This window comes from Canis aureus, chromosome 21 (genome assembly GCF_053574225.1).
Source record: "Canis aureus isolate CA01 chromosome 21, VMU_Caureus_v.1.0, whole genome shotgun sequence".
NCBI classification, from domain to species: domain Eukaryota; kingdom Metazoa; phylum Chordata; class Mammalia; order Carnivora; family Canidae; genus Canis; species Canis aureus.
Genome location: NC_135631.1, coordinates 16121751 through 16192757, shown reverse-complemented (window position 1 = coordinate 16192757; position 71007 = coordinate 16121751). Strand labels below are relative to the sequence as shown.

Here is a 71007-nt window from a genome sequence, read left to right as displayed (position 1 = left end):
GAAAGAAAGAAAGAAAGAAAGAAAGAAAGAAAGAGAAAGAAAGAAAGAAGATAAGAAGAAAGAAAGAAAGAAAGAAAGAAAGAAAGAAGAAAGAGAAAGAAGAAAGAAAGAAGAAAGAAGAAAGGAAGAAAAGAAAGAAGAAAGAAAAAGAAAGAAAGAAAGAAAGAAAGACAGAGAAAGAAAGAAGAAAGAAAGAAAGAAAGAAAGAAAGAAAGAAAGAAAGAAAGAAAGAAAGAAGGAAGGAAGGAAGGAAGAAAGGCAAGGAAAAAAAGAAAAGAAAGAAAAAAGAAGAAGGAAGGGAGAGAGAGGATGAGGAAGTTAGGGAGGCAAGAAGGAAGGAAAAAAATGATAGGCATCCCAACTGAGAAGACGGTATTTGCAGCCAGTTTTATTATGAACAAAGATATATTCATTAAATGCAAAATACCCACGTATTCAGTGTAACTCTAATTAAAATTAAACAAGTGTTTTTGCAGAAATTACAGGATAATTCTACATTTCATATAAAAAGGCAAAAGAAATATAGTAGTCAAAACAATTTTGAAAAAGAACATAGCATTGGAGGATTCCCATAAGTTGATCAAGATTTACCACAAAGCTAAACTAACATAGAGTGTGGCATTCATGAAAAGATAGACTAGATCAATGGAGTACAGTAGTCTTCAGAATTTCATTCACAAAACATAATCAGTTGATTTTTGACAGTTTCTAAGAAAAATTCATGGAGAAAATATAATCTTTTAAAAAATGATGCTAAATATGTAGAATAACCTTACTCCACAAAAAGGAGACAGCGACTCATTCCTTGCCCCAAATAAAAACCTCATCTCAAAATGGACCTTAGGCCCTAATATAAAACCTTATTCTATAACGTTTATAGAGAGAGCATAAGACATTTGTGTGACCATGGGCTAGTCACAAATCTGTATGTAAAACACAAAATTCATGAATCAGAGGAAAGAAAAATGATGAAGTATTCCTCATAATTAATATCTGCTTAGTGGAAGACAATGTCGTGGGAGTGAGTCAGCCACAGACTTGTACAGAATATGTAACAGCTACCCTATAAACAGTATATCCAGAATATATAAAGATCCTAAAAACTCAATAACATGGAGAGAAGAATAAACAATAAAAGATAGACATAAATTTAAATAAACACATCATCGCAGAAGATACACAGATGTTAACTGTGTATCTTTCAAGCACATGAAAAATTTTTCGATAGCATTTGGGATGAGGGAAATATAATTTAAAACCACAATATAATCCTATACACTATTAGAATGACTAAAAGTTTTAAAGTATAATAGTAACAGGGCAGCCCGGGTGGCTCAGCGGTTTAGCGCCACCTTCCACCCAGGGTGTGATCCTGGGGACTCGGGATCGAGTCCCACGTCGGGCTCCCTGCATGGAGCCTGCTTCTCCCTCTGCCTGTGTCTCTGCCTCTCTCTCTCTGTCTCTCATGAATAAATAAATAAAATCTTTAAAAAAAATAGTAAATAACAATAGAAAGTTCTCTTAAGGATACAGGGCACAGGGAGCTCTCATGTGTTGCTAGTAAGAAGCAAAATGGCACAGCCACTTTAGAAAACAATCCAATGGTTTCTTACAGTGAAAATACAGTTACCATTTACTTCAGAAATCTTGCTCTGTGCTCTTTACCTAAGACAAATGAAAACATATGTTCACACAAAGTCCTCATTGCACTATTTATAACAGCTTTATTCACTATATTGCAATGCTAGAAATAATCAAAATGTGCATCAACTAGTGAATGAATAAACTGTGTACTTCATTATCCTTACTCATTTCTGAGCTTGTTTTATTCTGGACTTTCTGATATATCCAGATTCTGCTGCTGCCCATGAGAAACTAATTTTTCATTAAGTCTCATATTTAGTGAGCTAGTAGTCTACTGTCCCTAAGAAATTCACTGGTAATTAGGGACTATTTTACTGAAAAATAAAGCCTCTCTTATTTAACATTTAATGTCCCAATACTATTTCCCTAAAAATAAAAAAAAAATTAAAAAAAATTGAGAATATTCTTGTTCCTTTCCCCCATCATGTATTTTTTATTCATTTCAAAAAGACATCAGCTAATAAAGAATACTGTATCGTTAGCCTTTAGAGAATAACTTCTGAATGATTCTAGTTTATATTTTTAGAAGTTTTGTGCATTTAACACATGCATGTTACCTCTTTTTTATTTACAATTTAAACTGTCATTAATCTAAGAATGGATGAGCAGTAGAACCTTTAAAAAAAAGATATTGTAGAAGTTTTACAATATAGCAATGCATATCAAGTTTTTCCACTCCCTAAAATTTTAAACTAGTGGAGATGGATAGCTGTTAGGAGAAATTGAAACTAGTTATCTGAACAATCCAGGACTTTTTAAAAAAGAATTATTTATTTATTTATTTATTTATTTATTTATTTATTTATTTATGATAGACATAGAGAAAGAGAAAGAGGCAGACACACAGGAGGAGGGAGAAGCAGGCTCCATGCCGGAAGCCCGCCGCGGGACTCGATCCCAGTACTCCAGGATTGCGCCCTGGGCCAAAGGCAGGCGTCAAACCGCTGAGCCACCCAGGGATCACCGTATTGGTAGTTTCTAATGGCTGAGCAATATTCCATTGTATACAAAGACCACATCTTCTTTATCCATTCATCTTTTGATGGACACCGAGGCTCCTTCCACAGTTTGGCTATTGTGGCCATTGCTGCTATAAACATTGGGGTGCAGGTGTTCTGGCGTTTCATTGCATCAGTATCTTTGGGGTAAATCCCCAGCAGTGCAATTGCTGCGTCGTAGGGCAGATCTATTTTTAACTCTTTGAGGAACCTCCACACAGTTTTGCAGAGTGGCTGCCCCAGTTCACATTCCCACCAACAGTGTAAGAGGGTCCCCTTTTCTCCGCATCCTCTCCAACATTTGTTGTTTCCTATCTTGTTAATTTGCCCCATTATCACTGGTGTGAGGTGGTATCTCATTGTGGTTTTGATTTGTATTTCCCTGATGGCAAGTGATGCGCAGCATTTTCTCATGGGCTTGTTGGCCATGTCTATGTCTTCCTCTGTGAAATTTCTGTTCATGTCTTTTGCCCATGAACAGAAATTTCACAGAGGAAGACAAAGATAAACTCAAAATGGATGAAACATCTAAATGTGAGACAAGATTCCATCAAAATCCTAGAGGAGAACACAGGCAACACCCTTTTTGAACTCGGCCACAAACTTCTTGCAAGATACATCCACGAAGGCAAAAGAAGGAAAAGCAAAAATGAACTATTGGAACTTCATCAAGATAAGAAGCTTCTGCACAGCAAAAGAAACAGTCAACAAAACTAAAAGACAACCTACAGAATGGGAGAAGATATTTGCAAATGACGTATCAGATAAAGGGCTAGTATCCAAGATCTATAAAGAACTTATTAAACTCAACAAAAAAGAAACAAACAACCCAGTCATAAAATGGCTCAGCAGTTTAGCGCCGCCTTTAGCCCGGGGTGTGATCCTGGAGACCCGGGATCCAGTCCCACATCAGGATCCCTGCATGGAGCCTGCTTCTCCCACTGCCTGTGTCTTTGCCTCTCTCTTTCTCTCTCTCTCTCTCTCTCTCTCTCTTTCTCTCTGTCTCTCATGAATAAATAAATAAATAATCTTTAAAAAAGAAACTAAAATCATTGTGCTAGAAGTATTCACTGTATCATTCTGCCAAGTCTTCCTAGTTGAGAAAGGTGACATCTGAAAAGAGAATCATGATGGTGCCCAAACAAATAGCAAGAAGTTCCATCAAGAAAGCCATTTTTTTTTGGTTTGTTTTCCTTCAGAGCATTCCCAGTAAATACTGGCAACTCATTTGAGTCCATTTTCAATCATACTGTATTAAATGATGAATGAAGTTTTATTTTTTTTAAATCTCTCTCTCCTTTAACATAATACTTGTTCACACTATTTATTTTTGGCACACCCTAATTTACCTAGTTAGTTCTTTTGTAATCTAAGTAGATATGGTTCCAGTAATATCATTTTATGAAGACAACACCAATGAATTAAGACAATAATTTCAGAGCACAGAATGTTAATAGTAACTGATGATCAAATATTTCTACATGGTGCCAATCTAGAGAAATAATGGAAGAAAAACTACCAAGAAAGTTGATTTTATAACAATTATGTAATGCCTCTGTTCCAGTATTCTACTGCTTCATTAAAAAAAAAATACTCCAGACTTTTTAACTTAGAATAATACTACTTCATTGTATCTCATAAATGTATGGAATTCAGGCAGGACACAGCTGAGTGACTATTTTGTCTCAAGTGGCACTGATTGTGGTCACTCAGGAGTAGTCAGAAGGTGATAAGTCTGATCTAGAATGTATAAAATGGCTTGAAAAAATCTATTTTTGTGTAACATATTCTACTGGGGAAAAACAGTTAAAATTAGGAAAACACATTGTTAAGCTTACATAAAATAACCAAAAAAAAATACAATCATATGCATAAAAATTGTATTTCCAGTACTTGGTGGTGTTTAATTTGTTTTGGGTAGTCAGAAATTACAAAACAGTTTCCCATAATAACTGGTATTATGTATCTCTTTTATCTCACCAATGAAACTTTTGCCTAGACAACAGAATTTTATATGTGATTAACTATATAAAAGAAAAGAAAAATGATAATTAAGTGCAGATGAAAAGAGAAGAAAGGCAGAGTAAAAATTTCGACAGTTACTATAATTGTCACATGATATAAATGTATGTCTATAGAGAAAATATTCCAGAATCTTCAATGAAATTATTATAGCTCATAAATGAGTTTAACAAGTTTGCTGAATACAGTCAATAAATAGAAATTAATTTATTTTTATTAAAAGAGGCAAACATAGTTTGATATATAAAGCACTGTGCCAAAAATGTTGTGCAAATAGAATCAAATATATCAAATACTTGAGTGCTATAATTCTCATAAAAATATGTAGAAAGTCTATCTAGTAAACTATGAAATAATTTGAAGGACCTTTAAAATAAATAAATAAATGGATATTAAAACAATGTACTGGAAGATTCAACATTGAAAAGAAGCCAATTTTCCTCACTATGAACCACAAATTCAATGACAGAGTAGAATCCCATCTGTGTGTGTGGGGGTGTATTTGTGTGTAATTTAACAGGCCAATTCTAAAGTTTTGAAAGTGATGACAGCCAACAATAGCTAAGGCATGCTTGACAAAGAGCAAATGGAAGGACTCCCTACCGGAATCAGATTGGGGAACCATGGGAACTTTCATTCAATGCTGATATATGGACAGGAACTCAATTAAAAAAAGAGCTTGCCTTCATCTAGAGACTCTCAGCCTTAGATATGTATCCAGCAGAATTGCTTACAATGCTTCCAAAACTACACAGACTCATATGTGTGTAAGTTGCATTGTTCAAGGAATAAATGATGGTGTACCATCCCTTCCCAAAAGGCTTGCACACCCTCACCATTAGTATATAAAATGTGTATTTCCAAGTGATTACATTGGGAAAATGTCCTAAGATTTCTTATAAACTAAGTATCTGTGCCCTTTAAATATTTATTCCTTTTTCTTTTCTTTCTTTCTTTCTTTCTTTTTTTTTTTTTTTTTTTTTTTTTTTTTTGGAGGGAGGTACTAAAAAACTTTTTAATAAAATTGATTGGGGAACAGAAATATCTGGAGACCACTTCTCCTTTGGCCATGAATATTCTCCCTTTCATTTTTTTTAATTATTTTTTTTATTCTCCCTTTCAAATCACATGTTATTGATCTTAAGCCATTTTTGAAACAATTTAATTCCTAATGCCACAATGATGACTTTGTAATTCCATCATTCCATCATCTGCCCCATCCTTATGTATCAGAAAGTTTGGCACTCTGGGAAGCTAAAGATAATGCTAAGATTTTTCTGATAATCACCTGGCCTAGACATACCTTGAGTCAGAGGGGATTTCTCTGACAGCACAGTAAAGTTAGGACAAAGCAAAAATAGCTTTTACAAATTCTAAATTGCACAAAGTTGATCTTCAAAATTCTATTTTCCCCAATTAGTCTTTTTTTTTCTTGAGTGAAATTGAGGATCCTTTCATGTGTTTAAAGGATGATTTTCTTTCCCTTTCTATAAATTATCACTTCATTTATTTGGCCAATCTGCCTTCCTTCCTTCCTTCCTTCCTTCCTTCCTTCCTTCCTTCCCTCCTTCCTTCCTTCTTTCCTCTCTTCCTTTTTTTCTTCCTCTTTCTTTTTGGACTTCTTGATATTTAAGTAGAGGTTATTCATAATGGCAAATAGCATTTTATCTGAGATACTACATTATATCAACATTATCGATAGTATTTTGATTTTACTTTTGGTCCAAGTTTGTTTCTATCACATAGAATTACTATTTTTATGTAGCTGTTTTATTTTTTGTTCAGTTTTGATGTCCTGCATTTCTAATCTTGAGCCAAAGCTTTCCTGTGCTTCAAAACTATAAAAAATTCGAACTCTTTCATTATCTCTTTTTCTAAAATATTTAACCATGTGGATCATTAGAAGATTTCCTTACTGTAGTGTAATGTATTACTAAAAAATCTGTATTTTTTTTTTCTCCAGAAGTTTCCATGCTGTCCCAAGTGCATGTATTTTAAATGTCCACATTTAAAATAGCCAGTTTGGTAGGCTATCTTTACTGAATGACAAATTCTTTTGTATTTGAGCCTTTCTCTGGAATTGTACTCTAGAGCATCAGAAGATCTTTGTGTCTATGCCTGGCACTATACAGTGCTGATTATGAGGCTTTGAACCTTCAGCAGAGCTGCTTCTTAGATGTGGTCCCACGGTAGCTCCTGCCCAGCCCGCTTCTCACTCACTTGCTGTGCTCTACCACATCTGACTCCCCTGTGAGGACTCTCACCTTCTCCTCTCTGGCCTTCTATGTTCTTCTGCACATGTTCCTGATATATCAATTAGCTTTCCTAATAACTCTTTGCTATCACATTACTGTAGGAGTTCCCTCCCTTGGAAATATTTTCTCTTCCTACTCATAAACTTGTAGAAATCACTGATTACTGAATAATAAGAAGCAACATCTTATTTTTGACATGAGGAATCAATTCCAAGCCAGGATTCTTAAACAATCTAAGTGTTGGAAACCGTTGTCGTTGAAGCCTAGAAGATACCAACTGTTTTAGTGGCATCTTTCCACCACCTTCAGTTGGAAAATTCAAGACATTTATTATCCTACATGAGGTGGATAGCATTTCCACTTAAAATTGGGTTCACACTGAAAATAAAATTAGGGGAAGGTGGCAAAATGCTGTATTATGCAGAATTTCTCCCTGTCAATAGTCATATTGGTTACAAAACTAATTTTTAAACTAGGTATGATACATCCAACAGCTGGCTTTCAGGCTGCCTTGGTACTCATGAAGAAGTCAATAAGATATCAGTTTTTAAAAATATTTTATTTATTTATTCATGAGAGACACAGAGAGAGTGAGAGAGGCAGAGACACAGGGAGAGGGAGAAGCAGGCTCCATGCAGGGAGCCCGACGTGGGCCTTGATCCCGGGTCTCCAAGATCACACCCTGGGCTGAAGGCAGTGTTAAACCGCTGAGCCACCCAGGCTGACCTAAAATATCAGTTTGATGAGTTAAAATATTACTTGTCTTCAAAACATTTATAGCTATAGGCAGAACCCTAAACATGGATCCGGAAATCTTTTATAGAGGAGAGTAGACGAAAACAGTTCAGGAAAGTGTGATGGGAGCAGTCTAATAGAAACAGAAGCTCGGTATGGAGTGTTCATAACAGAAGATGAATTGGATGTATGTCAGTTTTGGATGGACTTAAATGATATTGCTCAACATCCTATCAATAGGTAACAAATAAGATGAGCTCCATGCTCTATCCCACAGAGTGTCTGAGAGAAAGTATTCTGGGTAGAGTGAGAGCTATCTGGAAAAAAATGTAACAAATCACAGAGTGCCCAAGTGATACTTTTAATTAGAAATATAAGTGTGTCTGATGGGAGAAATCCCACAGTGTAAAGATAACTTTTTTATTTAAAGAGCACTTTATTTTTGGAAAGAACAGAACAATTAATAGTTGAATGGTGGAGTAAGTGATTGCATCTAAAGTAATATGAATATTTAAACAGTGAGAAAAAAATTAGTATCTTTCCAAATAAGAAAGGTAATTATGAACCATTTTATACTGTTATAAGCTTTGATCATAATATATTTAAGTTTAAAAATTAATATTTAATATATAGCAGCAAATGTGTCTTATTAAAGCAAGTGCTACATATTTATTTCTGTTATTAAATATAATTTACAGTCAAATAATAATATTAAATAGTGATATTAAATCTCTTTGAAATACTGAAAACTTGAATAACTGATATATTTTCTGTAAGTATGGTAAATAAATAACAGAGAAAAACTTCACTTTGAGCCAAGCTCTGGTAATGAATACACATTATTTCTTAATTTTAGCTTTAATGATATTGTACTAAGAGATCTTAAAATTAAACAATTTAGCTAATAAAATCACAATTTTAGGGAAATCCAGGGAATATTTTATTCTTTAAAATAAAAAAAGTTTTAAAATTAATTAGAGGGTTTAGTTTGCTAATGAATAGCAAATATACAAAGATAACTGAAGTAGGTAGACATGTTGATATGACCAACCAAACTGATTTAGAGTACTGTTGTCCAGTCCCTCTCAATCATTTGGATTTTTCAGGAGAATAGAAGTTTGAATGTAAAAATAGCTATATTAGAACATTAGGTTTTATTTTTCTTGATGAATAAATATTTAAACATTTACAAGAAAGGAGAATAATATCGATGATTTTGTTAGAGCACGTGGAATAAATATTTGCTCTTTCTACTCCATTCCCTCATGAGAATAACATAAGCAAATCTTACGTGTTTTGTGTTTTACCTTGATAATTTAAGTGTCAAAAAGTCAGATTTGTCCAACTAGAAATTATATTTTATTCAGCACTGGAGGTTATTACATTGAAATAATTAGAGTGAAATTATTTAAATTAAATGCTGCCATTCTTAAAAGTGAGACACAAATATTGGATTATTTTGTTCTTGCTTGTACTAATTCTTTTATCCCTTTTAAGAGTGATGATTCCATTTAAATAGTATCTACTGCTTCAGTTCATTGTAGAATCAAATACTCAGCACTGTGTTAGCTATATTGTAATTTGGGGGAATCCATATAAATCCCAAGTAGGAAAGGAATTATAGCCCATCCTCTTAGATAATTTAGTGTCAGTGAAAGAAAGGCAAACAAAAGGAATTTAGCAAATTGCAGCACTAAGTCTTGAACAGAGATGCATCCTGTAGGCAAAAATAATACTACAGAAAAACTGTATATTGGCAGAGAATTTATCGAGAGTTTGCAATTTGAGTGTTGAATTGCTTGGAATTTTTATAACATTTCATGATTGCTTCGAAATCTCATTGCATTTTATAGTACTTGGGTGACACAAAGAGAAGTTATTTATGGGGTGTTTTTCCAAGTTGTGTGGAACTCTGAGTATAATCCAGAAGAATAAAACCTAGTTTTTTTTTAAATCATAACTAACACTTGCATAAACTTTTATAAATGCCAGGGCCTCTTTAAGGTTTTTGCATATATTAAATGATTTAATTTATGTAATGACCAGAAGCATAAGAACAACGGCTGGCTCATTTTTAGCTGAGAATAGAGTCACTTGCATGAAGTCACACAACTAGCAGTGGTGTGAACATGTTTCAGTTCCATTCATCTGTGGAGGACTGTACTCCTTACCCACGACACTGCGCTGATGCTAAATTTTGTATACAATGTGCCACCCCATCAAAACAGAGAGATAAAAAAAAAAAAAAAGACAGAGAGATGAAAGACAAGCTGGGCGGACCTCGTGGTGAGCCAAGAGACATGGGGGTGCAATGAGGCACTCATAGGGAGATAGATCTGTACAAGTGTAGGAGCAGACCTGAGCATGACTGAGCCCCTCTTAAAGTCACTTTCCAGAGTCTCCTTCTTCTCACTAGTCCTGGCCCCAGTGAAAGGGAAGAGTGGAAAAGAGTGATCAACAACAAGGAGATGCGATAATTCTATTACATACAATTTTGTTAGATGTTGCACTATAACCCTGCAGAGTATGTTCAAAGAGCAAAATATAATCATAACTTAATCCCAACTAATAAACAATAAGTTTAAATTTGATAGGTAATAGTGTTGTCAATAGTCTCCCATTCATTTCTTATGAATGAGGAAGCAGAAATTAGAAAGGTTAAATAATTGCTTAACATCTTACAGATGATGATAAATCATGGAAATAGAATTCACACCAAAAAGAAAAAGAAAAAGAAAAAAGTCACTAGTTTACAATCGAAACATGGGTGCAATTGGCCAATGATCTACCTCTCATGAGACTCAGTATCCTCACCTCTATAGGATGGTGAGTTTAGAAAAGGCTATGAAGAAGTGTTCTCTGGAGGGACGACAAAGACAATGGGGCGGCATATAGCATGCAGGATTAAGCCAGATGTCAGATATCTTTTCTCCCTGTGGCCACATAGATACAAACCACAGGTGGTGAACACACTCCTGGCTGTCCCTCTTTTCCCAGGATCAATCCTCTTTAATGTTTTTTATCTGGATCAGTATTCTCAAGTTAATTTTTCTGAATAAAACTCCCTTACGTTTTCCACTTAGCAGCCTTCTAAATGTGCACAATAACAGTTCTAACAATATATGTTTTTAAAATTTAATAATTTGGACTGAATAATAGGGATATTTATGCTCAAGATCAACAAGTGAGAATAGAAGAATGAAGGCCTAATATCCGTAGCTGAAAATATATGTGAAAAGACACTTTTTGAAAAAAAAAAAAGAGCTACTGAACAGAAAAATGCATGGAGAAGTACAGTATGATTGTCAAAAAGTACAGTTAATTGTCAGGTCATATGGCAAAGCTCTGGGTCTGTCTTCACAGTAGTCAAGTTTCCAGAGCCTGTGCTGAGTGGAGTATCATTTCTTTATCATGGGCTCTTTTCAGAAAGTATTGTGAAATGGCCCTAATGTAACTAACCAGGGAGCTTTTACAGTGATAATCCACAGGATCTAACACATATAAATACACATATAAATAGTATATGGGACACATATAAATAGTAATACCCTTAAATTAGTAACCAGCTCAATGATCATGAAAGCCCATCTGGACACTTTGAGACAGTCTGAAGAACAAGCAGTCAGGAGAGGTAAATTGAAAAGTACACACTAAGTTTCTTCCACTGCTGAAAAGCCAGGAAAAGTGACCAGAAGAAAAATCTAACCAAATTCATGAATTTGTTCTCTTGATTTTGCTGAATTCCCCATATCCAGCGGTTTCTACTTGGATTGTTCTTCATCGTCCGTATCATAAGGCTGATGGATAATGAAACCATATTTCTAATAAAAAAAACTGAACCTTGTTCTCCAGATTACCGGGTAGTTTTGTTTTTTCTTGACAATTTTTCCTCCTTGGAAATCTTCTATGTATCTGTTACCCTCCCGGAATGCTCATGAATCTTGGGACCCGATAGAACTTTTTTTTTTTTTTTAGGCATGCAACTCATTGAGCCTAAGTACCTCCATCTATAATGTATCACGAAAACATCGACACTTAATTCAAGAAGATTATTTTATACTAAGTAAGAAATCTTATTGCACACCTTTGAGCAACATAATGATATCTTAGTTAAAATCAATTGTCTTATGTTTCCCAGATATTACTTAATGACAATGTAATTCCCTTTCTTGTTTAAATTTCTATATTGTCCACCTATATCTCAATACATGAAAAGTTATTGGGTCTCTGTAGTTCTCATTAATTACTCATGATCAAAATATACTGCTCACTCTCTAGCTAAAATATATATTCGCTGCCTTTGATATTTCTGGGAAGAGTCTAAAAATGATATTTTATAATAATTTATAGCATTCCATTATGATTTTTGTGTTTTTAAAAATTTGTTTATTTACTTATTGAGACAGAGAGAGAAAGCGAGAGCAAGAGAGACAGCATGAGTAAGGGGTGGGGGATAGGGGCAGAGAGAAAGAGAGAGAAAGAGAGAGAGAGAAGCAGACTTTCTGCTGAACAGGGAGCCCATTGCAGGATTTGATCCCAGGAGCCTGGGATCATGACCTCAGCCTAAAGCAGATGCTTAACCAACTGGGCCACCCAGGTGCCTGATTTTCATGTTTTAATCTCTGACAGTTTTATTTTTATTTTTTTTTCTCTGACAGTTTTAAAATGAAAATTGGCCAATGGCATGTAGCAGGTCACTGGAAAATAAATTTACTAGGCAGAGTTTCAGAAATCATATCATTGCTATAATTCCTTCAATATTGTCATTATTACTTAAATAATATCAAACATCCACTGCATGTTTGAATACGATAAGTAAAAGATCTTGCATTATATACCTTATAACCATATTGTTTATTTTATTTTGATAAAAAAATGAAACCAGAATGGTTTCAAATAACATGCTTGCACAAATAGCAACACTGCTGTACCATGTGGAATGAAGGCAACCCTTGTACTTACAGATTTCATGGAAGAACTGAGAAATTTTAAAAATATGTATATAACTCAAAATTTGATGGTACATACTACTGAGAAAATGTGGTGTAAAAGTTTCTGACTCAGGACTCTGTCAATATGAAAAAAATTGACTAATTTGGTCTGCACACAAACATACAAAAATTGAAAACTAGTAATTCTAGAACACACCACTTTCATTCAAGTTTAAACCTAGTATTAAATACTAAATAGATAGATATATTTAGAATTTAGCATATATTTTCTGTTAGGCCTCAGTTGTGTTCTTTGAGCCTAGTTTATAAAAAGCTGGAAATTAATAAACAATAGAAATTTTATGTGCTAATTCCCCCCAAATCTATTAGTCTATTAGATATTAGAAAACAGCCCCCGAAAGATAAACGATAAACTTTTTTTATAAAAGATAAAAATAATTTCACTATTTTCACAGATGGAAAAAAAACCAGCAGAAGTAAATCTCACTTCGATGACGGAATTTATTCTTTTGGGATTTTCTGATATTCCCAATCTTCAAATGTTTCTTTTTGTAATATTTTTCTTTGTCTATGTGATAATTTTGATGGGAAACGGCATCATTGTTCTCATAACCAAGACTGACCAGGCTCTCCAGACTCCCATGTATTTTTTCCTTAGTAATTTTTCCTTCTTGGAAATCTGTTTTGTATCTGCCACTCTTCCCAAAATGCTCACAAACCTTTGGACCCAGAAAAGAAATATTTCGTTGTTTGCCTGTGCAACACAAATGTGTTTTGTCCTCATGCTTGGGAATATAGAGTGCCTCCTTCTGACGGTGATGGCCTATGACCGCTACGTTGCCATTTGTGACCCTCTGCACTATCCTCTAATCATGAACCACAAGGTCTGTGTTCAGCTGGTGACCGCCTGCTGGATCACCGGGGTTCCAGTCGAGATAGGGCAGACATGCCAGATCTTCTCTCTGCCATTTTGTGGGTCGAGCCAAATCAATCACTTCTTCTGTGACATCCCCCCACTGCTCAAGCTGGCCTGTGGGGATACTTTCCTGAATGAGATATTAGTCTTTACAGTCGCTGTTCTCTTTGTTATGATCCCCTTTCTGTTGATACTTGGATCCTACAGTAAAATCATCTCTACCATCCTGAGGTTGCCATCCGCAACAGGACGAACCAAAGCTTTCTCCACCTGCTCATCTCATGTCATAGTTGTGGCCATGTTTTTTGGTTCTGCAGTCATCACATATTTACGACCCAAATCCAAACATTCTTCCAGAACAGACAAATTTCTTTCTCTTTTCTATACCATTGTCACCCCAATGTTTAATCCTATGATATACACTCTGAGAAATAAGGATGCCATGATGGCCTTGAGAAAATTGTTGCCTTAATATTTAATGTATTAGCTGCTGATTTGAACTCATTGTCAGTTTTCTTATTTAATTCTACCATTGTGTAATCAAAAATCAATGTTCAGTTTGCTTTCCTACTTTATTATATATTTATTACCTCTGCTCATTGCTGAGCTTGTTGTTTTTTGCTGGACTCTGATACCAGGATTATATCCACAGGTTTGTCTTGCTGATAAGACATCAAGAAACTATGTATCCAGCCAATCCTATATTCAGGGCACCACTCTACTTCTCCCTTAAAGTTAGTAGTGATGGATACTTTTTACTGAAAAGTATATATAGCTTATCAAGTAATTGACATCATATACTTTTTCCCCCTAAAACTATAGTTGTTTTTTTTACTTATAGCAAATAGGCTTTATTTCAGAAATAGGAAACTAAGGAATAGTATAGTTAATGTTTTTGATACTTTCCTTTTTATGTATTTTTTTCTTTTCATGAAATTATTAGATTGTAAAGGATATGGTAAGCCTTTGGGCAATATTTGAAAATGTTTATATGCTTATACTTTTAGATATTTTACCATTCATCAAACTGAATTTTCTTTGTTATGATTTAGAAAATACCTAAGGAAAAGCTCAAATAAATAAAAGCCCTCTCCTCATTCACATAGAAAATGTGTAAAAGATGTAGTCAAGGAAACTTTCATCTGATGTTAGCATGTGATTTGTTACCCCATGTAGTCTGCCTTTGTCTAGAGAATCCTACTCCTAGGTGTGTATCCAGCAGAACTGCATACACATGAGTGCTGGAGACCCCTCTAAGAATGTTTATTTTAGCATCCTTCATAACAGCAAACACTTATCAAATAAAAATTGTAACATAACAGTGTAAATTTCATAGAAAGGAAAAGCAGAGATCTATCAAAATGAACAAAACACAGTTGTGCACAACCTGAATGAAATATATCAATGAACAAAATAAACCATAAACATACTGTATATGTCCTTTTAGAGAAATGTCAAAAGACAATATTTTAGGATACCTACTGATTTAATGGCTCCCATTGGAGAGGAATGAATGAAGCACCTGTAGCCTTCGTATTTTTCTATAGCTGACTTGAGCAGTGGTTGCAAAGATTTTTGTTTTATAAGGATTCACATGACTCTCAATTCATAAATATTTCTGCCATAGGATTTAAATCAAACACAACTATGTTTTAAAAAGATGGAATACACCAAAGTGTTCAAACATGAGAGACAATTTTGTTGTTTTTATTTTTCTTCTTCTCCTCTACATTTTCTTTAATGAACACATCTTGTCAGTAATGAAAACAAAAACCTTTATTAAAACCTCTTTATTCTTTCAATGTAATAATTTTGTCTTGCCCTGAAACCAAGTCAATAAAGTCAATTGACTTTGTCCTCAAAAATCATGACAACCAACCAAAAACCTCATGATCCAACACTGGTGATACCACTGAATTGTGTTGGATCAATGAATCAAAAGTGCATAGTAGACATCCTTCAAATCAAGTTATGTATAATTTCCAATATATAAACAAATAAAAATTAATTTCCACTTCTGGTTGTGATGCGCATGGTCACAGCAAGCCTATTTTCCTGCTGAAAGCACTAGACAAATTTAGACAAACTATGAAAGTTTTATTTGGAAGGCATCTGATTAGCTGTGAAAAATAATAGATGACAATATCAAAATTAAGACTCATTAAATCAGAGAAAGGTAACTGACATGATCACAGTAGTTGGCTCACCATCTTTTGTAAGTACAACAATGTTGCCAAAAGCAAAACTGGGTAAACTCACAAGCTGGTTTGATTCAGAGTGAACACAATTGAAATAGGGGTCAATGCCTGGGTCCTGTCCACAGGGCTTGTGCATTTCATCCATGTGATCAAGGTAAATAATGTGTTTTCCCAAGGGAATGCGTAGAAATGTTTATTTTTTTAATAAACTGAATTTCAGTGCAATTTAAAATTTCTTTCATTTTTCATGAACAGATTTGAGTATCTTCTCATATGGTTAGAGAATGATTTCCTTCGCTTATCTGTAGGTAGGCTATTTCTTCATCTCAGTCAGCCCATTTCTTTTTTTCTTTTCTTTCTTTTCTTTTTTCTTTTTGACTTCTTGATATTTTAAATACTGAAAATTTGAATAACGTATAGTTTTTGTCAAAGTAGTAAATAGTAAAAGAGGAAAAAAAGCTTTATTCTGAGTCAAGATCGTAACAAATAAGTATTGTATTTATTCATCTTTATTTCGATGATATTTTAAGAAGAGATTTAAAACTAAAAAATCCAGCAAATAAAATCATAAACATCCAAGAATCCAAGAGCATTTATTAAAAGAAAAGAAAATATTTTATAAAGTTAAAGATGTATAAAATAGTGAAAGTGAGTTTTCAGTTCAAAACTGGTTTTAAAATAAATTTCAGGATTTAAATAGCTAATTTATATAGTATGCAAACATGGCTGAAGATTAGGTACAAATCCTGACCGTGATTAATTTCTACTGATTTAGAATATTGTTACACATTCTCTTAACCACTTAGATTCTTTTCAGGTGATTTAGAATAGAAATGTTAGAGGTCCCTGGGTGGCTCAGTTAAGCATCTGCCTTTGTCTCAGGTCATGATCCCAGAGTCCTAGGATCCAGCCCTATGTGGGGCTTCCTGCTTAGCCAGGATGCTGCTTCTCCTCCCCTCCCACCCCGACCCCCTGCACTCAAGATAAACTCAAGTTTATCTTGCTATCTTTCTCAAATAAATAAGTAAAATCTTTAAAAAATGAAACAAAATTAGAAATATTAGATCATTAAATTTTATTTATTCAAAATAATTCAAAGAAAGTATAGTTACATAAGTAACTTTGTGACAGCATCCAAGATAAGTGCATTTCTTTCTACCTGGTGGAGAAAAATGCACAAATATTATGAATTTCATGTCATACATTGATAATTTGGTTGCCAAAAGTTGGGTTTGTACATTTAGAAATTACATTTATTTAGCACTTGACATCATTTTATTTAATTATTGAGTGTAATTATTAAATGCTACTATTCCTAAAAGTGATACAGAAGGACTAGATTTTTTGAATATTAATTTTTGCCTTTTAAGGCAATGATTTCAATTAGATAGATTTTTAATTCATTTTACAAACTGAACATTGTATTATGTGAAAAATATTTATTATGTATGTTTTGACCAAGAATTTGTATTCAGAATACATAAAGAATATTTGTCAATCAACATAGTAACAACGAAGAAAGAAAAAAGAACAAATGAACTGAACACTCATCAAAAAAGTAAGCAAATAGGCAATAAGAATATAAAAATATGCACATACTGGGAATCCCTGGGTGGCGCAGCGGTTTAGCGCCTGCCTTTGGCCCAAGGCACAATCCTTGACACCGGGGATCGAATCCCACGTCAGGCTCCTGGTGCATGGAGCCTGCTTCTCCCTCTGCTTCTCCCTCTGCCTGTGCCTCTGCCTCTCTCTCTCTCTGTGTGACTATCATAAATAAATACAAAAAAAAATTTTTTGAAAAAAAAATATGCACATACTTAGCCATTAGATAAATGCAAATCATGACCATAGAAATACCACAACCCACCATTAGTATGGCAAAAAGTGAAAACTTAATGATATATAGTGTTGGCAAAGATGTCAAGCTATTATTACTCTTATACACTGCTGGTGGAAGTGTAAAATATTGTAACCACTTTGAAAAACATTTTGACAATTTCATAAAAGCCTGAACATTATACCTAAAATCTAACCCAACCATTGCAGTCCTAAATATTTACCCAAAAGTAATGAAAATATATACCCCACTCCAAAACTTGTTCATAAATATACACAGCACCTCTATAATAGAAACAACTAAAATCCCATCAGCAGATGAATGAATAAACACATGAAAGCATATTTATTCAATGGAGTCCAATTCTTTAGTGACAATGAATGAAATATTGTTATATACACCATAGATGAATCTTTCTCACACTGAGCAAAGACTCCAGGATAAAAGGGGACATTCTAACTGATTATGAATGATCTAAAGCTACAGAAACCAGATCAGTGGCTTCCCGGAAGTGGGGGTAGAAGGGAAATAGATTGTGAAGATGCCCATAGAATGTTTCAAGATGATGTGAATATTCTGTATCTTGACTGGGGTGATAGTTTCACAAGTGTATATACATGTCAGATTTCATCAAATTTTAAATCTCATTGAATATATTTTGAAGGTTGCAATCTTTATGTAAACTGTGTCTCAATGTTGCTAATTTAAGAATAAAAATGACATTGCATTAGACATAAATAATATCTTCAAAAAATGCAAAAATATAAATATGTACCACAAATAATTACTTTTAGGTAAATGCCACATTAGAGCTTCAATCTAAAGGTTTACATGTTATAGCATGCTATAGCATACTGCTAGTGACTAGAATTGAGCACGGTGGTAGAAGCTGGCTTGATGCTCTCCAAACGTATTTCCATTTCTTTGACCTACAGTAAACAATATTTCCTAGCCCTCTCAGATTAACATTAGACCATGTGATTAGTTTCTACAATAGCACAAAGACAGAAGTGATGTGTCTATTCTATGTTGAGGCTCCTAAGAGTGTATTTGTTTCCTTATTTTCTATCTTTAATTCTCAGCTGTCTGAATGCTGAAGGTGCAATAGGGAATCAAAAAATGAACAAACTAGTAAACAATGGGATTCTAACATGAAACAAAGCAGAATTTCTTAATTGCTGATCACAAAATTGTACTGTAGTAAGAGTAGAAGATGTTTATTTTGTGAAGCAACTGGTATATTTAAGCCATTCTTTTAGTTTTTAAATTAAGTTTTTTTCATGATGGTAATATTTAACTGAATAAAGAAACACTCAATTCTGTCTTAAGAATAAGATAGGGATTAGATCAGTCTACTCCAATGGGGATGGACATTCAATTTGTCCCAGCCTATAGGAACAGGGATCTTACTTGAGGCAAATCATGAATGAAGTTCCCATTTGTATGTAAACATGAATGAAATCCCTCAGCAATACCAAATCAGTCACAATAAAAGAGTACGGAGGGCCAATGTATAAGAATCATGTTATAGAGAAGAAAAGCAGACTTAAAATACAAAAATAAAAGGCAGTTTTGGAAACATACTATCTGGACAAACAGAAACACATTATTATGACAAATAGAAGCACACTATATTAACAAATAGTCAAAGAACCACAAAAAGGAAGAAACAAATATAATTACAAGTAGGAAAGGGTAGCCCCAGTGGCCCAGCGGTTTAGCGCCGCCTTCAGCACGGGGTGTGATCCTGGAGACCTAGGATCGAGTCCCACCGCAGGCTCCCTGCACGGAGTCTGCTTCTCCCTCTTTGTTTCTGCCTCTCTCTCTCTGTGTCTGTCATGAATAAATAAATAAAATCTTAAAAAAAAAAAAAAACAAGTAGGAGTAGCTATTGAGTTTGCAACTTTATGTATGATAATTTTATCTCCATACCTGCCTAGAAGTAGCTGAGCTAGGAAAAGGCTTTTAACAGGAAATTTGTTTTTTCCCTCTTTCTTTCTTAAGTAATTTTGCTTAAAATGCTTATTTTTTAGGTAGTTTATATTTTGAGTCAGCTAGATACTTTCCCTGATGCCTGAGTAGATACCATAACCATATGTGGATTTCTCGTGCCAGCAGACACGACATGCTTCAATTTTCACAAAATTTAATCTAGGAACACAGTTCTCCACTTTAGAAAATGGATCTCACCCCTTAATATATTTAAGAACCAAGCATACCATGTTCATGTGATAAAATATGTGACACATTTTTCTAAGGCCGAGGATAATCTAAATCTGGGTGAATTACAGAATAAAAGTCAGAAAAGCAAATCCACACCAATTATTAAGGATATGAAATATAATAGATAAAAGCGTTTTTAAACTCTTTTCCTGAAAGTAATACTAGACAATGAAATAGAATTTCTCTCCCAAGGGACTCCCCTCATAATAGGGGAGCTTTATGCCAAGAAGGGCCTGAAGAGAAGGACAGGTCATCTATAAAGTTAAAAAAAAAAAAAACTCAAATGATTACTAAACAGAAGCAGTCTCCTGGAAATCAAAACGATACACAAGAGAAGATGTCCCCCAGGATGAACATGACTACTTCTTATTTAAAAGCAGCTAATGTTTGAAGCCAGCAAGAATACTGTCAAATTACAGTGACTTATTGACAAAGTTTACAGGTTACAAAACACCTACATTCACATAGATAGCTTCGTGCAAATCTTTAAAGGTAAGTTGTAATTGTGCTGCTGGGCTATTTTGTTTAAGGATACTTCTAACTTTGAGGCTAAAAATACAAAAAACAAAATAGAAAAGTATACAGTGTCTAGATCTTTATCTGAAAATGAGTTTCCTCCCCAAATACTCTTGGGGAGGAAATATTTTTTTCTACCCTTCAAGATTCTTCTGTGGCTTAAGAGAAATTGACATGAGACAGATTACAGGAGGAAAAAAAAAAAGATTTAATTTTGCATGGACAGATGCCCAATACCAAAAAAATAAAAAAACACAAAACAAAAAACAAACAAACAAAAAAAAACGACTCAAAGAAGTGATCAAAGCATGTTGCTTTTATACATTTTAGACAAAGGAATTCCAAACAGAATTTGGACTGGGGTAGTAAATTAGTAAAAGTTACAAAGTTTGTTTGTATATGGTTTTCCACCCTGAGTTCCCTATTTCTAAAGAGAAGAATGTCTCTCTACCTCTTGGCACAGAGAGTAACTTTCATATGGGAAATTTATTTTATACTTTCTGGAGACCAAGGAAGGAGTCTCAGGGTGCTCTTCTTGCACTGGCTGCTTCTTAAGTAACTCTGATACAAATAATCATTATACTATTATGGCAGGTTTGGGGCCAGCCTCAGCTCTATTTAGCATGATCCTATAATTCTTACCTTTCTTAATGATAAAGCAAAATTAGATATATGTAAAAAAAACAATAATAATGAATTTATAATAAAAATGATTCATTTAAAGTAATTTTAAAAACTAGTTCTAATGGAAATGGGAAATATGAATTTGCTCAGTTTTATTTATCAAAATATTAAACCCAAATACATCTGCTGATAGGAAGAAAGATAAAGTGGGGATGGGAGTAATGGATTTGATGAAATAGAAAAATGCATAAGATTTGTTTTGGAAAGTTGGAGAACAAATATTAATAAAGTGTAATGGAATTCTTAAGTGGTATTGACTGCCTAATATTAGATGGCAATATTAAGTGAAGACTCTGTGTGTGTGTACAGCATATGTGTGTTAGTCCCATTCTTATCCTCTGGCCATTTGCATGCCCAGAATAAATAATAATTAGGTTTAATAGAAGTTGTACTTTAATAGTCTAAATTACCCAGGGAATATAAAGAAAGTGAGTTGGATTTGGTTGCAATGGAATTATATGACAGTGCGTCGCAGAATCTTACATAGGTAAGAAGGAATATATGGCAAAAGATTGTGATGAATGAGTCATTTTTCTTGATTGGATTAAAGATTAATTGGAATTTATCATGCATTACACAGAGGGTATAAATAGGAAAAGTTATTGAATAGCATGATGAGATTAATGCTCTCAATATTTAGCAGACTGATGGGAGAGATATATAGAGTAGAACAATAATATTGCATATATTTATTCCCCCAGGAACAAAAGATCGGTTTAAGAAATTGATTCTCATTGGAATATAAATGGGAAGATTTAAACCTCATTTTGAATGAGAAGTGAAAAAAATTTTGAGGGCAAATATTTGAATTGAAAGAAGATAGAATAAACCAACCAATACAGAAAAAAAATGATGAACCCAGACAAAAGCAATAGAAAAATAATTTCACTTAATAGAGTAAAATAACTACATATTATTCCTGTACAATATGCTGTAAATAACAATGTATACTTCTCATTATCTCTACTGTTATTATATTCAAGTATAAAACATATATATTAGGATTTTATTTCTTGAATTGATTGACAATGCATATCAGTTCATTTCTGAGGTTTCACATATCATTGCCTAGAAACAGAGCAAAGTGATGGTGGAAATAATTTAAGAGATTACATAAATTCAATCATGCATCTACTCCAGGTAACAGGAGAGAAAAATGTGGTTCAAAAATGTTAGTGAATTGGGGCACTTGTGTGGCTCAGTAGGTTAAGCTTCCAACCCTTGATTTTGACTTTGGTCATGATCTCAGGGTCATGTGATCAAGCTCTGTGTCAGGCTCCATGCTGGGTGCAGAGCCTGCTTGAAATTAATTCTCTCTCTCTCTCTCTCTCTCTCTCTCTCCTCTCTCCTTCCCCTTCCACCCTCCCCCCCCCCACTTGCACTCTCTCTCTCTCGGAAAAAAAAAAAAAAGTTAGTGAATTAACCATCTTGAATTTACTGTATCTGTGGATGGAGAACACATTAAAAACAGAAAATTTTAATGTTACTACCATTGTGGAATTTGTTCTCTTGGGGTTTTCTGATATTCCCAATCTCCAATGGATTCTTTTTGGGATATTTTTAGTCATCTACCTAACTATACTGATGTGTAATAGCATCATAATATTGATAATAAGAATTGACCCTGCTCTCCAGACCCCCATGTATTTTTTTCTTAGCAATTTTTCCTTCTTAGAAATCTGTTATGTAACAGTCACTATCCCAAGAATGCTCATGGACCTATTGACCCAGAAAGGAAATATTTCTTTCTTTGCCTGTGCTGCACAAATGTGTTTTGTCCTTATGTTTGGAGGCTCAGAATGTCTTCTCCTGACAGTGATGGCCTATGATCGCTACGTGGCCATTTGTAACCCTCTGCATTACCCTCTCGTCATGAACCACAAGGTCTGTGTCCAGCTGGTGACTGTTGCCTGGATCAGTGGAGTACCAGTTGTGATTGGACAAACATGCCAGATTTTCTCTCTGCCCTTCTGTGGGTCTAACACAATTAATCATTTCTTCTGTGACCTTCCCCCAGTACTCAAGCTTGCTTGTGGGGACACATTTTTGAACGAGATAGCAGTCTATGTTGTTGCAGTGGTCTTCGTCATGATTCCTTTTCTGTTGATTGTTGTTTCCTATGGCAAAATCATCTCCAACATTCTGAAATTGTCAACAGCCAAAGGAAGGGCTAAAGCCTTCTCCACCTGTTCTTCTCACCTGATAGTTGTAGTCTTATTCTATGGAACAGCTACTATCACTTATTTACAACCCAAACCAAATCAATCTGAAGGAGTTGGGAAATTGATTTCTCTTTTCTATACCATTTTGATCCCAACATTGAATCCCCTTATATATACTCTGAGGAACAAAGATATCATGGTAGCACTGAGAAAACTACTAACGAAGTTATTACCGTGACTCAGATACTTGAAATTACAGAAAGAATTTGCTTATATGTTTGTCATGTAGAGACAGCGGAAAAAAAAAATGTCTTCTAGTTTTGTTCCACAATAATGATATTTAATGTAATCATATCAACCTCACATTATGTTAAGGAACCTTAGTTTCATAGGATTAAGTCAAGGGCTTCTGTGTAATCAAAAGACAAATAATCTCAGTTGCAACAATCTGATTTGAAGACCCATCTGTCCTCTATGACAGGGAACTATGGTGAACTAGGTGAGTTAAGGGATTCCATGGGCAATACAATGATACTGAACTCAGTGTATCTTATAAGCAGGGATTAGGGTCATGTGCCATGATCGTTTTTTTTTTTTTTTAATTTTCCTGTTGCTTCAGATATATTTGCTAACTCTTTTGTACCTATGATTGAATTTAGCCAATAACAAAACCCAGCAGCAGCCGAGATGGTGAAAGCAGGAGAAGCTTAGTGTTTTCTTTGTATTTGCCTTTCTGTCTATCTCTTGTCACTGCCCATGTTGCTTTAAGACTACAAATCTGGAGGATTCCCCTTTACTCTGGTGACATAATTCCCTTCCATTACAGTTTCAGGTTTTGCTTTGGTAATACCTCTTTAGTATTACACATCTCTGGAATTTTCACCATAAATTATTTTTTTTTAATTTCATTTATTCATGAGAGACACAGAGAGGGAGAAGGAGAGACATAGAGAGAGAGAAGCAGGCTCCATGCAGGGAGCCTAATGTGAGACTCGATCCTGGAACTCCAGGATCACGCCCTGGGGCAGGCACTCAACCCCTGAGCCACCCAGGGATCCCAAACACCATAAACTATCTAAATGAATGTGTAGCACATTGAAATGTTGGTCTCTCTAAAATAGATGTCCTTTTAGAATCTGCAAATATGCCTCACTTGGAAAAAAAAAAAAGAGAAAAAGTTCTTTGGGGATGTAATAATGTCCAAGGAATTGAGATTGTGTTCATTTAACATGGGCCCTACATCCTATGACCAGTGTCCTTATGAAACAGAGAAATAGAGGAAATTTAAAAAATAGATAGTGGGACTTCTGGGTGGCTCAGTGATTTAACACCTGCCTTCAGCCCAGGGTGTGATCCTGGAGCCCCAGGATCAAGTCCTGATCAGTCTCCTTGCATGGAGCCTACTTCTCTCTCTGCCTATGTCTCTACCTCTCTCTTTGTGTCTCTCATGAACAAATAAATAAAATCTTTTTAAAAAATAGATAGATACACAGAGAAGAAAGTCATATGAAGGTGGAAGTAGATATGGGAGTGATACAACCAAGAATAAAAAAATAAAAATCAAGAGCCCCCAACAATTAGAAGAAACAAAGAATGATTCCCCCTTAGATCTTTTAGAGGAAATGAGGAGAGCCTGACAATACTGTGATTTGGGACTTTGGATTCTAGAACTGTGAGAGTTTCTATTATTATTGTTTTAAGCCACTCAATTTGTAATATTTTGTTACAGTAGCTCTAAGAAAGTATTGCACCATGTAAATAGTCTTTGCATTGAAGCACTTGTATTGAAATCCTCTGGAATAAATTCTGTATCTTTTTGGGAAGTAATTTGGCATTTTTTTCTTTTGAATGAAAAAGTAAAATACCCTTTTATTTTAAGAACTCTATCAATGAAAACTCATCTTGTAGAAATAATATTTATCCAAGAACAATTGTTACCTGCATTTAAGAATTTTTATTAAATGTGTTTGTTCAAGAGTGTCTATTAAAGGGTTTTTTATAGTGCAAAAGAAAATAAGAAGCAAAGGGAAAGTGCTCTCTGTTGGAACATATTAAGACAATAGAATACATCTACACCATAGAATACAACACAGCCTTTCAAGACAATGATTTATAGCTGCTTCACTGAAGAAATTCCAAGATTTCCTGACATGTGAGAAAGTAAATGTATGTATAAAACATAACTATTGGGGATCCCTGGGTGGCTCAGCAGTTTAGCGCCGCCTTTGGCCTAGAGCGCCATCCTAGAGTCCCGGGATCGAGTCCTGCGTTGGGCTCCTGGCATGGAGCCTGCTTCTCCCTCTGCCTGTGTCTCTGCCTCTCTCTCTCTCTGTCTATCATGAATAAATAAATAAAATCTTGAAAAAAAACCATAACTATTTTTGTAAAATAGAGGTTAGCACTCCATAATCTCATACAACATTTTACATGTGCAAGTTGGTAGTGGGTATTGTGCATGTTAGCCTACTTTGTATCTGAGAGGATGTGGATTTGAAGAGAAAACTGTCTTCCTGACAGGATTTCAATGATTTCTGTTTTTTATTATATTTTTATTTGTATTTTTTATTTATTACAAGATAATAAAATATGTAAATTATAAGAAATAACTTTTGCTCAGAATATATAAAACCATATAGCAAATAAAATTCTTACATTACCCTTTTCTCATTGCTACTAAATGTCTTATGGAATATTTAGCATCTAGCAGAGAAATTTCAATATCAATCAAATCATCTTTGACTTTTGAAAGAATCAATAGATTCTTTTTACTAAGAGGATTCAAGATACATAACACTAGCAGTCATTTCTTTTTAAAATAAGTAAAATAAAATAAAAATAAAAACTACCAAAAGGACTTTTACAATAGATACAAAGAGACAAATTTAAGATTATAAATTGGACATAGTCAAAAATAAATGCCTCTTAGTAATCATTAAATAATGATAATAAATAAAACAATCTTGAAATCAAACAAAGGAAGAAAAGAGAAAAATGTCAATGAGTGTAGAATTAACGAAGGGATTCTCAGGTTTTGACAAATCAGACAGATAATGTAGAATACAAAAATTACACAAATATTGATCAATAGGGTTTTTTTGTAGATTTATAAATCAAATTTAAAAAATGAATGTGCATGATTATCTGAGATCATATAGATGGTAAATTTATAAATTGGGCATGTCTCTCTTTCAGTACCAAAAAAGATGTATAGAAATGCTTTGGGGTACTTTCTGACAATAATAATTTGAAAAAAAAAAAAACAAATAAATATCTAAATATTTTTAAAAGCCCTAAAAACGTTAAAAATTAAATATCTTTTGAAATAAAGCTTATGAAACAACAAATTAAGGTAAGTCTATTTAAACTCAATGACAATAAAATAAATAAATAAATTTTCTGAGACTTCCTATTGACATCCTTCTGAATATGCCAAATCATGAATCAAATATTTTCTACTCATGAAAATAGTTATTATTAACCCTAAAAGAAAATAAATACAGTTGCATTGCTTTCTCCAGTTTGGTTATGGAAGGTTTCATTATATGCCGCAGAATGTACTCACAAGGATTTTATTTAAAGGCAAATAATGTGTACCAGGTTCTATCATTTCCAACACCCCAGCCCTGGGCAAGCCACAGAGGCATGCTTCCGGAGCCTCCAGAGGCCACCATGCACCGCTTCGCTGGAGCCCTTCTCTCTAACACAGGGGAGCATTAGAATTTTGAGATAAGACCAAGAACCTCCCAGGTCCCTTTTCCTTCCTATATTGAGGAGTGTTCACTTGCTTGAAATCAAATGAATCCTGCAAGGAATCTACATGTTTAGGGAGTTCACAGAGCAGGGGGAGTTGAGTCTGGGTCATGTAATCAAGCAAGGATTGCCAGACCGGTTAGGTAGTTATAAACCATCAATAATGAAACTGATTGGAGTCTCCAGGGTAGTATTAGATCTTACCTACCATATCAAAAAGTCCACCGGTCTTATCTTAACCAAGAATTAAAAATGAAGCATTCAGACATTCCCAAAGTAGAGATTAGACTTTTCCAAAAAGTCTACTCAATGCTAACAATTAAATTCAATACCTGTTAAGCTATTGCATTTGTTTTCAAATGCTGTATAACAAATGGCCACTAACTTAGCAACTTAACACAAATTTATTATTTCAGTTTGTATAGGTAGAAGTCCAGCATGATGGGGCTTGTTTTTCTGCTGAGGATCTCAGAGGCTGAAATTTGGGTACTACTTGGGTGACATTGTGCTCCTGGAAGCCAAAGATATTCCATGCCCTCTTCCTTCTTCCACTTCCCTCACCTTGAATCTCTGATATTTTTCCTGGATCTCGCTGCTGTACTTAGACTTTAAGAACTTTCGTCATTAGGTCAGGCCCAGTTGGACTACCTCCCTAATTTAAATTCAACTAGTATTTGACCTTAATTACAACTGCCCAATGCCTTTAAAGTAATTTTAAGGTCATGATATAATTTATTGCAATAATAACTCAAAGAAAAAGACAAAAGATTTTCTTGAAAAATATTGAAAATCAGTTGAATATGTATGTATCATAGTTTCATTTAAAAACTTACAAACTGAGGCAAGCCTGGGGAGTTTTGTCTTGGAACCAGAAGAAGGGAGAGAAAAGGGAAAAAAAAAAGTCAAATATTTAATTGCAAATTAAAATGTTATATGGGAATAAGCTAATACATCTGAGTTATAGCCAACAAAAAAATTTCACACAGATTAAGGAAGTAGACTGGAAACAATAGCAGACCCTGTAGGGGTTTTTTTTCCCCTCTGATGTATTTTCTATTTAAAATATTTATTTTGAACACAGACTGAAGGTATAAATTGAACTAGAATCCATATTATCTGATAAAAATTAAAAAATAATTAATTAGATGTGCCTGGGTGGCACAGGCAGTTAAGCATCTGAATCTTGATTTCAGCTCAGGTTATGACCTCAGGGTCATGGGATGGAGCCCTACAATGGGCTCCATGCTCAGAGAGGAATCTACTTGTCCTTCTCCCTCTACTCCTCCCACCATTCATACACTCTTTTGCTTTCTCTCTCTTTGAGATTTCACTATATAACAAATACATAAATAAATTACTTAATTAAATCTTAAAAGTAATTAATTAATATTCCAGTCAGGATTGTGTCAGTTAAAAGGAAAAAAAAAAGGAAAAGAAATTGATCACAAATAAAACACGCACGTGTAATGATAATAGAATTCTAGTGTTTCTGTATTCAAAGGCCCATATGGAAGATCAAATGAAAAACATTAGGGAAAGTGTATTAAGAAAAGGTTTGACATGCACAATTTTGACTTTAGATATTCTCCAGTGAATATTAGTGGACAATTAAGTGGTGCTGCTTTCTCAAGAATTTTCTTTCTCCCTGCCAAGATCTAGTATGGGGGTAAGGTGGATGGCCAGGGGACTTGAATTCCATTGGGTGACTGTCCACAAGGTTGTCTTTGTCCAGGATATCTGGAAAAACAAATTATAATGAGTGACAAATAGAAACATAAAGTTAAGGTCATATATGAAAAAGAAATGTAGAATAAAAGGGATGCTCTTATTTAAAGGAAACTTGGTATTTTGAAAGCATGTATATTTTGAAATAAATATGTTTCAGTTATGAGAGAAAATGTCAATTTCCTATTAAAACAAAAGTTTCTTTCATATATATGATTATAAGCCTATGTATACATTTATATTACATATAGTTATATACATATACAATATATAATATATATAAAGTGCATGTAATTAAACTGTTCTACTGAAGATGCAAATAACAGCTATAACTAAACCTAGAAGACAAAGTATGAATTATTTTATGTCAATATGTTTTTGTATTAATATTCTTCACTTATTTTAGAACATTATAGGGGCACCTGGGTGGCTCAGTGGCTGAGCATCTGCCTTTGGCTCAGGTGGTGCTCCTGGGGTCCTGAGACTGTGTCCTGCATCTGACTCCCCACAACAAGCCTGATTCTCCCTCCGTCTATGTCTCTGCCTCTCTCTCTCTCTCTCTCTCTCATGAATAAATAAATAAATTCTTTAAAAAAAAAGAGAAACCACTGTAAAATTCAAACCTACTAATATATGTTAACGATGTTGATATGTTTAGGATATAGCACACATTCACCTTTGGATTCAGTTTTGCTCTTTGAAGCTAGGATATCAAACGCTGGAATTTGAATGGAGATAAATTTTATATATTAATTCCTCAAACTCCTCTAGTCCACAGAAAATAGTTTGGACTCACAGGATAAATGACTAAATTCACTATTTTCACAATTGGAACATAAACACACATGACCAGAGGCAAATCTCATTTCAGTGATGGAATTTGTTGTTTTGGTATTTTCTCGTTTTCCAGTCCCTGAATGGTGTGTATGTGTGTGTGTGTGTGTGTGCGTGCGTGATATTTTTCTCATCTACATAATAATCTTTATGGCAAATGGCATCATTATTCTCATAACTAGAATTGGCCAGCCTGTTAATTTTTTCCTTAGTAATTTTTCTTTCCTGAAAATATTTTATGTATTTGTCATTCTTTCTAGAATGCTCCTAAACCTTTGGACTCAGAAAAGAAACATTTCTTTTTCTGCCTGTGTTACAAAAATATGTTTTCTCTTTATGCTTGGAAACATGGAATGCTTTCTCCCGATAGCGTTGGCCTATGACCACTACATGGCCATTTGTCATGTTCCATCCTGTCCTCCAGTTATGAACCACAAGCTCCATGTCCAGCTGACATTGACTGGCTTTTGGATCAGTAGAGTTCCAGTCAAAATAGGGTAGACATGCCAGATTTTCTCTCTGCCATTTTGTGAGTCTAACCAAATCAGCTACTTGTTCTGAGACATCCCTGTACTACTCAAGCTGGCCCGTGGGGACACTTTCCTGGATGGGATGTTAGCTTTTATAGTTACTGTGCTTTTTATTATTATTCTTTTTTCACTGATACTTGGATCCTATAGTAAAATTATCCCCTCTATCTTGAAGTTGCTGTTGGCAACAAGACCAGCCAAAGCTTTATCCACTTACTCATCTCACATCATAGTTGTAGCTTGATTCTCTGGATCCCAAATTGTTACATATTTATGACCCAAATCCAAATATATTTTTCAGAATAGACTAATTTATTTCTCTTTCTGTATACCATTGTCATTATGATGTTTAAACCCATGCATGATATATACTCTAAGGAGTAAAGATTCATGATGGCCTTGAGAAAGTGGCTACTTAATGTTTCTTGCATTAGCCAATGATTTGAACTTATTATCTATTTTTCCTCTCATTTTGCTGTTGTCTAATCAGGAGTTATGTTGTAATTTACTTTCCTGCTTGAATATGAGTTGATTATCTTTACTCATTCCTGAACTTCCCATTTTATCCTGGACCTTCTGGTAGCAGGGCTACATCCCAAGTGGTTGTATTTAAAACAAGAAACAAATATTTTAGCAAATTTCTTTTTTTTAAGATTTTATTTATTTATTCGTGGAAGACAGAGAGAGAGAGAGAGAGAGAGAGAGAGAGGTAAAGACATAGGCAGAGGGAGAAGCAGGTTCCCTGTGGGGATCCCGATGTGGCACTCGATCCCAGCACCCCGGGATCATGACCTGAGCCAAAGGCAGATGCTCAATCACTTAGCCACCCAGGTGTCCCTCAGCAAATTTCATATTTAGTGGACTAGTTTCTGTCAACACAAATTCACTGCTGATGTGAGACTGTTTACTAAAATATGTAGTATCTTTTATCTAGCAATTCATGTTCCAAATTTTTCCCTAAAATTCATAATATATGTTCTAGTTCCTTTCCCTCTTTATCATTTACATTAAGAAGTCAACAATATTATATATGGAAAGGTTTTTTTTATGGAAAGGTTTTTTAAAAAATATTTTTCTTATTTATTTGAGAAAGAAAGAAAGAAAGAAAGAAAGAAAGAAAGAAAGAAAGAAAGAAAGAAAGAAAGCACAAGTGGTGGGGAGGAGCAGAGGGAGAAGGAGAAGCAGGTTCCCTTCTAGGACTCTGGACGCTGGACCCTGAGATCATGACCTGAGCTAAAGACAGAAGCTTAACTGACTGAGCCACCCAGGCACCCCATATGTGGAAAGCTTTTATAGAATATTTGTTGAATGAATATAGAATATAGATACACCTGAATATGTCAAAGTTTGTACTACAGAATACTGCAGAAAAGATGGCCTTCTAATAAATTGTATTGATTTAAATGGATACAAGTGTGGAAAGAAAGAAAAGAAAGAAGAAAGAAAAGAAAGAAGAAAGAAAGAAAAAGAGAAAGAAAGAAAGAAAGAAAGAGAGAGAGAGAAAGAAAGAAACTTGATTCTTATTTCATGTCATTTATATAAAAAAATTCTAGATACTTTGTAAAACTGAATACAAAATGCAACACAATGAAGCTTTTTAAAGGTAATGTATATTATCTGTATAACCTTGGGCAAGAAAAACATTTTAATCAAATTAGCTGCTATAGTTGAAAACATTGATAAGTTGAACTGTGTTACATCAGTACTTCTTCATTCAAGGGAGCCATTCAGAGAGGAAGTTTTCAACACAAGGGGTTCAAATCCATTATATATAAAGAAGTTTTCCAGATTAAAAACAAGGAAAATTTGGAAAAAATTGACAAGAAACTTAAGGAAGTATTTCACAAAAGAGAATAATCCAAATAGCCAGTGAGAGAAAAGGAAGGAAGGAAGGAAGGAAGGAAGGAAGGAAGGAAGGAAGGAAGGAAGGAAGGAGAAGGAAAGAAAGAAAGAAGAAAGAAAGAAAGAAAGAAAGAAAGAAAGAAAGAAAGAAGAAAGAAAGAAAGAGAAAGAGAAAGAAAGAAAGAAAGAAAGAAAGAGAAAGAAAGAAAGAAAGAAAGAAAGAAAGAAAGAAAGAAAGAAAGAAAGAAAGAAAAAGAATCATAATGCAAATGGAAACCAAATAAGAAACTATGGCTCTTTTGGAAAAACTCAGCCTTTCTCTCCTGTGATAGGGAAAACTCATCCCTCTCTACTGTGTGTTCCTTCCCTGTGAATCTCCTTTACTACTCACAGAGCATTTCCCTTCTGACACTTCTGGTCACCAAATAGATGGGGTTTTTCCCTCCACAACTAGCTATAGATCTGAGGTTCCCATGACTCCTTCCTAGGGTTCAATTAAATTGCTAGAGTGATGCATAGAACTCCAGGTAATATTTACTTCTGTTTACGGGTTTATTAAGGCATATGATAAAGATTACAGATGAAAAGCCAGATGAAAGATACATACATATTGTGAGGTCTTGGAGGTTCCTGAGTGCATGAACTTCTGTCCCTATGCAGTGAGATGTGTCAATCTTTTTTTTTTTTTAAGACACATTTATTCAGCGTCATGATCAGACTATTACATTTAGAAATCAACAGCATGGGTGCAAAAAAAAAATCTACATTAAACCCATTCATTTGGGGAATATAAATAATAGTGAAAGGGAATAGAAAGGAAGGGAGAAGAAATAGGTGGGAAATATCAGAAAGGGAGACAGAACATGAAGACTCCTAACTCTGGGAAGCGAACTAGGGGTGGTGGAAGGGGAGGAGGGCGGGGAGTGGGGGTGAATGGGTGACGGGCACTGAGGGGGGCACTTGATGGGATGAGCACTGGGTGTTATTCTGTATGTTGGCAAATTGAACACCAATAAAAAATAAATTTATTATTAAAAAAAAAACCCTTTGTTGGAATGCTTTACACTTTCCACAGAACAGAAACTAAAACAACCTGTTATACAATTAGTCACAAATAGAGTCATTGAGTTTTTTGCCCATACACATGAGTATTGTCTAAAACATGTGTTCTTTGTAGGAGCTAGGCCCTGCCACCACTGTACTTGGCTGAGTTCACAAATCTGTTGTAACCTGTAGCTTCCCTGTCACTTCTTTGGCTCTCCTCTCCTGCTAAGCTTTGTTTCCTGGCAGTAATTAAAACCTTCTGCCACTGCCATAGCTGCTGCTGCTGCTGGAACCACCATAGCCACCTTGGTTTAGTGGTTTGGCAAAGTATTGGCCTCCGCCACCATAGGGGCCAGAGCTTCTGCCTCCAAAATTTCCTCCTTTCATGGGTCCAAAATTTGAGGATTGATTGTTGTAATTGCCAAAATCGTTATAGCTTCCGCCACCTCCAAAGTTGCTTCCATCATTACCAAATCCATTATAGCCATACCCACTGCCACCGTATCCACCACCACCTTGACTGCCACTGAAGCCACCTCAACCACTGAAGTTCCTTCCATGACCAAAGTTGTCATTCCCACCAAAACCACCTCCACGACCGCTACCAAAGTTTCCAGAACCACTTCGGCCTCTTTGGCTGGACGAAGCAACTAGCCATCTCTTGCTTCGATAGGGCTTTCCTCACTTCACAGTTGTGGCCATTCACAGTATGGTATTTTTGAATGACAATCTTGTCTACAGAGTCGTGGTCGTCAAAGGTCACAAAAGCAAAACCTCTCTTTTTGCCACTTCCTCGGTCAATCATGATCTCAATCACTTCAATTTTCCCATACTGTTCAAAATAATCCCTTAGATGATGTTCTTCAGTGTCTTCTTTAATGCCACCAACAAAAATCTTTTTCACAGTTAAGTGGGCACCGGGTCTTTGATATTCTTCTTGGGAGACAGCCCTCTTTGGTTCCACGACTCTTCCATACACCTTGTGTGGCCTTGCATTCATGGCTGTGACCACCTCCTCCACGGTGTGTATGTGACAAACCCAAAGCCTCTGGAGCATTTAGTGTTGGGGTCTCTCATTACTACACAGTCCCTAAGCATCCCCCGTTGCTCAAAATTACTCCTCAGACTCTCATCGGTTGTTTTGAAGCTCAAACCTCCAATGAAGAGCTTCTGCAGCTGCTCGGGCTCTTTGGGAGACTACGACTTAGACATGGGAGACTTTAATGATGCTTACTCAGCGGCATCCAGGGGCAGAAAGGACAATCTTTGGACACGTGGGTGTGTTCACCATCCTGGAAAGCTCTCCAAGCCCTAGCTTCGAAGATGTTTATGGAGGCTTCACCACATAGGAATGGCAGGCCACTAACTCCATTTTCAACCCCTCTCTCTTCTCCACAGAATGTAGGTGAGGGAAGCTGAAAATTCTAAGACTTGTCATGGCTTGGTCCTTTCTGGTGATCAGTCAATCCTCATCTGAAAGCCATCCAGGAGCCCACACAAGGTTGCCTCATTAGGAGAAAAGACACTCCTACCTAAGAAATTACAAGTTTCAGGGGCACTGTGTCAGGAACCAGGGTCAAAGACCAAATATTAGAAGAAAAGATACTCCAAGTATGCTTATAGCTTAGGAAATTACAAGAGTTCCAGGAGCCCTGTGTCAGCAGTCAAGGCCAGAGATCAACATGAGATCTTCCTATTAAGATCACAATATCGGAATGGCATACCCATCAGAAGGACAAAAATTTAAAACAAGAAGGACTAACTATATCACATGTGTCAAATATGTGGAGTAATGGAAACTCTCCCCATGCCAGTATACGAATTGGTACACAACTTTAGCAGACAGCCTGCTTTCATCTAGAGAAATTACTCCTAGGTATGTACCAGCAGAAATGCAAGCATTTGTGGGCAAAGGGACATCTCCAAGAATGTTCGTCTTTGCATCAATCATAAAAGTAAATCCTTATCAAATTAGAATGAGAAATAATTGTGATTCTTAACACAGAGGCAAACCAGAAGGAAATAAAAATGAATAAAACAGGGCAGCCCCAGTGGCACAGCGGTTTGGCGCTGCCTGCTGCCCAGGGTGTGATCCTGGAGACCCAGGATCGAGTCCCATGTCCGGCTCCCTGTGTGGAGCCTGCTTCTCCCTCTGCCTGTGTCTCTGCCTCTCTCTCTCTCTGTGTCTCTATGAATAAATAAATAAATAAATAAGTAAATAAATAAATAAATAAAATCTTTAAAAAAAAAGAATAAAACACAAGTATATATAACATGGATGAAGCATATTGTTGAGTAAGACCAGCCATAACTGTATTATATATACATAAACTTTTAGTTAAGGTTAAAAGAAGTATTTAGGAAGCCCACTAATTTTATACATATATTTATTTGCTAAGTTTTCTTTAATAAACATCATGTTTGCACTGGAAAGAAAAAAACTAATACTTTTTTATTATTTTTATGTCATGCTTATATTTTTTCCTGAAATTAATTCAGAAAAATGACTTGCTTTTCATTGAAAAAAAATTAACAAAAGTGGTTTGGGATTGTTGATAGTACTGAATCATTTAGAAGACATGAATTAAGACTTCTATAAATGGACATTCTTAAAAATAAGCCACCTATTATTTCCAACATTGAAATCAAATAAGTAATTTCCATTTCTGTTTCAGATGTGCTGGGTGGCAGCAAGCTGTTCTTGTTGCAAGCAACTGGAAAAATTTGAGTAAATTATAAAATTCATATTTTAGAAGCACAATACCGCTATGGGAGAAAAAAAAAATTGAAGACAGTATCAAACTTAAGGCTCCTTAAGTTAGTGATTTTTCACACTTATGGGACTTCCAATATTTTGCAAGTGTGCACTTGTTGCTATATCATGGGACTGTGTAACTTCATGTGTGTGCATGTTTTATTGATTGATACAAAAAGGAAACACTAGGGCAGCCCGGGTGGCTCAGCAGTCTAGCGCTGCCTTCAGTCCAGGGCGTCATTCTGGAGACCCGGGATAGAGTTCCATGTCAGGCTCCCTGCATGGAACCTGCTTCTCCCTCTGCCTGTGTCTCTATCTCTATATGTGTGTGTGTCTCTCATGAATAAATAAATAAAATCTTTAAAAAAAAAAAAAAAAAGGAAACACTATTGTGAGACTGGTCAATGGTCCCCACTTCCTCTCCACGTTTTAATGCATAGGAAAATGCCCCTAATATTTTTAAACTAAATCATTATTCAGATTAAAATTTCATTATTAAAAATAAAGAAATAGATAAATAAATAATACAATTTAATTATTTTTAATAAATTAGATTGAATATCTGTCCTTATTTAAGGAATATTTTTTCTCTCTTTTCTGTCAATTGTTACTTCATCTGTTTAGTACATTTTTCTGTTTATAGTTTGGACTTTGGGCTGATATTTAAGAACAAGCCAAGAGCCCTTCGTTTGAGATATCATTTATAATTATTTTTGCTATTGTATCAATTCTAATGATCGTACTTTGAGGATTGTTTCTTTTGTCTTGCAGTATTATTTAGTTTGACACATTCTTTTTTTTTTTTCAATTTTTGTGTCCTGACTTCTAAATTTTAAGTCCTAAGCTTTCATCACTCCAAAATTATAAGACCTTCTCCTTAGAATGCTTTCATCACTTCACTTACCAAGGTTTTTGAGCCTATGTGAGCAGTGAGTTTTCCTGCTGTAATATATGCTCTCTGGCTGCCCAGTTATCCCAAGAACATGTGGTTTAAATGTCCATTTTTTGCCAATTTGGTAGGCTATATTTATTGAATGACAAATTCTCATTTGTATTTGAGTATTTTTTCCTCAATATTCTATTTTATGGCATCAGAAGACCTCTGTACCCATGCTGAGCACTACACCTTGCCAATAGACTTTAAGTCCTCAGTAGGGTTGCTTCATAGATGTGCATCCTCTGTAGCCCCAGCCAGGCTGACCTTTCACTTCCTTGCTGAGCTCTGTGACATCTGGCCTCCTGTGCAGCCCTTGTCCCCCTCCTCACAGCCTTCCATGATCTAAGATGTGTGTTCCTAGTAGACATAATTGGCTTTCTTAATCACTCCCTGTTATCACATTGCTATAGGAGTTCCTTCTCTCTGAAATAATTTCCCTACCTAATCCCAAACTCATAGACATCATTATTTACTAAATAACTGGAAGGAACATCCTATTTTTGACATGAAAAATTGATCCCAAGTCATAATTCTTAAACAATCTGTTGGAAAAAATTGCCTTTCCCAGAATTAAAACTTAGAATTCACAAACCATTTGCTCAGAGTCTTTCTCATGATTTCAGCTGGACTTATTTCAAGATTCTGGTTTTATCCTAAGTAAAACTTGAAAATATTCACACCTTAATGATGTAAAATGAAATTGGAAAAAGACTGTGGTATGCCTGCAAAAGAAACAAACAAACAAAAACCTCCCTATTCAGATGAACCTTGAGTTAAAATGTCAATTTTTTGAAACTTGTGTAATACACTCAATAGCTAAATCTCAGAATGTGCAGGTGGCCATGAAGAAACCAATAGTATAATAGTTTTGTACATAAAAATAACTTTTGTCATCAGAATATTTAATACAATGATTGCACAGGCCAGCCTCTAACTAGTGATCAAGGAACCTATCATAGAGGAGAACATAAGAAAAATTAGTTCAAGATCTCAATCTGATAGAAACAAAGGTTCCTTATGGAGCATTTATGATAGATAAAGTGAAAATTGGTTGTGTGTCAATTTTGGATGTTCTCAGTAATGTTCAACACCCTGTTCATGTCTAAGAAATAAGATGTCCTGTGCACTGTTACATGGAGGGGTTGAAGTGAAAATATTCTGGGAAGACCAAGAGCTATGTAGAAAAAATAAAATACCACACATCAGAGAGTACTATAGTGATGCTTCTAATTAGAAATGTAAATTTGTGAGGTGGAAGAGATCCCTGGGGTAGAGCTACCTAACTTTCACTTAAAAAGCAGTTCATGTTTAGAAAGAACAAGGTATTATAAAGGTATCTTGCATATCTTTGATGAAACAAGTGATTTTCAACTATAGTAACTGAACCATTAAACCCTCTGTAGTGAAAGAAATCAGCAGCATCCCAAAGAAGAAAGGTAAATATGAACTAATTTATAATGATATTAAACTTAGATCATATTTTTAATTTAAAATTAGTCTTTAGCAAAGTAACAAACATATCATTTTATAACAGTAACTCATATAATTCTGATTTTATTAAATAAAATTTACAATGAAATCATAGTAATGAATAATAGTATTAAGTCACTTTGAAATACTGAAAACTGTAAGATCTGAAGTATTTTTTCTAGGTAAAGACAATATTATAGGAAACTTCATTTTGAGCCAATACACTGTAACAAATTTGTGTTATATTTATGCATGCAACTTGATAATTCAGTGAGAGATTTAAAGCAAAGCAATTCATGAAATAATGTTACAACCATTGGGGAATCCAAAGAACATTTACTTTAAAGAAAATAATAATAATAAAATTAAGGACAGGAAATAGTAAAAATAATTTTAAATTCAATATTGCTTTTAAATTAATTTTAGGTTTAAGTTGATAATTTATATTAAATATATAAATATAGCTGAAGCTCAGGTGGCTTCCAGCATTTAACTGAAGTAGAGTGCTGTTATATCTTCCCTTAATCAGTTGGAGTTTTTCACAGAGTCAAAGCTTGGCTTTAAATAAAACTATTACAACGTTAAATTTTATTTCCCCTTATCAATAAGAACTTAAATATTTACAAGAAGTAAAGTAGCATAATTTTGTGGGAGCACATGAAGCAAATCTCTGTTCTTTCTGCTTTCTTCCGCTTTTTTAAAAAATATTTTTATTTATTTATTCATGAGAGACACAGAGAGAGAGGCAGAGACACAGGCAGAGGGAGAAGCAGGCTCCATGCAGGGAGCCCGACATGGGACTTGATCCCTGGTCTCCAAATCATGCCCTGGGCTGAAGGCAGCGCTAAACCACTGAGCCACCTGGGATGCCCTGCTTTGCTCTGCTCTTGAAAATACATACATAAATCTCACTAATTCATGTTATACATCAATTATTTAATCATCAAGATGTTGGGTTTGCACAGTTAGAAATTACATTTCATTTAGTACAGGAAGTAATTTTCTTCCAATAATAAGCATGGGATTATTTATGTTAAATAAATGCCATTCATAAAAGAGATACATAAAGATTGGAATTTTGTTGTCTTGTTTATTTATCCATTTCTCTCCTTTGAGAATAATGATTCTTTTTAAACATGTCTGCTTCTCTACCTAATTTCAGAATTAAATACTCAGCACGCTCTTAGGTGTACAAGATCTATAGATCCATATTAATCCCAACTAGGAAAACAGTCAGTCCTTACTGCCCAAGGCCTATAGTATTAGTGGAAGAAAAGGCATATAAAAGGAATTAGCCAGATTGCAACACTCTTGGCTGAACGGTGATAAGTAATCTTGACATTAGGTTCATAGAGTAGAGATAATAATATAAACAAAATTATTAGCAGAGAATTCATGGAGAATTCACATCTTAAGAGCTTGACATTTTTATAACATTTTGTTGATTGCTCTGAGATCTTATTCAATATCCACATTAATCATGTGAAACAAAGAAAAAGTAAATTAGAGAACCTTTTTCATGCTGCTTAGAACAGAGAATACAATTCAGAAGAATAAATTTTATTTTTTAATAAGTGATAGTAGCTACCTTTAGAGAGAGTTTTATAAGTGCTTCGAGTTGTTTTACACATATGAAATGAATTAATTAATATAAAAATACTAAGGATTGGTAAAATAGTTAGCCAGTTTTGTAGTTGAATAAACTATGCACAAGGATGAAGCATCTCTCCTGAGGTCACAGAGATACCCGATGGTGGAGCCGTAACTTAAATCCAGCCCATCTTGGCAAGACTGTATTCCTTTATCCTTGGCACTGTAGTATGCAGTTTGGTGGCCAAAGTCCAAACACACCAGAATGGAGAAATGGAAGGCCTGAGGACGAATCTTGAGCCCAGAAATTCCAAGGGTGAAATGTCTAAGAATTCATTCACTTTCATGTTTATGCAACACAGAATCAGCTCTGAGAATGAGTGAGTGCCTCTTAAATTTTGTATCTGAGGAGTCTCACTCACCTTACCCTAGTCCTGGCCCTGATGAAAGGAAAGAATGAAAAAATAAACATGATCACCAACAAGTAACTCAATAATTTTATTAAATATAATTTCATTAAACAATGTGGTGCAACCCTGGAGACTAAAGACCTAAGAACATAATATCATATTCATAGTATATTCATAATTATCGTTATAAAACCATAACTAATAAAAAGTCAGAATAAAATTGATAGGTAATTTTACCAGTATTATTTAATTGAAGTATCACAAATAAGAAAGCAAACTTTAAAAAATCTAAACAATTTTGCTTAATGTCATAAAGGGACACCCAGGTGGCTCAGTGGTTGAGCATCTGCTTTGGCTCAGGGCACGATCCCGTGATCCTGGGATCAAGTTCCACATCAGGCTTCCCATGGGAAGCCTTATTCTCCCTCTGCTTATGTCTTGGCCTCTCTTTCTGTGTCTCTCATGAAAAATAAAGTCTTTTTTTAAATACCACACAGATAATAAATTATTGAGTTAGGATTCAAACTCAAGTCCAATTTTGAAAAGTAGGCACTGGGGCACCTAGGTGGCTCAGTTGGTCAAGCATCTGACTTTTGGTTTCTGCTCAGATCATGATCCTGGGGTCCTGGGAGTAAGCCTGAGTCAGGCTCCATGCTCAATGGGGCATCTGCTTGGGATTCTCTCCCTCTTCCTTCTTTCTTTGTGTCTCCCCCCACTCACATGTGCTCTCCCAATCTCTCTTTATCTCATATAAACAAATAAAATCTTTAAAAAATAGGCACTGATTTGTATTCAGAACACCTATATGCACATCATCAAATTATCTATCATTAGTGAGTCTCAATATTCTTATCTCTAAGAGAAATGAGTTTATAAATTTATCTGGAGAGTTTTTGAGGAGGAGCAGAGATAGTGGAGATGCATACTGCACACAGACGCACATCTTTTCTCCCACTGCTCCCACACACATACCCCAGATAATGAACACACTCCAGGCTATTCTTGTTTTCCTAAGATCACTCTCTTATGTCCATCTGTATCTATGTTCCAAGGCAAGTTTTCCTGAATAATATGCCCCATTTAGTATCCTACCAAAAGGTATTTGTTTTATTCCCCCATGTGTGATAAAATATTCTCTTTTTTGTAGACTGCCCAATAATAAGAACTGTATAATAAGAAAATGTAAGATCAAGATCATCAAGTGAAGAAGTGATAGAGTAATGAAGAGTTCAAGTAGAAAGTTGCAAATGTATGGGGAAGACAAAGTCTGATACAGTTCTACTAAAGTATGGTAGAGAAAAATCATAGGGAAGTACAACAGGATTGTCAAGAAATATAATTAAGAATTAGATCATATGGCATAGCTGGAGCTCTATTTTCAGTGATTGCCAATTTTCCCAGTGTCTATGTTGAGCAAGGCATAGTTTGGTTTTTCAGAAAGTGTATAGAATGCTCTTAAAGGAAATTTCAAGGGAGTGCGTTCAGTGATAATCCACAGGATCTAAACTGAGAAAGTGAGAAATACACAAATAGTAACATTATTAAATTAGAAACAATTACAGTGACTATAAAAACTGAATGTAGATACCTAATAAAACTTAGAGAATGGGAACTGATCCATTAAGGTAAAATAACAGTACATGCTAAATTTACCCTTTCCACAGATGAAACACCAAGAAAAACCACCAGAAGATAATCTAACTGAACTGATAGAATTTGTTCTCTCGGACTTTGCTGATGTTCCCCATCTCCAGTGGCTTCTATTTGGACTGTTCTTAGTCATCTACATCATTATTGTGATGAGTAACGGCATCATTTTTCTAATAACAAAACTGGACCCTTCTCTCCAGACCCCTATGTACTTTTTCCTAGGCAATTTTTCCTTTTTGGAAATCTGCTATGTATCAGTTACTCTCCCCAGAATGCTCATGAACCTTTGGACCCAGAGAAGAACAATTTCTTTAGTTGCCTGTGCTACCCAAATGTGCTGCATTCTTGTGCTGGGAACCACCGAATGTTTCCTTCTAGCAGTGATGGCCTATGATCGCTATATGGCCATTTGCAACCCTCTACACTACCCTTTAATGATGAACCAAAAAACTTGTATTCAGCTGGCGGCTGGCTCCTGGATCAGTGGAATTCCAGTCCAGATAGGGCAAACAGTCCAGATTTTCTCTCTGCCCTTTTGTGGCTCTAATTTAATTGACCACTTCTTCTGTGACATCCCCCCAGTACTCAAGCTTGCTTGTGGGAACACATTTGTGAATGAAATGATGGTCTACATAGTTGCCGTGTTGATTGTCACAGTTCCATTTCTGTTGATACTTATTTCCTATGGCAAAATCATCTCCACAATCCTTAAATTGCATTCAGCCACAAGTCGGGCCAAAGCCTTCTCCACCTGTTCATCTCATCTTACAGTTGTGGTGTTGTTCTTTGGATCAGCCATTATTACCTATTTAAGACCCAAAGCCAGTCACTCAGCAAGAATTGACAAAGTGCTTTCTCTTTTCTACACAGTTGTGACTCCCATGTTTAATCCTCTCATATACAGTCTAAGGAACAAGGAAGTCATAACAGCTTTGAGAAAATTGCTATGTAAATAATTCACTTTATTAAAAATGTTATACTTGCAGGAATTGATTCCTTAGATATCAGTGTTGAAATATCAACTGGTATTTATTTTAAACTTTAATATTTTTTATACAATGGTAAATTTTTTTCCAAATTAAAAGTTACTTGTAATATTGTAATGTGTCAAGTCATACATTTATGTACATGTCATCAAATACCAAGTCATTCCATTGGTAATTTTATAGTTTTATTGTATTTTATTGTCCTCTCTTAGTAAGAAATTTTGACAAGGATTGATGTAATAGATGTAGCTGTAATATAAATTCTGTTATATCACTTACTGGGAACCATATCATTCATTTCCGTGGAATTGTAACAGATACTTTAAGAACCAGGTTGACAATGAACATTTTTTTTTACAACAAACATTAAAATAAGGAAATGTGTATATCTAGCAATGACTCTACAAAAAAAATCATTTTTTAAAGACTAGTTATTTGAGAGAGAGAGGGAGAGAGAGAGAGAGAAAGAGAGAGAGAGCGCTCACACAAGTATGGGAAGCCACAGGCAAAGGGAGAAGCAGACTTCCCTGAGCAGAGAGCCTGATGTGGGGCTTGATTCCACAAAAGTGAGATCATGACCTGAGCTGAAGGCAGACACCTAACTGACTGAACCACACAGGTGCCTCAAGAAATCATTTCCTGAAGAAAAAAGCACTGTTCACTGGAAACATAGTTTTCTAAATGATTTTGGTGCACCGATATCAGTCAATATTAAGCACAATTTATGCTACTATCAGATTAATCATTTCTATACAATTGAGTCTTATGATTTGATAAAAGCGAATATTATTATTAAAATTCATATATAAAGTGGAGAAAGTTATGGGAATATATATTTTAATATGATTTTCTAGAGATGATAGTGTGATGGGAAAATTAGGGAAAAGAAAAGAAAATTGTATGAAATATATCTACTATAGGGGCACCTGGGTGGTTCATTTGATTGAGCCTCCAACTCATGGTTTTGCTTAGGTTATGATTATAACTTATGTTCTTTCTCTATTTGTATTGATATAACTAACCTTATTAATTGTCAATATTTATGTCTATATAATGAATCCTTTGTATATGTAGGCAACAGATCTCAAAGGAAGCATGACTTATGACTAGTTTTTCCAATTAAAAAAGAATACATTGAAGCTTGCACCTGCTTTTAGAACTTTAGTCCATAAGTGAAAAACTCAGTTCTATTCACTTGCATATGAACATATCAAAACTATAAAAGATATAATGGAAATGATTGGCTATAGAAACAAATTAAAAAATAGAAAGATAATATCAACAATAAAAAATTCCAGAAAAATTCCAATCAGAAATCAGATAATTCCCAAAGGTATTTATTATATGTGGAATGGAATGAGACAGATATAAAAACTTCCCTCCATTTTCCTTGTCCTTTCTGTCTAATACAGAAAAAAGAAAATTGAGATATAAGATAAAATAGGGGGAGAACATTTACAAATATTAATAACTCTAATAAATGTCAACTAATCATTCTTATAGAAGGGCAGATAAGAGCTATATTCTTGGGACACTGTGATTCGTTTTTGCTAGATAATGAATTTCCAGATATTCCCCCTCCAAATCTGTGAACAGTATCAACAATTATTTTCTCACCTAGTCATCTTACAATGAAAGTATACACTGTATGTTAACTGAAATTTAAATAAAAACTTGAAACAAACAAGATACCACTTTCAGTAGTAATATCACACTAAAAATTTATGTGTCCCACAAATTTTTAAAAATATAATGAATATGTGCACCTAATGTATGTACTTTGTAGATTATAAATATCTTTATTTTCAAGATAAACTTTGTTTCTTATTTTTAGATTGTGTTATCTAGAATAATTCATTCATAGTGCTAAGAAGTTAACTTTTCTTCTTTATTTTTAAATCAATTTGCCAACATGTAGTACATCATTAGTTCCAGATGTAGTGTTCAATAATTCATTAGTTGCATACAACATCCAGTGCTCATCACATCACTGCCCTCCTTAATGCCCATCACCCAATTACTCTATCCCCCACCATTTCCTCCTGAGCAACCTTCAGTTTCCCAGAGTTAAGAGTCTCTCATGGTTTGTCTTCCTCTCTGATTTTTTTCCCATTCAGTTTTCCCTCCTTCCCTTAGCGTCCTTGTACTTGTTCATATATTCTGCATATGAGTAAACCATGTGATAATTGTCTTTCTCTGATTGATTTATTTCACTTAGCATAATACTCCCCAATTCCATTTACATTAATTTAAATGGTGAGTATTCATCCTTTCTGATGGATTATATATATATGATATATATGATTTATATATATATGTATATATATATATATGATATATATATATATGATTAGAAAGCAAAATGTTTTGGAAAAATGCTGCTAAAAGTTCAAAGGAGAATTGTCAAACTTTTCCATAATAAGCTGTATGCACAAAAAGTACCTAGGTGTGTATGTTTACCATTGGCATATAAGGCAAATAGATCACTAGCTAGCTAACTAGATATATAGGAAAGATGACAGAGTTCTTGGATGTTTGTGTGTGTACTCCAGCACATTAGTAGACATTAATTTCTAGATGGTTTCATACAATTAATTATACTTTTGATAATTAACTATTGCCATACACATACACTGATATATATGATGTTTCTTTGAGGGTCATTATTCTATGGCAGTCAGAATATTTGGCAAAATAGTGAGTCCATTAATTAATCAACAGTCTTCTCCATACATTTTGTTTACATACTGAAAATATACGTAAACATTAAGAAATTATTTCATATCCTAAGTCAAATAAAAGGAAACGAGATTTCAGGAAATCTGTGCTCTTTTTTTTCAAGCGGGGCCACGTTTAGAATTCAAGTAAAATAATTTAACAACTGCCTGCTTTCTTTCAGAATGATAAGGAAAAATAATAGATGACAATGGGAAAGACATTAGACAAAAAAGAAGTCTATACTCTGAAAATCAATTGACTGGAAGCAAGAAGAGACATGACAAGAAAATAACATGATATGAAGAATTGATATAAATCTAAATGACATTCCATGTTTGCAAACAATTATAGATCATTGATGCCCAGGAACCCAAATCCTTTTTGTGTATAACTCGAGAAGCCAAATCAAACTAGATTTTTGTTTGTTTAAAAAGATACGGGAATTTTTTTAAATAAATTTATTTTTATTGGTGTTCAATTTGCCAACATACAGAATAACACCCAGTGCTCACCATGTCAAGTGCTCCCCTCAGTGCCCGTCACCCATTCACCCCCACCCCCCACCCTCCTCCCCTTCCACCACCCCTAGTTCGTTTCCCAGAGTTAGGAGTCTTCATGTTCTGTCTCCCTTTCTGATATTTCCTACCCATTTCTTCTCCCTTCCCTTCCCTGAAAGGGAAATACCCTTTCACTATTATTTATATTCCCCAAATGAATGATAGGGGAAATTTGGAAGCTGTTGTAGAAGGATTTGCATTAACATAGTGGAAGTTAAAATAATTTCCATGTTTAAATTTTTAGCCTTTAAAAATACAATGTGTAGGGGTGCCTGGGTATCTGTTGGTTGAGAATCAGACTCTTGATTTCAGTTCAACCCTGTGTCAGGTTCTGTGCTGAGCATGGAACCTGCTTAAGATTCTCTCTCTCCTTCTCCCTCTACCCCTCCCCCCTTGCTCTCTCTCTCTCTCCCTCTCTCTCTCTCTCTCTCTCTCTCTCTCTCTCTATATATATATATATATATATATATATATATATATATATATATACCCTCCTCAGTGCCCGTCACCCAGTCCCCCCAACCCCCTGCCCACCTCCCCTTCCACCAACCCTTCCACCGCCCCTTGTTTGTTTCCCAAAGTTAGGTGTCTCTCATGTTTTGTCTCCCTCACTGATATTTTCACTCATTTTCTCTCCTTTCCCCTTTATTCCCTTTCACTATTTTTTATATTCCCCAAATGAATGAGAACATATGTTTGTCCTTCTCCGATTGACTTATTTCACTCAGCGTAATACCCTCCAGGTCCATCCACGTTAAAGCAAATAGTGGGTATTTGTCGTTTCTAATGGCTGAAAATATTCCATTGTACACATAGACCACATCCTCTTTATCCATTCATCTCTCGATGGGCACCGAGGCTCTTTCCACAGTTTGGCTATTGTGAACATTGCTGCTATAAACATCAGGGTGCGGGTGTCCCAGCGTTTCACTGCATCTGTATCTTTGGGGTAAATCCCCAACAGTGCAATTGCTGGGTCATAGGGCAGGTCTATTTTTAACTCTTTGAGGACCCTCCACAGAGTTTTCCAGAGTTGCTGTACCAGTTCACATTCCCACCAACAGTGCAGGAGGGTTCCCCTTTCTCCACATCCTCTCCAACATTTGTTGTTTCCTGTCTTGTTCATTTTCCCCATTCTCACTGGTGTGAGGTGGTATCTCATTGTGGTTTTGATTTGTATTTCCCTGATGGCCAGTGTTGCAGAGCATTTTCTCATATGCTTGTTGGCCATGTCTATGTCTTCCTCTGTGAAATTTCTGTTCATGTCTTTTGCACATTTCATTTCATGTTTGTTTCTTGGGTGCTGAGTTTAATAAGTTCTCTATAGATCTTGGAAACTAGCCCATTATCCGATACGTCATTTGCAAATATCTTCTCCCATTCTGTAGGTTGTCTTTTAGTTTTGTTGACTGTTTCTCTTGGTGTGCAGAAGCTTTTTATCTTGATTAAGTCCCAATAATTCATTTTTCCTTTTGTTTCCCTTGCATTCATGAATTTATCTTGCAAGAAGTTGCTGTGGCCAAGTTCAGAAAGGGTGTTGCCTGTGTTCTCCTCTAGGATTTTGATGGAATCTTGTCTCACTTTTAGATCTTTCATCCATTTTGAGTTTATCTTTGTGTATGGTGTAAGACAGTGGTCTAGTTTCATTCTTCTGCATGTGGATGTCCAATTGTCCCAGCACCATTTATTGAAGACTGTCTTTTTTTCCAGTGGATAGTCTTTCCTGCTTTGTTGAATATTAGTTGACCATAGAGTTGAGGGTCCACTTCTGGAATCTCTGTTCTTTTCCATTGATCTATGTGTCTGTTTTTGTGCCAGTACCATACTGTCTTGATGACCACAGCTTTGTAGTACAACCTGAAATCTGGCATTGTGATGCCCCCAGATATGGTTTTCTTTTTTAAAATTCCCCTGGCTATTCGGGGTCTTTTCTGATTCCACACAAATCTTAAGATGATTTGTTCTAACTCTCTGAAGAAAGTCCAAGTATTTTGATACGGATTGCATTAAATGTGTAAATTGCCCTGGGTAACATTGACATTTTCACAATATTAATTCTTCCAATCCATGAGCATGGAATATTTTTCCATCTCTTTGTGTCTTCCTCAATTTCTCTCAGACGTGTTTTGTAGTTTTTTGGCTATATGTCCTTTACCTCTTTGGTTAGGTTTATTCCTAGGTATCTTATGGTTTTGGGTGCAATTGTAAATAAGATTGACTCCTTAATTTCTCTTTCTTCAGTTTCATTGTTAGTGTATAAAACTGCCATTGATTTCTGGGCATTGATTTTGTATCCTGCCACACTGCCAAAGTGCTGTATGAGTTCTAGCAATCTTGGGGTGGAGGCTTTTGGGTTTTCTACGTACAGTATCATATCATCTGCGAAGAGTGATAGTTTGACTTCTTCTCTGCCAATTTGAATGCCTTTTATTTCTTTGTTTTTGTCTGATTGCTGAGGCTAGGACTTCTAGTACTATGTTGAATAACAGTGGTGAGAATAGACATCCCTGTCGTGTTCCTGATCTTAGGGGTAGGGCTCCCAGTGTTTCCCCATTGAGAATTACATTTGCTGTGGGGTTTTCATAGTTGGCTTTTAAGATGCTGAGGAATGTTCTCTCTATCCCTACACCCTGAAGAGTTTTGATCAGGAATGGATGCTGTATTTTGTCAAATGCTTTCTCTGCATCTGTTGAAAGGATCATATGGTTCTTGTTTTTTCTCTTGTTGATATGATATATCATATTGATTGCTTTATGAGTGTTGAACCAGTCTTGCATCCCGGGGATAAATCCTACTTGGTCATGGTGAATAATCTTCTTAATATACTGTTGGATCCTATTGGCTAGTATCTTGTAGAGAATGTTTGCAACTGTGTTCATCAGGGATATTGGTCTATAATTCTCCTTTCTGGTGGGGTCTTTGTCTGGTTTTGGAATTAAGGTGATGCTGGCCTCATAAAACGAGTTTGGAAGTGTTCCATCTCTTTCTATCTTTCTGAACAGCTTTAGAAGAATAGGTATGGTTTCTTCTTTAAATGTTTGATAGAATTCCTCTGGGAAGCCATCTGGCCCTGGACTTCTGTGTCTTGGGAGGTTTTTGATGACTGCTTCAATTTCCTCCCTGGTTAGCCTGTTCAGATTTTCAGTTTCTTCCTGTTCTAGTTTTGTTGGTTTGTGGTGTTCCAGAAATGCATCCATTTCTTCCAGATTGCCTAATTTATTGGCATATACCTGCTCATAATAAGTTTTTAAAATCGTTTGTATTTTTGTATTTCCTTGGTATTGGTTGTGATCTCTCCTTTTTTCATTCATGATTTTATTAATTTGAGTCTTTTTTCTCTTCCTTTTAATTAGGCTGGCTAATGGTTTATCTATCTTTTTTAAAGGTTTTGTTTATTTATTCAAGACAGAGAGAGAGAGAGAGAAAGAGAGAGAGACACCGGCAGAGGGAGAAGCAGGCTCCATGCAGGGAGCCTGACATGGGATTTGATCCTGGGTCTCCAGGATCGTACCCCGGGCTGAAGGCGGCACCACACCCCTTGGCCATTGGGGCTGCCCTCTCTCTCTCTATCTCAAAAAAAAAAAAAAAGTGTACCCTTAATTCTCTGGAAAACTAGATTTTGCCTTCTTCTCCAAAATTTTTGAATTTTTAACAAGACTTTTTGGATTCAAAGATCATGTTTATATTTTAATAATATTGCTATGAGATAGTAATATTAGACATTATTACTATTTTATAGACAATTTTATAAATAACAGTTGAGTTGCTCAAGAATGAACATTTAAGGTAAATTAGAAATAAAAATCAGCTATCTTGATTCCTGAACTAATGCTATTTCCATTACACTATAGCATGTGCTTAACAAAGAAGAGATCAAAACAGCATTCTCACATATATTGTCATTATCTTCAACACCCTATCATTATCACCATGGTGAATATATGCAATTCTTCATATGTGTAAGAAAATATATGAGGTAGGTTAACATATTTACATCCATCCATACTTATAAAAACAAATATGACATAGGGTATCATGTTAAGGTGGAAGGTTAAAATGCTAGTCCTTAAAAATGAAAATTCAAACTTATACATCCAATATTATAATTAAAATGCAGGCCTTTCAAGTAAGGTGATGAACCCTGATGTTATAGCAACTGATAAATTATTGAACACTACATCTGAAACTAATGATGTACTATATATTGGCTAGTTGAATTTAAATTAAGAAATAATTTTTTAAAAATGCAAGCCTTTATAAAGAGAAACTAATCCAAAGGGACAAATATCTACAAGGATAAGCAAACTTATAAAGTGACATAGTTGTTGGATAAATAATACAGTCTTCAAACATTAACAAAAAATGTTTAGAAATAATGACAGTATCCTCTGAGTTGCACACTCAAAACAGAGAAGTGGATTTTAAGTGCAATGTTGATAAATACCTTAAGTCTTCTTATCTGTAGGATACTTATGATTGATTAGTTCTTGATTTTATCTGTACTCTCTAGTAAAAAGAGTCTTATTTTATATAAATGAAACAAGGATAAAAGGGGAAATAATAGTCACCGTTACACTAATTTAAATATAACTTATAGGCAGACAGTGTTGGGCATTCAATGTGTATATGTTACTATTTGTGATATTGAGTAATCGTATGTAAATGTTTTTTTCTTGCTTTCTCCCCTTTAAAGTTTCAAATAGGTTCTTTAAGTGTGAGAAAAGTTATACTTGAAATATATTTTTTATTTTATTTAAAAGCAATTAATTAACATATAGTGTATCATTAGTTTCAGAGGTAGAATTTAGTGATTTATCAGTTGCATATAACACCCAGTGCTCATTCCATCAAGTGCCCTTCTTTTTTTTTTTAATTTTTATTTATTTATGATAGTCACAGAGAGAGAGAGAGAGAGGCAGAGACACAGGCAGAGGGAGAAGCAGGCTCCATGCACCGGGAGCCCGATGTGGGATTCAATCCCGAATCTCCAGGATCGCGCCCTGGGCCAAAGACAGGTGCCAAACCGCTGCGCCACCCAGGGATCCCCTCAAGTGCCCTTCTTAATGCCCATCACCCACTTTACCCCATTTCCTCATCCAATCATGAACTATATTTAAAACAGAATGACAGAGCCAGATCAGGTGTTTGACTTCCTCTGGTTACACATGGAAACATTTTCTGAATTCATACTGAGAAAGTGGATACAGTTAAATAATTTCATTTTGTTTTTAATTTCTGTTTACAATTTCAGTATGATTTATAACTTGTCTTGTGTTCACTCCCTTAACACATATCTAGGTGAAAACCTGTCAGGAAGAAATGAATGTGCCATGAATACCAGCATAGTATTAGTAAATATTTGACAAATGGGTAAGTCCAGGCCTACTTCTACACATTTTAAAAAATAGTTCTAGCAGTTAAAATCATCTGAAAATTTTTAAGGTAGGTAAATTTATAATATTCTGTGAAAAAAATTAACTTGTCCTAAAGAATAGAGGATTTTAAAATTAATTAATTGGCTTGTTAAAGATGCAGCTACAAGTGACTTTAGGCCAGAACTCTAAAACACACAATAATCGCCAATGATTACATAATAAATATGAGTGATTGTGCCATCAGTAAACATAAGTAGAATGGAATTTAATTTTATTTTTGTGATAGCTATGAAACAAATGTATTAAAAAGTGATCTGTATGATGCTTACACTGTTTTCTTGAGTAATAATTTTTTCAGTGCTGTCTTCACATCCTTGTTCCTAAGACTGTATATCAGAGGGTTAAACATAGGAGTCACAATGGTGTAGAAAAGAGAGAGCATCTTGTCAGTTCTTGCAGAATGATTGGATTTGGGCCTTAAGTAGGTGATGGTAGCCGATCCAAAGAATAAAAGCACAACAATGATATGGGAAGAACAGGTGGAGAAGGCTTTAGACTGGCCCCTGGCTGAGGACAACTTTAGGATGGTGGAAATGATTTTCACATAAGAGCCAAGTATAAATAGAAAAGGAATCATGACAAATAATATAGCAACTACAAAGACACACATCTCATTAAGTGAAGTGTCCCCACAAGCCAGCTTGATCAATGGGGGGATGTCACAGAAGAAGTGGTTAATTTGGTTAGAACCACAGAAAGGCAGCGAGAACACCTGACATGTTTGTCCTATCTGGACTGGAATTCCACTAAGCCAGGCACCAACAGCCAGTTGGACGCACATCTTGTGGTTCATGATGAGAGGGTAGTGCAGAGGGTTACAAATGGCCACGTAGCGGTCATAGGCCATCACTGCCAAGAGGAAACATTCAGTGGCTCCCAGCATGAGGAAGAAGCACATTTGAGTGGCACAGCCCAACCAAGAAATGCTTCTGTCCTGAGTCCAAAGGTTCACCAGAATCCTGGGGAGGGTGACAGACACATAACAGATTTCCAGGGAGGAAAAATTTGCAATGAAAAAATACATGGGTGTCTGGAGAACAGAGTCTACCCTTGTAATTATTATGATAAGACCATTTCCTATTAAGATGGACATGTAGATGAGAAAGAAAATTCCAAATAGAAATCCCTGGATGTTAGGAAGGTCAGAAAATCCCAGGAGAACAAATGCCACAACTGAAGACAAATTGCCTTCTGTAGTTTGGTCTCTGGGTAGCATCTGTGAAAATAAAAAATTCAACATGTGAGATCACTTTATCTGCCTGAGTTGTAGTTTGTTAACCTATAAAATAAGTGTACTGCACTTTTAAAATGATAAAGTCACTAACAATGAGTCTTAGAGAAACATCTGCATTTAATGTTAAGCCATAAGTTTTAAAAATGTTCATTCTGTCATTAAATATTATTGATCAGAAAATATTCCTATCAGGAATTAGGTCTGCTGAAAACTGATATATTTTCTTGTTGCTAATAATGAGATGATTGGGCAGCCTCGGTGGCCCAGTGGTTTAGCGCTGCCTTCGGCCCAGGATGTGATCCTGGAGACCCAGGATCAAGTCCCACATCAGGCTCCCTGCATGGAGTCTGCTTCTCCCTCTGCCTGTGTCTCTGCCTCTCTCTCTCTCTGTCATCAATAAATAAATAAAATCTTTAAAAAAATAATGAGATGAGTAAGGCTGTGTTTTGTTATCAGCTTTGATGATAGGAATATCAATGTCTAATTGGTATCACATTAATAAAATTAATAAAAATATTCATTTTAGGGAAGACATTTGACAATTTTACTTAGAAGGGCACTTGATGGGATGAGCACTGGGTGTTATACTATATGTTGGCAAACCGAACTTCCTCTTCATGTTATTCTTGTAAAATATTTATATACATTCACATTTGGATTTAAGCTGTCTCAGATATTTTTTGTGTCATCATGCCATTATATATTAAGAAATGAGCTGAGGAAAGTGATTTTCCTGAGTGGTCTCTGTGATTTTTTTTTTTTTTTTTTTTTGTCTTGTAATGGTTGTTATAGCCAGTTTATTTCAACTGAAAGTCATTCAAAACTGGCTATCAATGGGGAAAGAGATATTTATCAAATTGCAAATATCGCATTTGAGATTTAATTCCTGATATGAATAGCCATGTTTTCAATCAAGACTTAAGTCAAGGGATCCCTGGGTGGCGCAGCGGTTTGGCGCCTGCCTTTGGCCCAGGGCGCGATCCTGGAGACCCGGGATCGAATCCCACGTCGGGCTCCCGGTGCATGGAGCCTGCTTCTCCCTCTGCCTGTGTCTCTGCCTCATTCTCTCTCTCTCTCTGTGACTATCACAAATAAATAAAAATTAAAAAAAAATTAAGAGACTTAAGTTAAAAAAAAAAAAAAAAAGACTTAAGTCAAAGGGAGAAAAATCCCTTTTTAAAAGGATCCAAGAGGAAGGTTGGCCTTCCTACTCTGATCGTATGTTTATTTTGCCTATTTCCATCCTATTTTACTAAAATATTCTATAAGTAACACAAAACTCCCAGTTCATTTATCAGGCTCTCCTAGACCATCCAACTCCTTTCTGAGCTCTATTGTCTCCCTACACATGTTCTTTATTTCCAGTGAGCTCCTAATGTACATCCTACAAATCTTTCTGTAGTGCCAACATCACCTTGTTAAGTTCTGTGTTTGATTCACCTAGTACTTGGAAAATGGAAAGTTCTGGTATGATGGTATCATTCCTATAATACTGAGTAGAGGACATGCACATATTCCAGTATCTGAAGATTGCATTTAAGCATGTAACTTCTAGCGCAGGGATTCTACATTGTGGTAGGTATATTCACAGATGTTGTCTTAGTCAATCCTCATAATGGTGCTGGGAGGTAATTCTGTTACCATTTTATTTGTAAGATAACTTCAACATGAAAATGTTATATGAATCAACCAAGATCACAACAATAAATGGCATTATTGAAGTTTGAATTCAGGCTTGTACAATTCAAAAGTCCAACTTACTTTTACTACAACAAGTAAAACAAAGAGAACATAAAATATCATATTTATATACTACATCCTTCCTGGGTATTTAATGTACATAAACCATTCAATATGCATTTGATTCATAAATGTATAATAATTCCCATTATTAACTGTCATGCACTATACTCTCCATCAGAGGTTGGTGTAGGATATGCTATTCTCATGCTGTGTTTGTATTTACTTCTCTCTCTCCTGTCACAGGGTGGTCCTGTCTTTAGTCTTCTCTAGTATTCTAATAGGTGAGCATTTTGGAAAAACAGAACAAAGTAGAATTAATAAATAATTGGAAAATAAATCGGAAACTAACAATCTACAACTTACTGAGTAATTTGCTCAAATGAGGTTTGATGCAAGTTCTGAATAAGAAGTAATGATGAGTATTTTTTTTAATTTCACAAACATTATAAATATTATAAACATTATAAATATTAAATGAGTCATTGCACAATAAAGACTCTCGAAATGAAGGAATTAGAATAATCAGTTTCTATCTAATTTCTAATTCCCTTCTTAGATATTATAATACCATAAAGATCTTTCCTTAATAATATGTACATTTTCTCTGTGAATTTGATAATTTTTCAGTCTATTCCAATAATGAGGATTTACTATAATATTGGAAGTTATCATATATTGATCAGATATATGCAGGATTCACAAGTTAATCTTCAATTTTTTAATGACCCAGAAAATTGGAGAGAACTGAGTTATAAAGAATCAGTGCAGAGATCCAACAGTCTCTGACTGCAAACCTTATTCTAATTCCACTATATATTTCAGACTCTGTTTGACAGCTTCTACTTCCATGGTTTTATATTTAATATACATTTATATGAATGATTTTATACATTTAAGTGATTTTGTGTCTAATTTCCAAAAATTTCCAATGAAATTATAATGTTCTGCAATGCAAAGAGATTACCTACATCTCCCATAAAGCTGTGAACAATTTATTTTCTCAAATGACTCTTAAAGAATAAATGAATCAGGAACCAGATGAAACTCAAGCAACAGGAAGGAAGGAAGAAAGAAAGGCAGGCAGGAAGGGAGGAGGGATGGAGGAAGGTAGGAAGGAGGGGATGGAAATGACAACCTGAGATTTCTTCTAAGTATTTTCACAACTAAAATTTCACCTTAATAATTAGTAAAACATTAAAATATATAATAGTTTCTAATGTTTTAAATCCACTAAAACCATGCCTAGCATTGGAGATGAGATTGTATTTTTTTTATGAGATTGTATTATAAGCGTAATTTGATTGCATGTATGTGTTCCTCCATTATGTATAGAGAAGAGCAAAGAAGGTCACGCCACTACTCTGAAATTAACGCTATTCATTGTCAAAAGCCCTTCAAGCTGAAAGGTAAACAGAGAGTTTATTCTTTTGTACATTTAATAGACAGAACTTCATTGCAGTTGGACTTTTTTTTTCTCAGGGACACAGGAAAATTTCTCTGTTTTATCCAGCTAATTACCTCAGAGCGCTAAATCCCCTTAGATAAGGACAACAAACAGGCAGTTATGTTTGCAGGGTCTGTAGTATCTCCTTAATCTAGAAAAATCTAATATCAATAATTTTTCAATGCCCTAAAAGTTTCAGATTTCTTTTCAAGACAGCATTTCTTTAGAAATAATTATTTACTTCATTGATGGCAGGGTACAAACTTATGTTTAAAATATCCAGTTCCCACTTTACTAAGTTTTGCTACATTAGAATTTTTTGTCAAAACTGCCCCAAATATTTGAATGTTTTGTTACATTATGACAAATGTTACCTTTCAAAGTAGGAAATTTCCTATGTTTTTATTGCTTAGCTCACTGATCTGCTCATAGAAAAACAAATAAAAGGATAGATGTGTCCTGAAATATAGTTTTAAGTTCATTAGATTATTCTCTTAATATTCTATAAATATTTAGACTTTCTGAATTTTGATACTGAAGATACAATATCTCAGAAAGTCAACCTAAAATGTAAATAAGACCTTTGATGTAAAAGTTTACACTTACCTTTATGGATTCAAGTGAAACTATTTCTTTCTTTGATACAGAGTGTTTTAAATATCATTCTTCTTTTTTTTTTCAATTAAATATCATTCTTCTGAAAATGTGGATCTAGTTAAATTCTATTGAAATTAAATTTTAAACTATTTAAATATTAGGAGTTGCAGATACCTTTCTAATCAATATTTTTCTTTCAAAGCAAATAGTGCTCTTTAAAAAATGTCTTTCTGTCTTGTGGGAATGTGTCCTTTCCCAAATCACCATTTAATTGAATGAACTCATTATGTTTGCCATTCAAATATTTTGGGAAACAACCAAATATCTCTGGCCATAACATTTTTTATGTATGTCTTACTCTACTGTTCTCTCAAGCATTTTGTCTTTCTTGTGCTTTGTTCTTTTTTTAAAAAAACCTGTCTCTAGCAAATAATCAAATTTCTTTAACTAGTTAGGTATTCCTTAGAGCTTTTAAGAAATGTCTTTATTATACCATGGATACTCAGAGATTCTCTTGACCTTTGCAGTTTACTTTACCGGTGTTCTTCTGACCTCTATAATGATCCCTACTTTGTTATTTATTCATGAAGTACTCATGTAGAGAGATTAAAGGAAGATCATAAGTGAAAGAATTTATAAAATCAGAAGTATTTGTGAAAGAAAATATCATAACTAAGATTTCAGGAATATGTGGATCACATATGATACAAATAAAATTTATACTATATATTACATGCATATATAATAGATATGCATATATACTAGATATATAGATATATATAATGTACTCTGTTATTAACTTCAAAGGAAATTATTAAATCCAAAGGAAAACTGCAACAGATGCATTGAAACAGAGCTACAGACCATTCAAGAACGAAGTTTTGGATCACCTCACCAAAGAAATAACCATGACCACCTGAAATGCTTTCTGAGGGCAAAGGGAATATGAATTTGATGTTGAAAGAAGATGGTTATAAATAGTAGCGATGACCTATGATTAGTTTCAGAAACAAGGAATATAATTGTTATCTCTTCCTCTTTTTGTTATGAATGTATCAAAAGATCAAGAACCAGAGTGAACATCACCCAAGGACTTTGTATCTTCTCTTTTCTGTCTGACAAAAGAGTAAGCATGTTCATGGTTGCAGGTTGAATACTTGTATCAGGTTAAGTGGAATTATGTATTTGTATTGCCTTTATTTGGAGACTAAATCTGGCTTAAGGAAATTTGTGCAGTTGCCAAGTTGACCAGCAATGACTGTGATGGGTAGTTCTTTATGTCAGCATCTCTAGGCTATAGTGTCTAGGGTTCAGTCAAACGATAATCTAGGCATTGTTCTAAAATTATTTTGCAGATGTGGTTAACATTTAAAATAAACTTTTAAGTAAGATCGTACAGTTATGTATCATGCTTTTACACACCATGAATATTTATCATCCCAAACTATGAGTATTTTGATAACAAAGAATACAATAGCCAAACTGTGGAAGGAGCCTGGTGTCCATTGAAAGATTAGTAGATAAAGAAGATGTGGTTTATGTATACAATGGAATATTACTCAGCCATTAGAAACGACAAATACCCACCATTTGCTTTAACGTGGATGGAACTGGAGGGTATTATGCTGAGTGAAATAAGTCAATCGGAGAAGGACAAACATTATATGATCTCATTCATTTGGGGAATATAAATAATAGTGAAAGGGGACAGAAGAGAAGGGAGAAGAAATGTGTAGGAAATATCAGAAAGGGAGACAGAACTTGAAGACTCCTAACTCTGGGAAAGGAACTAGGGGTGGTGGAAGGGGAGGAGGGCAGGGGGATGGGGGTGACTGGGTGGCGGGCACTGAGGGGGGCACTTGATGGGATGAGCACTGGGTGTTATTCTGTATGTTGGCAAATTGAACACCAATAAAAAATAAATTTATTATTAAAAAAAACATTTAAAATAAACTGATTTTGGGGACTCCTGGGTGGCTCAGTGGTGCAGAATCTGCTTTCAACTCGGGCATGATCCTGGGGTTCTGGAATAAAGTCCCACATTGGGTTCCCCACAGGGAACCTGCTTGTCCCTCTGCCTATGTATCTGCCTCTCTCTGTGTGTCTCTCATGAAAAAATAAATTAAATAATAAATAAAAATTTTAAAAAATGAAATAAACTGATTTTAAGAAGATCATGCTTGATAATGTAGGCTTCATCTAAACAGTTGGAAGGCCTCCAAAGCAAGACTGAGGTTTCCCTGAGAAAGAAGAAATTCTTCCTCAAGGCAGCTTCTTTCTGAGATTTTTCAGGAGGCTACCTTGCCCTACACATTTTAGCTTTTCCAGCCCTAGTAGTCTCATACCCAATTTCCTGAAATAAGTCTGTGTGTGTGTGTGTGTGTGTGTGTGTGTGTGTGTGCACATGTGTCCATGTGTCTAAGAGTGTCAGTGCTGGTCTCTGCCACTGACATTTGAACATAAAGTGGTGGCTCTAATCAGGTCATGCTTGGTGTGTGGAAATTCATGTTGCTGAGCATATGTATAACCTTCTCCCTCCCCCAAGTCCATTCTGTTCATGAACACACTGTGCCATGACAGGTATAGTTGGCCAAAAAGCTAAATAGTAACCACAGAAAGGGTAACCCTGTCTGCTTGATTGTTAAAATTCTCCTGTCTAAAGTGATTCATTGGTAAGCATTCAATATAACACATAGAGCTTCACCTTTTTTTTTTTTTTTTTTTTTTTTTTTTTTTTTTTTTGCATGTTCAGAGAAGTCTATCCACACATCTTATCCTCAGAACTTCTTGTCATCGGGATGCCTGGGTGGCTCAGGGGTTGAACATCTCCCTTTGCTCAGAACATGATCCCAGGATCCAGGATCCAGTACCGCACTGGGATCCCTGCATGGAGCCTGCTTCTCCCTCTGCCTATGTCTCTGCCTCTCTCTCTCTCTGTGTCTCTCATGAATAAATAAATCTTTTTAAAAAATGACAAAAACCTTCTTGTCATCAATTTTCAATTATATTCCTTCCAAGTCCTTGACCATTCAGTCAAACCGTTGCCTTTAATCCAAGAATCAATATGCAATTTCATGTCTAGCCATTTTTCCTTTTTAAGACTCCATCTGTCAGATTTCCAAATGACTTTCCACATGAATAGTGGGATCAACTGGTCGTTTCTGCAAAAATGCCATCCAAGACTTGGATTGAGATTATATAGAGATAAAGGTCACATAGGGGATAATTACCAGCATAATGATATTAAATATTCCCAGCTTTAATATTTAAAAATTTTAAAACTTAAAAAAATAATTTTGTGTAGTTGTCAGTATATTATTGTACTTCTCTTTTGAAATTGTTCCTAAGCATTTTTTCATACATGGTATTTAAAAGGAATTGCATATTTAATTTCACTTTGTATTGTTCATCAATAATTGCATTCATTATAATTGATTTTAATGTACGTACTGAAATATAATTCTCATACAAAAACCATACATTTAAAATATACAGTTCAGTTCAATAAAATAAACAGTTCAATAATTTCAGTGCATTTATAGAATTATGCAACCACTTCTCATCTTGCCTACTCATACCCCCAGCCCTAGTCAACCACTAATCTACTTTTCTCTATAGATTTGGCTATTTAGATTTAGACTTTTCACGTAAAGGTAATCATCAAGTGTTACTTTTTGTAACTTTTTCCTCGCTTACCATAATTATTTGGAGGTTTATTCACTTGTAGCATATGCATATACATTTGTATATCTATCTATTCACTTAATGGGCATTTGAGGCCTTTCTAAACTTTGGCTGTTATAAATAAAAATGCTATAGATATTCATGTTCAACTGTTTATGTAGATGTATCTTTGGGGAGGGGGTGGTTGGAGTATATACCTAGAAGTGGTATTGAAATGTCATTAAATAAATTTATGTACATTTTAAGGAGTATGCAAACTTTCTAAAGTGGCTTCTTTTTACATCCAGATAAGGAATATATAAGAATTCTAACCAATTCACATACTCATAAGCATTTGTTATTATTTTCATTTTTGGTTTTAGTAATTCTGTCAGCCATGAAATATAATTACGTTGTGATTTTGATTTTCAATTCCCTCATGGCTAATATTGAGAATTTTCCATGTGCTTATTGTCTATCTTATATTTTACTTAGAGAAACATCTATCTATTTAAACCTGTGTTCCATTGTAATTGAATCATGTGTCTATTTACAATTGATATATGAGATGGTTTTATTTATTTATTTACTTTTATTTTTTCATTAGAGTTCAATTTGCCAACATATAGTATAACACCCAGTGCTCATCCCACCAAGTGACCCCCTCAGTGCCCATCACCCAGTCACCCCAACCCCCCACCCACTTCCCTTTCCACTACCCCTTGTTTGTTTCCCAGAGTTAGGTGTCTCTCATGTTTTGTCACCCTCACTGATATTTTCACTCATTTTCAGATGGTTTTATGTATCTTTCTTATATATTCATATTTTCTCTATTAGGTAATATATTTATTTATATTGTATATTTATTTGATAGTAAAAGTATAAAAGATTATGTCTTCTGAAAATATGTACCTATTTCCCTTCTTTTCTTCTCTTCTTCTTTTCTTATCCGTATGTCTTTTATTTCTTATTCTGGTCTTGCTGCACTGTGTAGAATTTCCTATATATTGTCAAATATAAATAGTTATTGTGGATCTCCTTGTCTTATTCTTGATTTAGGGGAAATCATTCTGTTTTCTATCAGTAAGAGTGATACTCGTTGTAGATTACTTCATAAAATGGCATAAATGAAGCTCAATTTATTGAGAGTTTTTGTCATGAATAGATATTACATTTGGTCAAGAGCTTTTTCTGCATCTGTTGAGATAATCATGTATTTTTGTCCAGTTCAGGTAAAATGGTGCATATCTTGATTTCTAGATATTAAACCAAATATGCAGTCCTGGAATCAATTTCATTTGGACAATATGTATTATTCTTTTCAGTGGAAAAAAAAGAGTGTTCATTTTAACAAACAACACTGGAACAATTGAACATCTATCTAAAATATCTAAATTCTCTTATTTTATTATTATTACACCACAAGGAGCCACAGTTAACCTGAAAATATACTTGGCGAGGAACTGGGTGCCATAACTCCTTGGTATTTTTGTTTGGTCATTTGAGAGGAGTTGATAGTCATAGAGTCTTAGCTGGTTTCATGGCAGTACCTAGAGAAGTATTTTATAGTTTCTCTTCCAGCTTGGAGAGGGAGGGTCTTCTGGCTAAATTTGACATAGGGGATTATGCTTGAAAATTCTGCATGCTGTTTCTTCTAGTTTCCTTTTCATTCTAAAAAGGAATAAGTGAGTGTTCCCCTTCAACCCCCTCCTCCCTTTCTATCCTGTGGGAAATGATGAGACTGTCTGACTAACATGGACATGATGATGGCAGGTTCACACTGAAGGTGACATCACTGCCCCAACAGCCCTAGATTTCTTACCTCTGAATTTTTAATGACAGAGAAATAAACTTTAAGACACTACACACTTGAATCTTTATTAGAACATCTTAGTTTCTATTATAAATAATATGTAACCATAAATTTCTGATTTTACATTGCTTACATTTCTTAATGATCATTTAAAAAAAAGTAAGAGACATAGAGAATTTAGAGAGAGTGGTATGGCCAGATGTGTTTTTCGTTATTGTACCAAACTCCTTGATTGGCAGACAGAATGGTTTAGTTTAATTAGAAAGTGACACAGGAAAGGAGCTGATCCCAAGGGTATAAGATATTTCCTTCTTAAAGAGCACTAGGTGTGAACATATTTTAGAATGGAATTAACTTCTGTTTCAAATAAAAGTAAATTACCTGTCAAAAATACAGTTCTCATTCTGTCTTCTTCAATCAATAAAGGCAAGCCTTGTATTTTAACCTCGATCCAAATAGGTAAGCATGAATTTTTGTCTAATACCAAATTTAGCTTTACTAACAATCATGTTTTTCGTGATCAGCAAAGAACTGAACACATTTTATTTACAGAAAATTTTAAAAGGGATCTTTTGTCAATATTGTTGCTCTGGTTTAACTTCAAAACACTGATTCAGACTGCCTTTTAATTTTTCTGACTTATTATTATAACATGAAAGAAAATATAAAGTACTTTGTGACATAATAGACCAATATATCAAAGATTACTGACATCTGTATTATCATCAAGATAATCATCACTGTCAACATCTTTGGTGCTAACATGCATAACTACTATGTGTTAAGTAGTTTGCAGTACTAAATCTGAAGATCATATCTCCGGAAAATTTAATTATGTATAACTAAGGAACAAGATAGTAAGTGGACCTTTTTGAAATGAGTTTCCATCCAGCTAATACCAAAGGTAATTTTTGCTTGTTAAGAGTTAGATTTCAAAAAAAAAATAATAAGAATAATAAAATAAAATAACTTAAAAAAAGAGATTCCATGATAAATGAGTTTAAAGATGCTAAAGAGATCTCAGCATGTTTTCATTTTTTATCTTTAGCAACTTCTAAAGGAAAAAGCCTTCTGAATTACATCCACCAAATTCCGATTTTTTATTTCTTAACTTCAATTTGATTTTATATACCTGTTTTGAATACAAGCATGTTATACATCAGATGTTAAATCCCATTGAAATCCCAATCTCCACATCAAAAAATTATTTCAGTGGAAGACCAGAGAAAACAAACAAAATATTTGAACAAAAGCAGAATTGACATTTACCTGTATGATATAGTATTTTGTGAGTTGTATAAATAGAACATCTAAAGGTTTCCAGAAGTCAGAAAAACTAGGGCTATGCTGCAAGATTTGAGGATGCTTTTGTTGGTGAGGTTGTGTTCAGAATATAAGCACATGATTCAGTTAATATTTTAATATTTATTTTTAATCATTATTAAATATTAATTGTTAAATCCTTTTTTACTCTATAAATGGTTTTACACTGAGAATTCCATCAAATATTCATAAAATTTTGTTCCATTTTACAAATGAAAAGTGGAGGGCAAACAGAAAAGCTTCAGTAAATATAGAACATTATATATATAATATATATTTTTTAATATTTTATTTGTTTGAGAGAGACAGAACGCACAATTGGACTGAAGGGTAAAAAGAGTGGAAAAAGAAAATCTTCAGCATACTCCACTCAGAGCCTGATGCTGGGCTCAATCCCATGACCCTAAGGTCATGACCTGAATCAAAGTCAAGAATCAGATGCCACCCAAGCACCTCTAGAACATTATATTCCTGAGTGCAAGTTTTGATGCTGCTTCTCCTTGTTAATTGTTTGTTAGTTTCTTAGTTTCGATTTGCTTTTCAAACATACTAGTCCATTTGAACAGTAAGAAAAAAATGTAAAGGAAACCAAATAATGAGGGAAGAGCTTACATGAAGAGCAGATCCGATAAAGAGAATAAATAGAATGGCAGTTTCTGAGAGCAATGGTTTATTGATCAAATATGGGTGCATGAGGCATGCTAGTGTAGAAAGATGCAGTGATTAATTCAACAAATAATTTGAGTAATTGTGCATATATTGGACACTATGATAAATTAAATAGGTGAATAAAGCATAGTAAATGTGTGTAGGATGGTATAGCGAAAAACAGCCTTGGTTGTGTAGTCTTGTATAACACCTATCAGCTGCTAATTTCTGACCATCTTACACTCACTTATAGCATTTTTACATTCTCTGTAACCAAGTTTCCATCGAAAGAATTGTTTAATAGTGGGGTAAAATTTAAATATCTTTATTACTTTAATATATAGTTTGGAATATTGTAGACTGTAAAAGAAATTAGCATTAATTTTTCCTTTTCTAAGCCACAGAAAATCATTGGATGCTCAAGGTTTGCATGGACTGTTGTTCCTGCCCCTTTTGAGCTATGTTTTTTGTTTTTTTAAGATTTTATTTATTTATTCATGAGAGACACAGAGAGAGAGAGAGAGAGAGAGGCAGAGACACAGGCAGAGGGAGAAGCAGGCTCCATGCAAGGAGCCCGACGTGGGACTCGACCCAGGTCTCCAGGATCATGTCCTGGGCTGAAAGCAGTGCTAAACTGCTGAGCCACCAGGGCTTACCTGAGTCTATGTTTTTGGCTTAAATTTGACCATTGTCCATATAAAACACACTTAGAATATAGTTATAGACATATCTGCTCTTTGCAGTTAGTTTCTATTGGCTTCCAAAATAGCTAACTCATAATATGCAAGTTATCTAGACATATTGAAAAAAATGAAGCAATTTGCTACTTCCACAAGAGTGAATGAAAAGAGTATAATTCAAACACATACACAAAACCACAGAAGGCATGCTCGATCTATAAGAGGGAGAGAAGCTGGGGACGTCTGCATTTTATAGGAACTCATGTTTACACTAAGGTATAAGCATCTAAGACTGTTCCAAAGAAACTACCAATTTGGCTCATTTGTAATTTATTCAAGAAGTGAGTAAATCACATTTTGAAAAAATATATATATAATATGAATTGCGTAGAAAGATGCAGAAAATATCAAAAGAAGTTTATAATCGACTGATAGCAATGAGAAAAGTACATTCCTCCCGATACACTCATGCGCATAAACATAGACACATATGTGTGGAAGGAAAAGAGAGAAAGGATTAATGGGATCATCAGAATGATAACAGTTATTGAGGATCTGGGTAATTTAGGAAGGTCTCAATGATGAGTTTTGGTTGATATTTTTTTTATAAGGTAAATTTGTGAGGGGTGTAGATTGTAATTGGGATTGCTTTCTTGAACATAAATGTTAGATGAGCCTGCCTTCTACTGTTGGGTATTTCAGGACACATACACCATTTTAAACTTCATTTTCTTCCTTCTGCAAAACCTTAAAAAAAATGACTGCTGATTTCAGGGATCTTACACTAAAATACACAGTTTAAAGATAAAATAACACCCCATAATATTTAGTGTTCAGCTCATCGATTTTGTTTTACAGTAAAATAGTTAAGCATGCAGAATGTCAAAGCTCAAGACACTTAGAAATACCAAAAAAACCCCCACTACTTTAAAAATGAACTGTATTCAGCCCGAAAGCCAATTTAGGTGGCTTACAAAATATTTACTTGTGCAATGAGATTCATTTTGAATTGATAATAGTGGAAAACAGAGTTGAGGGGTGGGGAGAAAATATAGGAGGTGAAAGAATGGAATCCTTGTCACAAGTGAACATAAATTCAGATTTTGTACTTTTGAGTATTCCTATGGATAGCAAAATGATAATCACATATCTTCAGAAGCAAAGCAATATGATAATTCATATCAGAAAAAAAAACATGGATTTTTTTTTCTTACAAATACATTTAATAATAATGAAAGATACACTTCAACACACTTTACAATGCTGGTAATTACAGATTTGTTTTAACAGAGGATGGGAAAAATTGGTAGGCATGCCATCCTGTTTGTGTGCAAGAAGACAAGAACCAAAGAAATCAGAGTAACTTGGACTTCTGATTCAATCATTCCCACAGATGACGTTGAAGAGATGAGAGCAGAAGACAATGGTTCCACAATAACAAAATTTGTACTCTTGGGATTTTCTGACCTTCCAAACCTCCAAGGGTTTCTATTTGGGGTGTTCTCCATCGTTTATGTTATTATCTTAATTGGAAATAGCCTCATAATAATAATAACCAGTCTTGATGCTGCACTCCAGAAACCCATGTATTTTTTCCTGGCAAATTTTTCCTCCTTGGAAATCTGTTATGTGTCTGTCACCCTCCCCAGGATTCTGGTGAACCTTTGGACTCAGGACAGAAGCATTTCTTGGTTGGGCTGTGCCACTCAAATGTGCTTCTTCCTCATGCTGGGAGCCACTGAATGTTTCCTCTTGGCAGTGATGGCCTATGACCGCTACGTGGCCATTTGTAACCCTCTGCACTACCCTCTCATCATGAACCACAAGATGTGCGTCCAACTGGCTGTTGGTGCCTGGCTTAGTGGAATTCCAGTCCAGATAGGACAAACATGTCAGGTGTTCTCGCTGCCTTTCTGTGGTTCTAACCAAATTAACCACTTCTTCTGTGACATCCCCCCATTGATCAAGCTGGCTTGTGGGGACACTTCACTTAATGAGATGTGTGTCTTTGTAGTTGCTATATTATTTGCAATGATTCCCTTTCTATTTATACTTGGCTCTTATGTGAAAATCATTTCCACCATCCTAAAGTTATCCTCAGCCAGGGGCCGGTCTAAAGCCTTCTCCACCTGTTCTTCCCATATCATTGTTGTGCTTTTATTCTTTGGATCGGCTACCATCACCTACTTAAGGCCCAAATCCATTCATTCTGCTGGAACTGACAAAATGTTGTCTCTTCTCTATACCATTGTGACTCCGATGTTTAATCCTATGATATACAGTCTTAGGAACAAGGATGTGATTGCAGCACTCAGAAGACTGTTACTTAAAAAAATAGTGTGATGAGTTTAATTGTAAATGCTTTAGCTCCTTGCCACACATTGATCACAGGAGCATTTCTAATTTCTACATTCCCTTGTAAGAAGTTAGCTACTTCCAGCTTATGATGTACTTCTACTTACTTCTAAATACCAACCTATAATTTATTGTGCTTGGTTATGTATCGGGCAATTTAATCTGTCTTCAGTGGCCCAAGCCTAAAGAATAATCCTGCCTCATGAATAAAATACTAATATGCACCACACATTTCATATGAAATTTGAATAGAAATGAAATTTATATAAACTAGGGATGCTTGTGGCTCAGTGGTTGAGCATCTGTCTTTGGCTTGGAACATGGTTCCAGGATCCTGGCATTAAGTCCCACATCAGACATCCCACAGGGAGCCCACTTCTTCTTCTGCCTATGTCTCTGCCTCTCTTTCAGTGTCTCTCATGAATAAATAAATAAAATCTTTAAAAACATCATGTAAAACAGAACTCAAACTATTAAAATTTTTGGCTTGACTATACTAAAAAAATATATAAATTATTTACCTAAATGCTTTCCTAAATCTTCACACTTGTATTTGTTAACATTCTTTGATTCCTTGATTCTATAGCCAGAGATTGGAAATAGCAGCTAAACAATAAATGTTTTGTTGAATGAATTTAATAATTTACCGAATAAATTAATGGATAAATGAATATTGTCATGACACATCACAGACTCCTGGCAAAATCAAGAGATTTCAGAGCATCAGTAAACATTGAAAGTGCAACCTACTATGCAGCCATGTGGAATTATTCTAATCATCACACCAAAAGAAAATCTTACATTCACTTAGCTCTTTTTCTAATAACATCCTTCTGTATTTAACTTAACAATTTTGGCCCCAAAGTAATTTGCTTTGAATTACTTCACTTCTTCTTTCATGCATTCCAAACAGCTACTCCTATGCCAATTCATATTTTGAAAATAAAATATCCATGAGTTGGAAAGTGAAGGAATGTGCTAGAAGTTATTTTCAGAACTACTCAAAGTCCACATAGCTGTAACAGGGGGCCTAAACTTTCATGCCTTTAACAATTTCTAAAGAGTCTGAAATTATTAAACCTCTGAACTGGTTTTATCAGGGAAAATGAACACCTGTCAACAGAACCACTAATGCCTATCCTCCCAGTTCCAAGTTCTCACATTAGTCACTGGCATGAAGACATGATTAGTGCATCTGTGCCTGAGAACATCTATCAGCAGTTCTTTGACAATTATTGCATTCTGCAGTTTTAGCTATAATTGTACATATGCTTATATGACAATGTTAGTTCCCGTTCTTTAGATGGTTATATTTTACTTCATCAAGCCATCTACATCCTCTACCACCTAACATAATGTACCTCATTTATTTATTTCTGTATTTTATCCTTGGAACTATACATGTTTATACCCTTCTCATTCAATGTTTTACATAAGAAATTTATGTATGCCTATGATAAAGACCATGATGGTGATGATGATGATGTTGAAGATGATGATGATGATGATGATGGTGGTGGTGATGATAATGATGATAAAGATGATGATTATGATAAAGATAGTAGTGGTGGTGTTTGTTGTTTCTGAAATTTAGTAAAGCAGGAATCATGATGTCACAGATACAGGGCTATCCCAGGAGTTCAGATAACTCAATTTAAATCTCTTTATCAACATCTTAAGCAGTTCATTAAGCACTTTCTTTCAGTACATTCTGTTAAGAACAGAAATCCAACTAAATAAATATTAAAGATCTTATTGGATTTTCTTCAGCACTTCATGAATCAGGTAGCATCCAATCCAACAGGTAGAAAGGAACTCTGAAGAGCTACACAAGGCAAAGGGTTTTATAGGCAGAAAGGAGCAGGAACAAGGAAGTTATACTAGGCAAAAATATTGGTTATTGCAAAGTTATTTTCCTGACAGGGCATGGCAGGGAGGAATCAGGTATATTACATACCTAATGTTAACCAGGCAATTCTGGATTGCATGGTTTTAGATTCCATTCTTGGGAGACCCAGAACTGGAGCTAAGTTTTGGTTTGATGATGTGAGACTTAGAATAAGTGATTCTACTTTGAGCCTGTTGTATTGTCTGTAACAATTCACAATTAATAAAATGGTGAAAACATACTATTTTCGGGGATCACTGGGTGGCTCAGAGATTTAAGCACCTGCCTTCGACCCAGGGCATGATCCTGTAGTCCTGGGATGGAGTTCCACATCAGGCTTCCTGCACGGAGCCTGCCTCTCTCTCTGCCTGTGTCTCTGCTTCTCTCTTTCTGTGCCTCTCATGCATAAATAAATAAATCTTAAAAAAAAAAAGAAAACATACTATTTTCTGTGAACTTCTAGGATTATTATAAGGGTCAATCACTATCCACCTAGCATAGAGAAGCATTTGGGAAGGCTTAAAGCACCAAAAAATGAAAGTGTTGGCTGTATTTCAGTATAATTCTTAGTGAAATCACTAGCTGCATTGTGTTTATACTCAAACTATCAATATAATATAATCAATATAGTGCTATTTTTGAGAAAAATGGACATCCCTTCATATGAACTACCTAGAGAAGAAAATCTACTTAAATACATTTAAGGAATGCATTCCTTTTACTTAAAAGGAATGATATTCCTTTACTTCATTTATGGTTAGTCTTTCAAAAATGTGCTACTTAACTCTTTGCTATTCTAAACAATGATTATGGAACAGAGCTAAATATTTCTTAGTATTCAAATAAAACATTAATGCATCTTTATATCACTATGAATTCAGTGCCAATTAACATCTATAGGATTATGGTTTCCTTTATATTTTTAAAAAAATTCCTTGAGACTTTTGTGATTTCTCTTTTTGTATCCCTATCCCTTGTCTTCCCAGTCTGTCAATTCACAATGAGGCGGAAATTATTTCTTGGATTCACTTGATTATATTTGCTATCCATTATTAGCTACTGTGATTGAGGCTGATTAAAAAGAAACTGTGAGCAATGCTTGGTTGACTCAGTTAAAGATAGTGAAAGGGAATAGAAGGGAAGGGAGAAGAAATGGGTAGGAAATATCAGAAAGGGAGACAGAACATGAAGACTCCTAACTCTGGGAAACAAACTAGGGGTGGTAGAAGGGGAGGAGAGTGGGGGGTGGGGGTGAATGGGTGACGGGGCACTGAGGGGGGCACTTGACAGGATGAGCACTGGGTGTTATTCTGTATGTCGGCATATTGAACACCAATAAAAAATAAATTTATTATTAAAAAAAAAGATTGGCTTTTGGCTCAGTTCAAGGTCTTACGGGTTCCTAGAATCCAGCCCTGCATAAGGCTCCCTGGTCAGCTGGGAGTCTGCTTCTCCCTCTCTCTCTCTCTCTCCCTCCCCCCTACTTGCACTCTCTCTCTCTGTTATTCTCCCTCAAATATAATATAATATAGTATAATATAATATGATAAAATAATAAAAAGAAATCATGACATAGTTCATGAAAATGGGCATCTGAATTAACATCTGAACCAACTAACTAATGGGCAACATGAACTAACTAACATACACTTTAACTAGGCCATGATTGCTAGTGAGGGCTGCACACATTTTTTGAAGGAGAGACCAAGAAATCATTCTCATGCAAATTTCCTTTTCTTTTTTTTTTTTTTCTGATTTTTATATCACACCAGTCTTCTAGATAGCATCATTTACCGACTTCTGGCCACCCAATTTATGCAGAATGCAATACATGGCTTGTACCAATTGCTGAGGATTTAGATTATCCATTATTTCAAAATAGGTGAGTCAGGGAACCTGGATGGCTCAGTGGTTGAGCTTCTGCCTTTGGCTCAGGGTATGATCTCAGGGTCCTGGGATTGAGTCCTGCATCAGGCTCCCCGCAGGGAGCCAGCTTCTCCCTCTCACTTTAGCTCTCCCTCTCTCTCTGTGTCTCTTATGAATAAATAAATTAAATCTTCAAACTCTTTAAAAAATAGCCTAGGCAATAAATACATCATTGACAATATGTATTTAATGAGAAAGGAAACATACACATTCTTGTCTAAATTCATTTTGGATGAGGGTTGTTATATGTAAAAGATTCCCTCTTCCCGAGGCTATTTATACATTCTTTCCTCAACAAAAGAACAGCTTGGATATACT

General features: G+C 34.9%; 5 protein-coding genes across 5 annotated transcripts; 4 read left to right on the top strand and 1 right to left on the bottom strand.

The window, feature by feature from the left end:
• The first annotated feature begins 13061 nt into the window (after positions 1–13061).
• On the top strand, positions 13062–13994 carry LOC144293331 (olfactory receptor 10AG1-like). Its single transcript, XM_077864417.1, has one exon. The coding sequence runs from the start codon at positions 13062–13064 to the stop codon at positions 13992–13994; it is 933 nt and encodes a 310-aa protein (XP_077720543.1).
• An 8435-nt stretch (positions 13995–22429) lies between these two features.
• Positions 22430–23380, top strand: LOC144293330 (olfactory receptor 10AG1-like). The gene has a single exon (XM_077864416.1). It carries the CDS (start codon positions 22430–22432, stop codon positions 23378–23380), a length of 951 nt encoding a protein of 316 aa, XP_077720542.1.
• An 18289-nt stretch (positions 23381–41669) lies between these two features.
• LOC144293329 (olfactory receptor 10AG1-like) lies at positions 41670–42635 on the top strand. Its single transcript, XM_077864414.1, has one exon. The coding sequence runs from the start codon at positions 41670–41672 to the stop codon at positions 42633–42635; it is 966 nt and encodes a 321-aa protein (XP_077720540.1).
• A 9005-nt stretch (positions 42636–51640) lies between these two features.
• On the bottom strand, positions 51641–52615 carry LOC144293328 (olfactory receptor 10AG1-like). Its single transcript, XM_077864413.1, has one exon. The coding sequence runs from the start codon at positions 52613–52615 to the stop codon at positions 51641–51643; it is 975 nt and encodes a 324-aa protein (XP_077720539.1).
• A 4123-nt stretch (positions 52616–56738) lies between these two features.
• Positions 56739–66863, top strand: LOC144293327 (olfactory receptor 10AG1-like). Its single transcript, XM_077864412.1, has 2 exons — positions 56739–56757; positions 65914–66863. Exons 1-2 carry the CDS (start codon positions 56739–56741, stop codon positions 66861–66863), a joined length of 969 nt encoding a protein of 322 aa, XP_077720538.1.
• Positions 66864–71007: the final 4144 nt, after the last annotated feature.

Coding starts and splice junctions, on each gene's coding strand:
- LOC144293331 (XM_077864417.1), top strand. CDS start 13,062: ATGGAAAAAAAACCAGCAGAAGTAAATCTCACTTCGATGACGGAATTT.
- LOC144293330 (XM_077864416.1), top strand. CDS start 22,430: ATGGAGAACACATTAAAAACAGAAAATTTTAATGTTACTACCATTGTG.
- LOC144293329 (XM_077864414.1), top strand. CDS start 41,670: ATGCTAAATTTACCCTTTCCACAGATGAAACACCAAGAAAAACCACCA.
- LOC144293328 (XM_077864413.1), bottom strand. CDS start 52,615: ATGTTGAATTTTTTATTTTCACAGATGCTACCCAGAGACCAAACTACA.